Below are 72,089 nucleotides of genomic sequence, written 5' to 3' on the forward strand. Positions count from 1 at the left end.
CCGTCTAGACAAATCAGGAATAACTTAAGAATAGTATTAGATGTTTTAGAATTTTATGAAGCCCACCCTGAAAAAAAAATTGCACTTATGTTTTTAGATGCAGAGAAGGCCTTCGATAATTTAAATTGGCAATTTTTAATCCAAAAAATTTATAATATGAATAATACCAAATTTGAAAATATTATAACAACCATTTATGATACATAACAGGCTAATATTATAATAAACGGGGAATATACCCGCCCAATAAAAATAGAAAAAGGAGTTAGACAGGGCTGCCCACTCTCACCCCTGCTCTTCATATTATCACTAGAAGCATTATTAACGCGAATTAGACAGAACCCAGACATAAAAGGATTAAAGGTTAAGAAAGAAGAATATAAGTTGCAAGTGTTTGCGGATGATATGATTTTTTTCATTGAAGAACCAATAGAAAGAGGACAAAAATTGATGAATGAATTAGAACAATTTGGAGCAGTAGCAGGACTAAAAATTAATAGGAAGAAAACAAAATTAATGACCAAAAATTTAACAGAAAAACAGAAATTAGAACTAGAAGAAGTTATGGGAATACAAGTGATAAATAAAGTTAAATACTTAGGAATATGGTTGACAGCACATTGTAAGACACTTAAGGAAAATAATTATGATAAATTGATGCAACAGGTAAAGAAGGATTTAGAAACATGGGGCAAGCTGCAACTTGAATATTCTTCCAAAATTCCTCTATATATTTCAGATGATCCCAATCAAAGTACATGAATTTTTTTTTTGAAGAACTTAATAAAATAACGGTAAAATTCATCTGGCAGGGGAAAAAACCTAGAATAAACTTAAAGGCAATGCAGGATATGAAGAGCAGGGGAGGGCTGGCACTTCCAAATTGGGAGTTGTATTATAGTGCAGCCTCTTTAGTATGGTTGAAGGAATGGGTAAATTTAACCAAAATAACCAAGAGAATATTATTCTTAGAAGGCCATGACTTGCAGAGGGGGTGGTATGCTTTTTTATGGGATGTTGGGAAAACTAGCCAGAAATATTTTCAAGACACCTAATCAGAGATTCATTATTGACTAATTGGAAGAAAATATGGAAAAAACACTATTTAAATATACCAATTTGGATTTCAACAATAGAGGCGATGATTCACCCAAATAATTTGGATGTTACTAAAATGATTAAATATAAGGACCTATTGGATATGCAAGGAAATCTGAAATCACGGCAAGAACTTCAAGATCGGGGACTAAAAATTGATCAGTGGGCATATCTTCAAATTCAAAGTAGATATAAACAGGACAAGAAAGAATTTGGAATTAACAATAAACTCCAGCAATTAGACAAAATTTTATTAGGATCAGGCAAAAAAAAAAAATATAACAAAATTTTATAATTATTTATTAGAAGTAGAATTAAAGGAGAAAGGAGAAAGAATCAAGGAAAATATTGCAGTTAATAGATGATCAAGATCAAGTTTGCTACAGCAATAAAGAGAAAAAGGAAATTATTCGAGACTTCTATGGGCAACTATATAAGCAAGAGAGGAAAGAGTCAAACAGTACTTACAGAATGCTAATCTACCTAAGATACCTAAAGAGACTGAAAAAATGTTAGAAAGCAATATAACAATGATGGAATTAACTGAAGCACTTAAGAAGCAAAACAATGGAAAGGCACCAGGTCCAGATAGGCTTCCAGCAGAATTTTATAAAACATTACAAGAATCGCTGAGCCTTCCACTGCTAGAAGTCATGAATGAAGTTATGTTAAAGAAGAAGATACCTAAAACATGGTCAGAAGCCTATATTACACTTATTCCAAAAGAAGAGGCTGATCCACTGCAAATTAAGAATTATAGACCCATTTCTTTACTAAATGCAGACTATAAAATTTTCGCTTCAATTTTGGCAGAAAGACTTAAAAAATACTTAAATAATTTTATTCATCCTGATCAAAATGGATTCCTGCCAAAGAGACAAATCAAAGATAATATGAGAGTAATTTTGGATACTTTGGAATATTATGAGGCACACCCCAAAAAGCAAATGGCATTGATATTTTTAGATGCGCAAAAGGCATTTGATAGTGTGAATTGGAGATTCATGTTATTATTATTGGAACAGATGAGTTTTGCCAGAAAATTCATTCAAGCAATAGAAGCCATATACCATAAGCAAACGGCAAAGGTAATGATAGAGGGAGAATTGACAGATTCCATCAATATAAGAAAAGGTACAAGACAAGGATGCCCACTATCACCTTTGCTATTTGTATTAACTTTGGAAGTGTTGAATAGAAATATTAGAGACAATAAGAGTATAAAAGGAATGAAAATTAAAAAGGAAGAATTTAAATTGCAAGCCTTTGCGGATGATTTGGCTTTTATTTTAGAAGATCCTTTAGAAACAGCACCAAAATTATTGGAAAAGATAGAGGCATATGGTAAGGTGGCTGGTTTGAAAATAAATAAAGATAAAACAAAGATCTTGACAAAGAATATGCTACTAAGACAAAAAGAAGAACTGGCAGACCTATTGAAAATTCAAGTCACGAATAAGGTTAAGTATTTGGGGATACACTTGACAGCAAGATGTAGTACATTAAAAGAGAACAATTACATTAAACTTAAACAACAGATAGCGTTAGATTTGACGAAATGGGAAAATCTACAATTGTCATTAATAGGGAGAATCTCAACAATCAAGATGAATATCTTACCCAGAATTTTATACTTGTTTCAAACAATACCAATTAGGCTTGGAAAGGACTATTTTGAAGATTTAAATAAAATTGTCTTGAAATATATATGGCAAGGTAAGAAAGCGAGAATAAAGTTAAAACTTTTGCAAGATGCTAGAATTAGAGGAGGATTTGGTTTGCCTAATTGGGATTGTACTACCAAGCTACAAACTTGATGTGGGCTAAGGAATGGATAACATTAAGGAATACTAGATTGTTGACATTAGAAGGACATGATTTGCTGTTGGGGTGGCATGCTTTTCTATGGTATAAGGGAACTAAAACACAGGGCTATTTTAGAAGACATCATATACGGGAGTCTCTGTGGTTAAATTGGGAGAAGATTAAAAGACAATGCTATTTGAAAATTCCAGTCTGGTTATTGAAGCATTTTCCTATCCTATCATATATAAGAAGGAACAAACAGTTAGATATGGGGAAATATTGGATGAAAAGGGTGAACTTAAATCGATGCAAAATTTAGAGGAACAAGGTATAAAGATGAATTGGTTTTCATATGTGCAAATACATTCAAGGTATGATGAAGATCTTAAAACAGAAGGATTTTATGACAAATTGACTGACTTAGATAAGATTTTGACAGGTACTGATGAAAAGGTGATTTAAAAACTGTATGGTTATTTATTGGAAATTAAACTAGAGGAAGAACAAGTTAAAGAAACTATGATTGCTTGGGGGAAGAATTTTGGATATGGGATTGACTTAGAGAAATGGCAAAAATTGTGGTCTCAAAATTATAAAATGACAATGTCAACAGCATATAAAGAAAATTTGTATAAGATGTTTTACAGGTGGCATTTCCCCCCGACAAGAATCGCAAGAATGTTCAAGAATAAATCCGAAAAATGTTGGAAATGTCATCAGATACCTGGCTCATATTACCATATGTGGTGGACTTGTGAGGACGCTAGAAAATATTGGACTAAAATCCACATGTGGTTGGAAAAAATGACAAAGAAACATATAGATTTGAAACCAGAGATATTTTTATTGGGAATTTTACCTGATACATACAATAAAGATTTAAAATATTTGATTGTAAATGTATTAACAGCGGCTAGGATTGTATTTGCTAAAAATTGGAAAAATGAGAAAATACCATCGCAGGAGGAAATTATTAAGAAAATATTGGAATGTGCTGAAATGAGTAGATTGACATTTGAAATTAGAGAACAAGAAGATAAACAATTTTATAAAATTTGGGACCTTTTCTCTCAATGGTTAGATAATAAAATACAATAATAGAATACCTAGAATTTTAGAAAATAATGAATATATAAAGATGTATTTCTTTTTTTGTTATCATATCTATAAAATGTTTTTAGGATAGATTTGGGAGGATTATATGAATTGTTATAAAATAAACTAAGTAAATTATAGTTATCTCGCAAAGTATGAATGAACAAAATTATAGTCAAATGACTGATTAATAGTGATACTAGGGTATTCAATTTTTGATTGATAATATGAGTTATTATGCAATGTAACTATAATTGAGATTATGAAATGGATGCACAAAAAATTTGTAAACCAACCGACACACTGCTTGTACATTTATGAAAGAATATTTTTATGTTTTGTTGGTTTTTGTTTGTCTTTAAAAACCAATAAAACCTGTTGTTTTTTTTTTTTTAAAAAAGAAGTAGAATTAGAAGAAGAAATTGTAAAAGGGAATATGATAGCCTGGAGTAGGAATATAGAACGTAGTATCACCATAACAGAATGGGAAAAGGTCTGGGGTAGAAATAATAAAATTGCAAAATCGGTAGCATACAAAGAAAATGCCTATAAAATGTTTTACAGATGGCACCTTCCCCCTTCAAGATTAGCGAAGATGCACCCCAATATGAGTCCGAATTGCTGGAAATGCAAAAAAAAAGAGGAAACCTTCTTCCATATGTGGTGGTCCTGTATAGAAGCTCAAAAATATTGGCAGAAAATTAGAAAATGGCTGGAGGAAATAACAAGAGAACAGATCGAATTCAAACCAGAGTCCTCTCTATTAGGGATCTTTGATAAACAAATACAAAAAAAAGTGAAATATATAATAATACATATTTTGACAGCGGCCAGATTGGCTTTTGCACAATGTTGGAAACAGCCGCATGTTCCATCAGAGGAGATGATTATTCAAAAAATTTCAAGTTGTGCAGAAATGGACAAATTAACCTTGGCAGTAAAAAATAAAGACACTTCAATATACTACAACAGCTGGAACTGCTGGTACAAATGGATAGACCAAAGATAGATTTCACACTAAAAGGCAAAAGAGGATAGGATAGAACCATAATAGTGATATACAGATATATGTAAGGATTAAGTGTGTATATGGCATAAAATAAGGATAAAAAGGAGGTCTCACAAACTGTTGAAGATGAAAATGTTTTTAATTGTTTTAATTGTTTTCTGTCTTTTTCTTTCTATTTTCTTCTTCCTTTCTTTTCTTTTTCTGTCTTACATTTGTGTGTGTGTTGTTGGTCTGTTTTAATTGTAAAATCAATAAAATTTATTTTTTTTAAAAAATGAGCTTCTACAACCTGGCTGTTCTTCAGGCCTTGAGCAAGGATAGGGGCAGGCCCAAGGTGGGAAAAATCAGTCTTGTCAATTAGTGTTATTTTTTCCCAGACATTTATTTTTGTATTGTTTGAAAATGTATTGTTTGAACTTGTCTTGTACTATTTTCTTCCCAGACTTGTGAAGTTATAGGGCAGTGTATAAATTTAATAAATAAAACAAAACTTATTTTAATTATGAAGAGTGGTTTTTTTTCCAAAAGGGAAGCTTATTCAGTGTTTCTACACTTGTGTTTTTCCTTTTATTCTGTACTTTACCATTTCTATTTCTAATTTTTATTTTGGGAGCTATTTGCCTCTGTGTTGTGTATATGGGTGACACATATTTATTTATTACCCTATGTTTTTTTTATAAAAAAAAATCAATTTCAACAGCTGGAATTAATTTTCCTGTTACTGAATGTTCACTCAGACCTGTCATAGAGCGAAAGGCGCTTTATTAGCATAAACATAACTGAAAGCTTTGGTATTTGCATTAATGTACTTTTAACAAGTTGACAGGTTTCTGGCACATATTGCCAAGATCTGAGAACCAAGGATTTTGTGTGTGTGTGTGTGTGTGTGTGTGTGTGTGTGTGTGTGTACTGAAAACAGTGGAAGACTGCAGCCTTCCTTAACACTGGCTGAATTGTGTGGAGCTGTCAGGTAAAAACCTCAGGTTTCTTTTTCCACCACAGAAATGTCTGGCAAAGTTATTCACCACTAAGCAGGTGCACAAATCTGATGGGTGTCCATGAATCCACACTAGGAATTTTTACCATTTTTCTCCTAGTCAGTGGATATGTGTTTGAAATTGAAGAATAATTTTCTTTTAAACTTCTCTTAATAAGACGTGGGGTGTAACTCTTGCTGGAGGCACTTTATGATACAAAATCTGTTTCTCTGTGTTTCTTTTAAATATAGTGTGATTTATGCCACATCGTTTTTTATAAATGGATTTCTGATAGGTTTCAAAATGGATTAGGAACTAGAGAGTCCTTTGCAAACTCAACAGATCATTTCAGCACATCTCACAGTGGGGGCAAAATAGAGAGACAACAAGGGGCGGCAGCAGCATAGAAATTCTGGCTTACTTAACCTGGCAGCCCAGGACAAACTACATTTTCTTTATAAAAAAGAATTAATTGACAATTATTTCTTAATATAGTAAGCTCAGAAGAACTGTTGCACTAATACAATCTGCTACTAAGTTGAAATATGGGATTATATCTGTGTAAGTGAATGAAAACTTTATTAAATGGAATGGGGACATTATACTACACATAAGAAGCCATTTTGTGCTTGTGGGTAGTACAAAAAAGTGTGGATTTTCGACAGTGAGTCACGTGTAGTTACAAAATGGCTGCCATGGAAATGTCAGTGTGAGAATAGCCAATTCTGAACATGGTTCTCCTTCACCCTATCTTTTCACTCACGGATGATCATGTGCTCATGCCATCTTCCCAAACAAAGTAACGAATGGCAGTCATCCTCAACTTTTCTGTAAAAATGCATGAAAAGTGGTGCCAAAGGGGATAAACTTAAACATAGATTTTAACACTGGATTAATATGATTTCTGATGTGATCATAATCTCTATGAATTGTATCTGAATCGTTCTGTTTTCATTGTAAGTGTATTGGGCAATTTGATGCTATTAATTCATTTGAGCATCTTTTAAAAAAGATGAAGCATGACTACATTAAAAAAATAATCTGTAAAGATAAGTCCTAGTTTCAGTTCTTCAAAAAACATAGTTTAAAAAGATCTTTAGATGATAGGACTGGTGGTGGGGAAAGGAACTCTGTTTAAAATTCGAAGAGGTTTGTCCTGATTGTTTTTCTTCTGACCATCCTTCTCTTTGGTCATAAACATACTACCCTGTGGTAAAATGGACGGCCAATAAATTTAATAAGTAGGTAAGTAAATAAGTAAAGACAGACAGACCGACAGATTGATTACTGATTTACAGGGATATGGTAAGATTTGTAATCCAACACACCTTGAGGGCATCAGGTTATGGATATTAGACTTGATTGCTGGATCAAATGTATGTGACTGTTTTCTTCCCTACTGAAGGTTCTGGTTGAAGGCTAGAAATGGAAAAATCTGACATTTCTCTTCAGACCACTCCGTTTTAAAAAGATCATTCCTATATCTGCCCAATATGCACATCAGAAATTGTTTTAAAGGGCACCTGGATTCGAAAACTGGAACAGTCCTATGCCAGATAACACATAATTGGAACATATACATTTGACTTCATTCAAATATGCTTTTGGTGAGAAAAGTTACCTGCCAATTGAATTAGAGAAGTTTAATAGATGATTCTCTCTCTCCCATGTGGCCAGCCTCCCAGGACAAACATGGATAGCAGAGGAGCTGGCAAGAGAGAGGGAAATTTGTTGAGAAGATTCCTTGCCCCTCTCTGTTGATGCCCATCTTCTTAGAAGCAATTCTGCACTTTCTGGAAAAGCCCTAGGAGAAAGAAAGCCTACAGTCGTTTTTCCTATACTGGTATTCTCCTTAGTTTTCCCTCCTATAGTTTATTTTAGGATCATTGTTCCAGTGAAGGTAAATACAGAAAATATTCCATTTAATGAATGGAGTGAATCTGGTTTTTTTTTTAAAATAAATGAAAATTCAGGTCAATTATTGCAACTAGTGATATAGATTTCAGTGTCAGAACTAATTTCATCCAGCTTTGATTAGATTCAATTCATACAATCTAAATAAATGTTTTAAAAAATCCTGTTTCATCCAAAATGCATATTTAAGAAATGTTTAACTATTTTGATAAAAAAGCAAGATTTTTATTGAATCAGCTGAAGGTTAATGAAAGTGTTATGACCTTAATTTTGCTTAAAAACCAGATGAATTTTAGAAGTTAAAGCATTTTCTTTCATTGTAAACTTTGCAGATTAATCTGGTTAATTACTACATGATGCAGAATTCTGGACTAATTGGCATTTTACCTGTTGGGTCAGAGCTCTTACGATGTTTTTAAGAAATAGCTTGTTTAACCAGTAACCCTTGCACCACTGTCATTTTTTTGCATAAATATGGTGCTTGACAATCTATTCAAGAACTTTGCCAAATATAAATGACAACCTGATGAGTCTGTACTTTTCTTGATCCTCCTCCTCCCCCACTTTTTTGGAATAATTTCCCTCTCCGTTTCTTCTATATCTCATCAGTTTCCCAAGGCAGTGTTTCTCAATCTTGGCAATTTTAAGATGTGTGGACTCCAACTCCAAAATTCTGGGAGTTAGGGTCTATACAACTCAAAGTTGCTGAGATTGAAAAAAACACTGCTCTAGGAGTGAGGACTCAAGGATTCCTGAGTGATTCTACAAGCACCTCGGCTAGTTCTTCAATATGCTGAGATGTAATCCATCTTACCCTGGAGAGCAATTCATTTAAATTAGTTGAGTTTTCTCTTACCCTTTCCTTGTTCTAAGCAGTAATTCCCTTCTTCTTCCAGTGACATAAAGAAGCATCACCCATTACTACTTCATCACCTTCATCATGCAACGGGCCTATATTCTTTTTATGCTTTTTATTTCTAACATATCCAAGGACCCTTTTTGTTGATTTTGATATTTCTCACAATCCTCAGTTCATTCTAAATTTTAATCTAAACCAACGGGATTCTTACAGTTTCTAGACATTCACTTGTATTCTTCTTTAGGTTAATATTCCCCTCCCTACATTTCCATTTTTGTTCTCTTCAGCTCTACCACTATCCACAACTGGACAGGTTGAGATTTCTCCCATGTATTCCTTCATCTGGGGATTGCTAGATGTTTTGCTTGCAATATCTCTTTTTGTCATTCTTCCCTACAGGATTTCAATAAAATTGGATCAGAATTATTTTTCTTTAGAATGACCAATATTCATTCTTCAGAAGTCCAGTATGGAGGTCTGAATTGAGAGTAAATGACCACTTTCTCCAAAGCTGTCAATCACCTTCACTTCTTCAAATTATTCTGGGCAAGTACTTGTCATGGCTTGTCTAGTGAAGAGAAGGACCTGGGGAGGCATGATACAGTGTTCCAATATTTGAAGGGATGCCACAGAGAGGAAGAGGTCAAGCTAGTTTCCAAAGCACCTGAAGGCCAGGCAAGGAATGATGGATGGATGGAAACTGAACAAGGAGAGATTCAACCTAGAAATAAGGATAATTTTTTTGGCAGTGAGAACAATGAACTAATGGAACATCTTACCTCCATAAGTTGTGGGAGCTTCATCATTGGAAGTTTTCAAGAAGAGACTGGGCTGCCATTTGTCAGAAATGGTGTAGAGTCTCCTGCTTGGGTGGGGGGTTGGACTAGATGACCTACAAGGTCCCTTCCAACTCTGTTAATCTGTTAATCTTTGTTTAGGATTAGGTTCAGGATATCAGAACCTTTCTTCTTTCTTTTTCTTCTTCTGATTCTTGGAAACTGTCTGGAACTGTGTCTTCAGATTTTGTTGACAAGGTTTTTTTTTCAAAAGTGGTTTTCCCTTCCCTCCTTCCTAGGGCTTAGAGACAGTGACTAGGTGAAGATCATCCAGCTGCCTTTGTGTCTAAGGTAGGATTAGAACACAGTCTTATGGTTTCTAGCCTGATGTCTTAACCACTACACCAAATTAGCCCTCTTTCTTTCTTCTGTGTATTATCATCAAGGAAGAAAAAGAAACTGTTGGGCATATGACTCTTGGTCTTGGTAGAATTAGATTTTCAGTAGGTGCCAAGATAATTAAAATCCCACATTATCGTTGTTACTGATCATTAGATGGAGAAAAATCTCATCGATATTTTCAGCCTGACCAGGTAGCTTATAATAAACTTTCACAGTGGGAGTGTTGCTCCATTTATTTGTTTGTTTCTGTTTGTATCAATGTTGATTTTTGCTGACTGCTTGGTTTGTACTATTCCCTGAAGTTTTCTTGGCAAGATTTCAGAAGTGGTTTGCCATTGGTTTCTTCCTAGTTTGAACGAGAATGAATGACCCAAAGTCAGCCATCTTGCTTCATCATAAGGCTGGTTTGTAACCTCGTTTGTAACCTGGTCCTTTAATCAATACTCTAAACTGGCTCCACTTTTTATTCTTACCCAAACACATTTCTATTTGGTTTTATTTGAATTAAGCTCATATTCCTCCTCCTCCTCCTTTCAGAATCCTTCTATCAAAATCTTAACATGAACCTTCTCTACTGTTGTGATTCTGTTGTGCAAATGTACTGGTTCACAAATACTGCCTTCCCAAAGTATAGACAAGTACCAACATCTGGACTAGATAATGTGCATATTATAAAGTTACTTTGGGATGGCCTGAAGCCAGTAGAAAGAAGGCTTTAAGCTTCAAGCATGCGGCTCAAGTTAGACTTGGCAGGCAATCTTGAGATCATCCAAGTTATTTTCCAGAGATTTGTGTATGTCCCCTTTTGACCAGCTTTTAGTTGAACATCCCATCCAAGTCCTTTATATGCACAGAATATTTTTATGTTAACGCCAAGAAAAACGAAAGCAGGAAAGTTGTCTTAGTTGTACTGAATTGAAGCAGAGGCAAGGTTTTCTGTATAATCAGGGCATTTATTTCCTCCTGCAATACTTTCCTAGATTTTTTTACTGTTCATGAACTGCTTCTCAGGAGTCTTTTATTGTCCTGAGTGTTTTCAGACTATGTGAAACATTGAAATGAACATGAATGGCTCTTACAGCGAAACAGGTGACTAGAGAGCCAATGCTGAAAATAAAGGAATACACTTTAAAAGTAAAAGATTATTTTCATTTGTTAAAAATAATTTTGTTGATATATTATGAACAGATCAGAAACTAATATAATATACCTCAAATATTTCAGTGTTATCAATTACTCACAGGATTGAAAAATAGAGGTAAAAGTAGCCATAAGAAGAAGGTGTAAGAAATGAAATGTGACTCTTCTTTGATCAAAATCTAAACCATAGATCAGGAGACAGATAAAAACAAGTCTGTACATACTGAAGATAATTAGAGATTTAAAAGTACAAAAGATACAAATGTATGGATCAGTAAAAAAATCTACTCAGCTTCTTCATTCACATCTACAACTGAATATTCAGATCCAGTACTTTAAAGGGAATTGTTAAATCTGTAGGAACATAATTATCTATGTTTGCAGCATCTCTTAATACAGACAATCTGTACACAACTCTCTCTAATGTAACTTGATATTAATTAAAATTGTACATAATTTTAATGCAAGCTATCCTGCTTCTTTTTAGAGTCAGGAATTTAAAATGCAAATTCTTCCAGGATAAGTGCTTTTAAAACTAGCATTGCTTAGATAAATTTTTCAGAAGTACACCCCATTACTTGCAAATTGATGAAGAAAGATGACTGCTAGCAGACCATTTGATTCTAATGGCCACTGTTTTACCCACTAGAAGATGTTATATGAGACTTCCAAAGACATATTTCTTTGCCAGGAAGAACAGAATGAGTTAATACAGGTAAGGACAACCCAAGAATGATGAAAAGCCCAGTAGAATGGGCCACAGTAGGATGAAACTGTAATATTAATAAAATGTACACTACAGAATTCAAGGGGGAAATGTATGATTAAAATTTTCATTAGCATCTTTGAAATATATAAATGGAAACTGAAAAAGAAGCAATCGTTCTGGCAATTATGAAGTTGGAAGATTCAGACGGCGTCCAGGATACATTAAAAATGTCAGAGGGAACCTTAGGAAATATTTTCTCTGTATAGCCCCTCCCCTAATTGTTGTAATTTACAGTGTTTCATTTTCATTTAGAGAGAATCCCTTTATACAGGGATTATTACAAGTACAATGCAGAAGTTGAATTTGTTCAGTTTTTCCAAATACAGCAAGTTAACGTTTTATTTTTAAGGATATTTATTACTATAGAGGTTCATGCATTTCAAGCCATTGTTTTAATGTGTAGTTGAACAGATTTTTTTTATATCTGCCTGCTTTTTTTAAAGCCATCAGTATTGAATGTCTGTATTTAAATATGAAAGAGAGAGAGAGAGAGAGAGAAAGAGAGAGAGAGAGACTTAATTGCAAATAAAATCTGCATTATGGGTAGAATAGTCCCAGATAAGTTTAATTATAAGAAGGATAAACTTTCTACCGATTAGATAGATTTGTTGTTATAGAAATGTCTAGTTTCTGTTATTATGAAAAAGGAAAAAGTTGAGGGTAGATGTTAATGCCTTATTTTACTGAACCAAAGGAGTTGGTTTTCTCTTGCTTTCCCCTGCTATCCACTTCCCTTTTCCCTTCCCTAATTTCCCTAATATTTACTTTTGTATTCTCTTTGCATGTCATATAAATTAATAAAAAAAACTATATTAAAAAACTCTCTCCCTCTCCCCCCCCCCCCCCCCTCTCTCTATATATGGATAAACTTTCAGTTCAGTTGGGTGGAGGAAACCATTGGAGGTGGAAAGTCAGTGGAAAAATAAACTACCCCTCTCTGAGGGAGATAGGCAGTTTAGTAATAAATAAATAAATAAATATTTTAGAGACTTGGTAGTTAACTTAACCTGACCTATTGGGGGGGAAATCTTTTCTTCCCTGTGGTCATGAAGAAACTTCAACAGTCCCTTTTACTGGTGATGGAATTTTATTTTATTTTATTTTTTACCAGAAGGACTGAGAAATCCTCAGAAACACATGCATGAAGAACATCCCCAGAACTGCACAAGTGAGGAAACCCAAGGCCGGAAAGGGGGAGCTTGAGATGCTCTTGCAGGAAGTGATGAAGCAATTGTTTTCTAATCAAATGAACAAGTGAATGATCCTGCAAACTCAAATATGAGCATTCCTCTTATCAGCCTTAACCTCAGCTTGGGCATGAGAATGGGGAGAGGATGCGGGAAAGGAGTTTTGCAAAAAGAAAAAAAGAACGGTGCAGTCGGGGAAAGGAAAGGGTGTTGGGTTTAGAGATAGTGTCGGCACTGCTGATTCATTAGCTTTAATCAGATTTCAGTTTTATTTCCCCATCAAGGGTGTCTGTTGTTGTTCTTGAGAAAATCTTTTATATCTGAATTGGGGTTTCTCACATTTTTTAATTTTCTTTACTTGAAAAATATTTACAAGCACACTACTCCTTAACCTCAGGGGTAGGGTTACTGGCGATGGGATATATGTCTACGGCACATGTGGCAGGGCTAGTAGCAGCCCTCTCTTAGGGCTGCAGTTCCAGCTCAATACATTTTGGCATAACATGTATACCTGTTACTAGCCCCAAGACCAGATGCCAAAATACTGAACTGGACCAGGGCTTATGTGATGAATATAGACTGCTTTTCAGAGAAGGAAGAACACAAGGGTCATCCACCTTGTCCTTTCACCCCATGCCAAGCTTCATTCCATGCAGGCCCTTGTTCTCATAGCAGCATTCTTAGTTTTCTACTCAAAATCCATCATCTGCATACCAATTTTGCTACTTATCTAAATTCCTTCTGAGGAGAGAACTGCACTTATGAGACCCCCTGTAGAGTATATTCAACCATCACACACAGAAGAAACATCATGTTAGCTGTACTCTTAGGGCACTCACCGCAATCTGGTGATGGAAAAGGAAATACAGGTGATCTTGTGCTTCCGATCTAAAACAATGTACCTGCTTCCATGTTCCAGACCTAAAACAAATGTGCTTGTGTTTATTTCCCTTTTCTGTAGAACATCTTATCTGCATCTGTAAGCTTGGGAGCCTTGACCAGTCTTGGAGACTGAAGTGATGAGGGTAGTATAAGGCACAGTAACGCGATGATGGGCAACAAAACATAATGTAGCAGAATTGAAAGGCCTTTTTCTGACGGAGCTCAAAGGCACCAAGCTAATATATGATTCCTAGGTCATGTTTCCAATCAGTAGATGGTTGGAAAGTGTAAACATTCTGTATCAGTTTGCTGTCATCTAGATGTCACCCAGATTTGTATGCCTAAATATAGTAGCTTCAGGCCGGTATCAGGTAGGCCGGTAACTTATCCATAATGCTCTTGTAAACCTATGTTATTAGAAAAAAATCCTAAGAATTTGTGATTCTTACCAAACTATAAAAGCTGCCAACCTTTTCAGGTGAAAAATAGGCGCCATATTTAACTCTGTCTACTTTTATTTTTTTAAAAAAAACAGGTGTATTGATATATTCAAATATGCTTCTTCTCAATGTTGCTTACATAGGACCCTATGCGAATTGCAAAAATTATCCATGTGAATCACAATTTGAAGAATATCTTGGAAGATTATATTAATAAGAGCATTAGCTCTTGGTGGCCTAAAAGAAATGAAAGAGCATTTAAGTTCTAAAAATTATTGTTGAAGTGGTAAAAAGGTTATTGTTGGGAAATTTAGCTCACCATTGATTGAAATATCTTCTCTTTATCTTGTTAAATGAAATTACTTGGATGTTATAACCTTGTTGTCAACTCATGATGTCCAGGTCATGCCGACATGTTGACTTCCAGTAAATCCTTTGAAGTTTTGGGAGTGTGGCTCGAGACTCGTGATTTAATTGGGGTAACTGCCGGAATCCTGACACTTTTCAAATGACGTTTAATTTAACATCAGGACCAAATGCCCCCCCCCAATTTCCCCAAAAATGGCTGAGCAAGAATGCTGATATAGCAATGGGAAATGCTATAAATCACCATACTGTGATATGGGATTTAAAGAAGGAGTGGTTTCTATTCCAGTGATAGATATAGTAAGGACAGAGAGCAGCAGTTGCAGGTGAAAGGTGAAAGCAGCTGCCACAAGCAGCTCAGGCTTAGTAAAAATTACACCAATTGATTCTATGGGTGATTAGACTTGAACTGTCATTCCTTCAAGGTTAGGTTTCTAGGAGTAAAATTCCTAACAATGACAAATTAAGTCTCTTTGAGATATTGGAACTATGAAGAATTGTCTGTGAGAACACATGGATATTTCCATCTTCTCTTCTGCCACTCTTTTAATATCTGTTATCAAGATATGTCAGATTTTGGACTGCAAATTCTCCAAGATATGAGAGAACTTATTTCTATTCAATGCCCTATGCATAACTGTGGTACTTCATAATTAGGAAATGCATTTATCCTCTTAATCCAAGTGAAATGAGGCAACTGCCAATTCTGAGGGTACAGCAATCTACAGGACAGGCATGCTTTGAAAATTATTTGGAAGATGTATGTCAGACCTCACCTGAGTGCAAACCCAGAACCTCTCTGCTATATTAATTAAACACTTGTATCTATTTTTCAGGCTTGAGAGTGAAAACAGTGTTTCTGCTTTAAGACTTCCTTAAAGATATACTGTTTTTTTAAAAATAAAGTTTATTTAAGTTTCATATATTTAAAACATTTAAAAAGAAACAAACAAACATATAAACAAATATATATATACATATATACATTTTGCAGCAGGTATTGAGCATTGGTTACATTTTTCTTTTCTTTTTTTCTTTTACCCCATAACATTGACATGATCTACCTTATTACAATACCTTCCTCGTTCTTTTAATGTTTTAATTTCACAGAATACTTTATGATTAAACGCACGTCCTTCATCGTTTCATAACTTATTCAGTTGTCAAATGTTGCTTTTTCTTTAACCATTCGTACCAACAGTTCCAAACTTTGTACTATTCACTATCTTTGTTGTTTTTTAGTAATTTGGTTATCTCTGCACATTCGTAAATTTTTTTAATGACCATCTCCTCTGAAGGGACAATAGACAGTTTCCAATTTTGAGCATAACTTATTCTGGCTGCTGTTATAATGTGCAAGATTAAATATTGATATTTTTTTTTCTATTTTTGAGTCTATCATACCCAGCAAAAAGGTTTTGGGTTCAAGGTTTACTTCTTGTTTAGTTATATTTAGAATCCAATTTTTAATATTTTTCCAAAACTTCTGAGCATATGGACATATCCACATATGGAAGTATGTTCCCTGGATGCAGTTACACTAGATATACTGTTTTAATGATCTGAGCTATTAAAAGAGATGTATATTTTTACATGCATTCACAGAGAGCTGACAAAAGACAAGCTCAGATTCATGCATGGTCTGAAGAATTTCTTCTGAATCTTTCTGAAGCTTGAATAGCCTTATCTATTAATTTTATATTGGAGAGTTTAGCTAGGTTTATCCAGTCTTCATGATTTAAAAAAAATAGTTTTTTGTTTATATTCCTGCCATGAAATGGAGTGGAAGGGAACAATCAAGAATGTATGTCTTTTCCCATTCAAATTAATTTAAGTAATTTACCTTCACAGAGTGTGATGATAATTATTAATTTGGGTGGCTGCTAAAGAGAGAGACAACTGAGAGATTACATGGAGTTTTGGTCTGGAGTTCTTTTCAATGTTCTTTATGTGCAGGTTAAGAGAATATTAAGATTGGGAGATACAATAAACATATTTCTTTGAGTATTGATCTTCACTCCTGGAATTGCTTGAAGGATGTTGAACCCCATCTTCATCAAATCAAAATCTAAGTTCTGAAGTTTCTCAACATGCCAAAGGGTATAGTCAAATATCAAATTTATACTTGGTTCATATACTATGCTGAACCATCATGCGGTTTATTTATTTTATTTATTAAATTTATTGCCAGCCCATTATACAGGTAACTCTGGAAACTTACAATATTAAAAAGATAAAAATATATTAAACCAATACTTCGTCTGACTTTTCCGTAGCATACTGGTGTGGATGTAGCCACTTTCGTTTGAAATTTATGTACTATTAAAACTCTCATTATGTTTATCTCTCTGTATCCTGATTAGCCAAATAGGGCATTATACTGCAACAATTTTTGAATCAAGGTATCTAAAATCTGCTAATTTAAAGAATGTATGAAAATCCAGGACCCATTATCCTGTGGAATTGAAATTTCCACAATTTTCAGACCAGTTTTATTAGAAAAGTTGTGACTATTGCAGTGTCCCCACAGTCACGTGATGGCAATTTCCAATATTCCCTGCCAGCTTCTCACAAAGTCAATGGGGAAGCCAGCAGGAATTTGCAAGACACTTCTGCTCCTACTGTTTGTTTTTTTTAGCCCACCGATGGTCATTCTGTTAATGTGTTTAGGTGAGTAAATATTGACCTATGATTGAAGTATTGTTGCCATTAGACTTATTATTCAATTTATGATATTTACTGTTCTTAAATGATCAGGACTGTCCAGCATTGGGGTAAAAATATACAGTTAGCTTAAAAGTTAATGTTCATTCTGGTCACATCAGACTGGATTACCTTTTTCTCACAGGCTGACCCAATGGGCCACAAGGTTGTCTAATTATAATTAACAGCTTAGCATATTGAACCTTAGCTTTGCAATGACTATGTAAATGCTTAGTTAATCAGAATGCTGATTGTTTATATTACAAATGACTATCCTCCTCTCTTGCATCTGCCCAGTTAAATAATACTGGCATAAATGGGAGGAGAGAGGCCTCATGTTTGAAATGTATACACCTCAAGGTGATTTGCAATGCATCCAAGTATACTGCATGTGGGCAGAAGAGATTTAGAAAGAAGAACAGGTGATCAATCCGATGGCATCTGCAATCCTCATTACCAGAATAGACTAAGGTAGGTATAGTGTAAGTGTTCCAGAACAGATCACTGGCACAGAAAAAGCCCATAATGAATAATCATCAGATTTCATTATAGTATAAACCAAGGCAGATACAGCATCTGCAATTCTTCCACCCATTCTGCTTAGCGTTTGGTTGGTGGAGTTTCCAATACCCTGGCATTTGACCATGCATTATTTACAATTTCTGTTTTTTCACTCTCAAAGTTTGCAGCACGGCTATCAAAACTAAACTGCAAAACCTCAGGTGACCACTAGGTGATGGCAAATGGATAAAGAAAAATCTATTTGTTGCCCCCCTAGTGGTTATGTAAATGTTTGCAGGTCCAGATTTAATAGTTCCAATTTACAGCCATCTCAAAGAGCGTATGAATTCAGATTTGTCACCATGCCATTATACCGCCATAATTGCAGCTACTCAAATGGGCATTTGCATGCAGGCTAGCCCAGGGGTCTCCAACCTTGGCCACTTTAAGCCTGGAGGACTTCAACTCCCAGAATTCTCCAGCCAGCTTTGCTGGGAATTGAAGTCCTCCAGGCTTAAAGTGGCCAAGGTTGGAGACCCCTGGGCTATATTGCTATATTGTTATAATTAGACACAGGTAGGCATGGTGCAAATGTTCAAGAATAACAGTTTCATTACGATTGTTGCAACTAATGTTAACAGCCAGAGTTTGGGGAGAATCAAATGATACTATAAACAAAAGAATATTGTACAAAGTACTCAGGAAGTGGCTGGCTTCTACTATGCACCGAGAGGCAAGATGTGTGTGTGTTGGAAATAATGATTTGAGAGCTAATCAGTATGACAGGCGTAGCTGGAGTTTTTGAACATCATCTAGAAGATAAGTCCCTGATGCTTGATTCAATTCAGTTCTTTTGGAGGCTGTTATAAAAATTTAGGGAGTGGGGTTGTCAGGGTTATTTTCTCTCTCTTTGGAGTAGTTTACTCAGCTCGGAGCTCATTTAGATAAGACAAACATCTAAATGCCATTTCCGGAGATCCAGTCCGCCTGTTGAGCTCTGATGGTGCTAGAGTCTCGCAGTTGATTATCAGAAGCTAAAGTCACTGATCTTAAGAACTACCGAAAATGACTGCACAGCAACCTTTTTGAATCCAGGACAGTATATTGCTTTGTTCCAGAAATCCTGATTAGGGAATAGGAGGATTAGAAGCATATACTGCCAGCTAAATTGTGTTCATTATATTTCCTATCCCCAAATCGTATATCAGTTTTCTCCTAGACTCTGATGATTGGAGCACCTAGGGATGTACGGTGTTTTTCCAGGACCTAATCTTAAAAAGTATATTACATAGGTCAGAAAGAGGGCTGAGAAAATAGCTGAAGACCCCTCATATCCTGGACATAAACTGTTTCAACTCCTCCCCTTGGGTGGCGCTATAGGGTATTGCAGGTCAAAACAACTAGACACAGGGACAGTTTTTCCCCTTGTGTCATCACTCTGCTGAATGCCTAATTCTCACAGAGCTTCTAATGCTTATGTGTATTTACTCATCTAATATGGCTGCAATATTATTAATTATTCTTATTGTCTTCTTTACTCCCCCTCTTATTGGTGGTATTATTATTATAATTATCATCATTCTTCTGTTGCTTTGCATGTATACTGAGAGTTTCTGCACCAGAGACAAATTTCTTGTGTGTCTAATCACACTTAGCCAAATAAAGTAGTCAATTCAATTCAAAATCAATAATATCCAGGGCCCAGGAATCTTTCTACTTGGTCTGTTAAAGTCTAATGGGCGTATCCCGGGGACCCAAACCAGAATTTATTCCTTAAGGAAATTACTTTCCATTCCTTTCCATTCTGAAGAACACATTCTAATAGCCCCTGCACTCAATTACTTCACCTTCTTATGAACAGAGAAAGTTCAATACTGTGAATAGCTTAGTACTGTTTCAATTGAAACTGAACTGTATAAGTCACTGTGATGACAAGAGTAGGTTTGGGCAACAATTATATGCTGGTGAAATTTTGTAACTATTAATGCTATCACAAAATGGCTGCTATCTCTGGGCTGTTTATTCTTGTGTTTTAATTATATTTATTGAGGGTTTTACATAAAGTAAAAGATAAATCTAAAAAAAAGAAAAAGGAAAAAAAGAAAGAAAAAGTTACAAGAAAAAGGAAAAAAACCTAAAATTAAGAAACCTAATGATTTCTGACTTTCGTTTCAATAGATATTAACAAACTTGTAATCTCCACTCCCTGTTAATTCTTCCATAAATCCCTTCAACCCCTTATTTAATTCTCATCTACTTCAATAATTAAATGTGGATTGTTTATTCTCACACTGCAAATGCTCGTTATTAACTTAATTCACTGATATATAGTTTTTACTCATAATGCCTATGGGGCCTATATTGGTTCCAGAGGAATTCTTGCACATAAAGATAAGCCCAAGGATTGGTGCATTGTTTTGCTGCAAGACAATTACACAACCTTTAAAAATTAACATCATGTACAGCAAGTAATGTAACAATTTCTCCTAGCCAAGAATTGGAGTGGACAATATCGTGAGATTTGAGGTGAGCGGCCATATAAATTGAAATAATAAAGACAAAAAAACCCTAAAAATAAGTTGACTTAATTGTCTTAATTGTCAAACCAACTGCTGAGACTAAATAGCAGATGTGAGGCATTGCATTAGTACAATTACACTCATAAGTTCACATGGATCTTGATGTAGAGTTTCCATATCCACATCCATATTTTCTTCTCTGTTTTTGAAACGGATCAGACATTACATCTGCATTGGGCAATAATGGATGATAAAGAAGTCTTCACAAGCAGCGCCTAAGAGGTATTTATGGACTTCCCAATCATATCTGGACAGTAGTGTCCTGATAACCCTTGGAACTGGAGGAGTTTTGTGTGTATGTGTCAGTGGTGGGATTCAAATTTTTTTTTTACTACCGGTTCTGTGGGCATGGCTTGGTGGGCATGGTATGGCTTGGTGGATGTGGCTTGGTGGGCATGGGAGGGGAAGGATACTGCAAAATCTCCATTCCCTCCCCTCCCCACCCCACTAGCCTGCTTTCCAGCTCCGTTCTCCTGTGCAGGGCTACAAAAGAAGACCCAGCTGATCAGCTGGGACTCGGGAGGCAGGAATAGATGGGGGTGGGGCCAGTCTGAGGTGGTATTTGCCAGGACTCCGAACTACTGAAAATTTCCGCTACCGGTTTTCCAGAACTGGTCAGAGCCGGCTGAATACCACCTCTGGTATGTGTGTGGCGGGGAAATCATACTAGTGTGAGATTCTGGGCAAATCTTCCCAAGGCACAGATGCTGCTCTACCAAATGCATAATACAGGAAGTCCTTGACTTACAACCATTCATTTAGTGACCATTTAAAGTTACAACAGCGTTTAAAAAAGTAACTTATGGTCATTTTTCATATTCAGGACCCTTGCAGCATCTCCATGGTCACACAATCAAAATTTGGATGCTTGGAAACTGGCTTGTATTTATGACAGTTGTAGTATCCCAGGGTCATGTGATCACCTCTTGTGACTTTCTGGCAAGCAAGATTCATTTAACAACTTAGGAATTGTAGTGATTCATTTAACAACAGTGGCCAGGAAAGACATAAAATGGGGCAAAACTCACCTACCAGCTGTCTTGCTTAACCACAGAAATTTTAAGGCTCAATTGTGATCATAGGTCGAAGACTACCTACACATAAAACCAGTGAGCTATCCAGAAAAGTAAATATAGCTGAGGAAAAATATGGCTGGTGAAAGTAAAGAAGGGGCACTGAGTGGCTAAAAATATGGCTGGTGAAAGTAAAGAAGGGGCACTGAGTGGCTAAAAATATGGCTGGTGAAAATAAAGAAGGGGCACTGAGTGGCTAACCGCCTTGCACCCAGCTCTCTTACATGAGAAATTCCACCATGAGAGACTGTCCTGTTTCTCTCTCAGATCCAAGCCAGGTTGTACAAGCCATTCTGTACCCACATCATCCGTCACTTTTGTCTCACATGAGGGAGCTGCAGTCCAAAATTACCAAGACAGCAGGAGCGTTAAATTATCTGCCAAGTGAACATTGTCATCCTTCCATAAAGCTATTCTGACCTATAGTTTTCTGTGCAGTCTGTTGCTCTTAAATGTGCATCAAGAAAGGAAATTAAAAATTAATCTTTATTTCCATCTCAAAAGAAAACCTTAATTCTCTGCATTCAAATTATACACGTAGTCTAGAGTAATAAATTACATTTTTAATTGCAACTAGTCATACCCAATCATGACCCCTTTCCCCACCTTCTCTTGCTAGATTTAACTTCTCAATCCTAAAATTTAATGTCTTGTTAAGGATGAAAAACCAAGCTCTGAAAATATATTATAAGGAAACCTGGACTCCGATTGTTCTTGTTTAGCATTGTGCATCCAAGGTTCATTGCAAATGTATATTTGTACATGATAAATTATTACCTTCTGTCATTGCATGTAAGAAGCAGGGATATCTCACTTCTGCCTTTCAAAACAGATCTGTGGCAGTATCATGTTAAAGCTCAACTCTAGGCAAGGTTGTATTCCTTTTGCTTACAAGTTCCATTGGGTGGATTGGCAATGTGGAACCTTCGAGGGCCAATGACAGTCTAGACATCTCCATTGATACCACTGGTTTGCCTAACTTCTTTTTAAAATATTTTTTTCCCATACATTAAGTAAAGAGAAGAGGAAAGCTGGTATGTTAGAAAATAAGCACCAGCAAATAACCTACCAGCACCATCATTTATGAAAATGCCTTTGGGTTCCCTATAGGTACTCCTAGAAAATAAAAGTCATGGCTGGCTGAAACCCAGTGATTGGTTTGGAAGTAGGTCTCTCTTGCCCAGGCAAAGATGGACATTAACTAGGATGGTAACAGATCCCTGTAGGAAAAGAGGTGGCACAGAGGACAGCAATCTCCAATAGTGTGCTCTCTGGATAACTGATAATGGTACGCCACCCAGAATGGCTTCTTGCAAAATGGGCAGCCATATAAATGTAAGATAGATAGATAGATGATAATAGATGGATCAATAGGTAGATAACCTTTCCTTAAGAACTGTTGCCAATCAGAGTACACAAAATTTGGATTTTCTGAACACACCTGAGCCTTCACAAGCCCCATCATGAGACCCTCATCTGATGTGACTTAACCTGACCCATCGTAAGGTCCATCACTAGACCCATCACAAAACCCTCATCTGACGTGACCCTCCCATCACAAGACCTACTGACAAGCCTCACCACATGAGCAGAAGAACGCAAACACTAACATTCCCTAAATTCCACTGGAGATGTTACCTCGCTTGGTAATGAAACATTCAGAAACCATAAAATCAAACCCCCACCCTCATCCTAAACTAGAGCTACGGATACTTGCCATTATCAGAAGGAAAAATGTATTTGTTGCCCCCCTAGTGGTTATGTAAATGTTTGTAGTCCAGATCTAATAGCCCCAATTTTCAGCCATCTGAAAGAGCTTATGAATTCAGACTAGTTACCATGCTACCATACAGCCATAATCGTAGCTACTCAAATGGGTATCTGCATGCAGGCCAGTGTATTGCTAAATTGCTCTTCAGGTAGTCCTTGACTTACAACCACCATTAAGCCAAGAATTTATGTTGCTATAAGTGAGAAATTTGTTAAGTGAGCTGTGTCCCATGTTATGGCTTTTCTTGTCATTTTTGTTAAGTGAATCACTGCAATTGTTAAATTAGTAACACGGATATTAAGAGAATCTGGCTTCCCGTTGACTTTTCTTGTCACAAGGTCACAAAAGATAGACCCCGGAACACCCAACCGTCATGAATATGAACCATTTGTCAAGTATTTGAACGTAAATCACATCATCATGGGGTTGCTACAATGGTCCTAATAATAAGTGTGAAAAATAGTTGTAACTTTTTCAGTGCCATAACTTCGAACGGTCACTAAATGAACTGTTGCAAATCGAGGAGTACCTCTAATTGTGACATTTTCAATCACTGCCCATCCATCATATTACAATCTTTCAGAAAGGGCAAATCAACAGGCACGTATATGTAGATGAATATATCACCTGTTTGTTTTATATTTATGTCATTTTTCCTAACTAATTAATACATGATATACTTTGGTTGATATTTCTGCAATCTTGGAAAAACATTCTCTTACTCATGATCATAGGCTTGTGACTTTCAGCCTGGATCTAAAAAAAGATGAAGACAACTCAGAGGGATCCCACATTTATTTCAACATGCACTGTAAAGGCTTGGCAATAGGTGAGCTAATGATATATTTGAAAAAATGATCTTAAAAATGGACCCAGAAACACCCTAATTACAATTTGGCCTACATTGTGGTGTCTTATAACAACAGCTTGCTTGTCCTACATATTAAGGAACCACTTCCTTCCCTTATGCCCAATTTCCCCACACTCTTTTCCCCCCCATATCAATCACTCCCCACCTTGAAAGCTTCTTTAGGTAGCTGCTTATTTGAAAATCGCTATTAATGAATTTGCTCAGGGATTTTGGAATTTAATTAGCCTTTTTTGAACTGCTCATACTATGTTTGACTAGAGAAACAGAAAATGCCCTGAGTTGTTTGCTTTCTGTTGCCTCTTTATTCTCACAAATAGGAACAAAGGGAAGGGTTTTGCAGCAGCTCTCCTGATTTCAGCTTGGTTCTACTACTCTGGCTTTTAAGTCATGAAAAAAATGTGAAACAAGCAGTTTGTTCTCTGTGATGGCCAGATAAGGGACATTGCTCTCAAAAGGACGCAGTAAAGCAGTGGCGCTTTGTTAGTGTCCAGTGGCTGTTGGAGCCATGATGCAATTAAGCATCCCCTCTGCATCCAGGCTTGTTAGGATCTGCCACAAATCGCCGAGCTACTCCTGCAAAACTTTGGTATTTCAACTCCCCCCACATTTTCAGAATTCTGTAAAGTGAAGTTTGTGTATACTATGTTTTCAATGAAGTAGTTTTGTGCTCTGACACCAGATTAAGATTAGTTGGGGCAGGGATGGGATTCTACCAGTTCGCACCTATTCGCTAGAACGGATTGTTAACATTCTAAGCAGTTTGGAGAACCGGTTGTTAGAAGAAATTACTGGCCTAATCCTGTAAGGAAGGCAGGAAGGAAACATTCTGGTGTTGCTTACAGAAACTGCCTCTCCGTTAACCCTTATTACATTCTTGGCAAGACTAGACTTCCTGTCTCAGGAAACTTTCTGGAGGTTTTTTCCCTCCTTTGCTGGTACTTTGCTTGTGTGGAGTGACCATTCAAAGTTACAATGGCACTGAAAAAAGTGACTTATGACCATTTTTCACACTTACGACTGTTGCAGCATCCCCACAGTCATGAGAGGCCAGGCGAGGAGATGCGTGCCTCAATGTGAGTGATATTGAGTTGGCCATGCCCAGCCAATAACATGACCACCAAGCCATATCCACCCAGTCACATGACCACCAAGCCACGCCTACCAACTAAGCCACGCCCATAGAACCGGTTGGGGAAAAAATTGAATCCCACCCCTGAGGTGGCGGTAACCTTAACAGGTCAGAAGGAACTCCAGATATTAGATACTACTATCCAGATCCAGTCATTAGGGCTAGACACAAGCCACCTAAAATAATTTTTAAAGCCACAGGTATACTGACCCTGAAAGCAGGACAAAATTTCATTTGTATGCACGTTTCTTTGGGAATAAGCCCCAGAAACTCAGTGAAGAGATATTACCACAGAGAGCCTCTTAATGTTTGGGAGGGGGAGGAGGATCAGGTGGGACAGCGCAGTGTAGACATATCACTAATATGGCCAGTACTTTGTCTTTGTTTATTTGAAAGAGATTTGGGACAGATCAGGTCAGGTTCTCTATTGTAGCCATTTCTTCAAATGAGGAAATAAAGTAGCACAGCAGGCAGTTGGAAATGCACACCGTAGAACACCCACTGTATTCCAGAGGGATGCTGAATCATATACTGAAGTGGGAATATTTATTTAACTGAGGAAACACTGCAAAAATCAGAAGTACTTTACAAACTAACACTCTTGAACAGAGCTGTATATTTGGCTTTTATGCCTATTAACTGCATTCGAACCTCATTAATTCTGTGGTTATTTACATCTTCAGGCCCATTGTTCGTCTACTCTGGAAAATAGAAAAAGAAATCAAGGTCATTCAAGACCTGTCTACCCATCTCAGTTGTCCAGTTCTTAACAAAGGATGTGGGTTTCCAAACAGCTTGCTCAAAAACTAGTGTTTCTTGGTTCTGTTCCTAGAATGTTTTGGTATTTGTGTATTGGTTTGTCTTCCCTTTGACTATTTCCATTCTCATCAGTGTCCCATTGGCTTCTCCTTGGCAGAGATTTCTTTCTCCCTTTGACAAGAATGCAGGTAGGGCCATTCCCTATCCTGCTCCCATCAAGCTTTTGAAAGGTATAGGCCAAATTATGCCTGAAGTGAAAAATAAGATGGTTCTCTCTCTCCCCACCCCCATCACTGGTGAGCCATTAAGCAAATAAGTATGTGTTGAGCAAATAAGCATGTGTTGAGGGAAGAGCAAGGCACCTCAGAATTTTTTCCTCCCTTAACTCTTTTACAGAAACACAAATGTTAGTTTTGAGCATTCATTGAGTCTCAATGTCTTCTCACTTAAAGAATGGAAGGGCCAAGGGACATCATTGTTAGGCTATGCTTACAAACTCGGTTGGCTTGGCTCTGGTGTTCCCATTGGCTGATTGTAAAAGGGGGCACACAGCAGAAAATAGCATTTTAGTCATGGGGATTGGTACATTTTTCATCTTCCACAATGTATCCTCCCTCAGCAAACTATGAGAGTGTTGGGATGGTAGCTGGCATATTAACCTTCTATTAAAGGAATTAATTTGTTAAATGTAGTATGGGATGATTCCAGCTTCCTGAAGTCACCAATAATAGCAGGCAAATAGTCTCTTTTACAGATGAAGATCACACTGGTTGTGTGTTCTACTTTCAGTGGTACTCCTAGCTTCAGTGGTTGGAAAAAAATTAATTATTTGGTAAAAGTCTAGTATATATCTTGGTTGGTGAGACATATAACTTTAATTAGTAGAAGCCGACATTGTAAGCTTGCAGATACAACTACCAAAAGAAGAAGAAGAAAAGAGTTGTCCTGGTTTGTGAACTAAGCTAACTCACACAAGGAAGAAGGAGCAATCAGCAATGAATTGTGTCTTAGGAATCATAATCCCTGACTGCAAAGAGGCATGTATAGATGCACTTCTTGTCTTTTCTGTGACCCAGCCTGGAATTCCAATTGCAGGAGTAGAGCTCTTTTATTCTTTTTTCAAAACAACTGGCAGAATAAGCTTGGCTTGTCTGAAAGTGTCAGTGAGGTGGTTTTCCTCTGTAAAAGCTTTCAGGTATTTGGGGTGTGTGTGTAAGGGACTGTACAACCATGGAAACATTGTTCCTTCTAATCTGAAGGAATGGCATTCTGCCAGAATGTGTTGCATCCCTTGTGAATTCCTTAAACTGTACAATGTTTACGTGCAATTTGCTTCAGAATTTGGTGTCCCTGTTTCTGCAGTGCACTCAGCCTTGAGATAGAAATGTGGTGTAAGATGACAATTTGGCTGCATTGCTCTCTTATTTAAATTTAAGTAAAACTCATCCTAATGTCTTCCTATCATCAGTAGAATATTCAAAAGCCAGAAGTGGTTTTTAATGTGGTTATTGTTATCTGAATATTTCCTTCAAATTTTTTTTTTTTAAATATGGAAGTTTTTCAGTCAAGAATGATTCCATTGTCTTTTTATGACTAAAATAAAGAGAAGATCGCATAAACTAAGAAAGGAGGTCCTTTGTTTACCTGTATTTGCTTAGAAATATTATTACCATATTTAACAGCGCTTGTACATTAATCATGACACCATCTCAGAGTCAGACCCATATCCCACTAGGAGTCTTCTAATTAAGCCCTGGAGCCAGTAGCGATCTACATCCTGTTGTCTAAACGAGAAAAAGTTGGCATGAATCCACTTTTGTACTCATCTTGGATTTAAAATAGAAAATAAGGGTAATGCTGACCAATGACTGGATATTTTTGAAGACAGAAACTGTGCCCTGCTATATTAATTCATAAACCCAATGCTAGGATTGTTTGTAGATTTGGTGAAATTTCACAAATGGTGTAGCTGTTTAATAAATGGGATACAATTGAGGGAACCCAGGGTCAAATGTCCCCTCAACACGGAAACTACCAAGGTGATTTTCGGGGCTGGTGATTCTCATTCTGGACAATCTAATCAATAGAGGTGTTCTTGGGTAAAAAAAAAATAACTTGAAAGAATGCTATACAAATTGGTCTCTGAATTCTTGGATAGAGAAGGGAGGGAGGCAGGAAGGAGGCAGGAAGACAGAGGGAAGAGAAAGAAAAGGGAATGCTTAGTGGTATTCATTACATTGTGCATGTTTTAATTTCACTTATTGTTGGCTAAAACTGCCAGAGGTAGATAGGTGGCTCTGGGTTAGTTGAAATCATTAGGTGATATTACTTGGTCACACTATCATTTATCATCACATTTATAACCCATCATGGACTCCCAATGGCTTACAATAGTAAAAAAAAATATTTATTTAAGAAAAATAAACATCAGTATCAAATCTTCAACAAACAGTTTTGAGTTTAAGATGCACTAATCCAATGAAAGCTTAATAAAAATAATTTAAATAAATAAAAAGTCAAAGTCAGAATCAAAGAATAGTGATTGTGATTCATTAAATACTTCCTGGATAAGTTGCATCATAGCCATTTTTGGGAATACCACAAAGGAGAGATTTCTGAGGGTAAAACTGTTCCACAAGACCAGGAACACAACAGAGAAATAATACGTCCTTGGTCTTGGCTTTCCTCATTTTGCAGAAATAAGGCATATTAATAGTTAGTAGCATATTAGACATGTCAATTCCCGAAACTTCTCTAAGAACCTAAGTGTTAAGAATGTCAAAAGCAGCATTTACAAATGCACCCTGAAATCTGTTTCTGTAGCTAACACTGCCCGAATTCTGAACTAACTGTACTGTTGTGTAATCTTCAAAGGCAGCCCAAAATACAGTGCACAGTTGTGATGAGGGCATAGGTTATGGAACCAAGGGGTCCTCATGCCTCAAGTAAGACCACAAGTGGTGTGTCAAGCACTGTATATGAATTTCCTTCTGACTACAACCTCTACCTGCAGTAGGTGTGAATACAGAAGAACCTCTAAGTTATGGACCTGCTCTCTCACAGGTAGTACCTCCCCCTCAAAAGAGGACTTCAGGCAGAACAAAAGTAGCAGTAACTCTGTCTTGTTAGAACTGATTTTGTCTCATCCAGACTCTCACAGCTTGCAGTTACCAAGAAAAAGATTTTGACAGCATCACTGGTCCAGCTAAGGGGATGATGTACATTGGGTATCATCAGCATATAGTATTGTTTATATTGCATCCAAAATCAACAGAGGATTTCCCTTCGCAGCTTCATGGAAATATTGAACAGGACAGGGAAAAGAATTGAACCCTATGGCACTCCATATCTTAGTTGCCATCAAGCCAAACTCTTGTCCTCAACATCACCAGCTTGAATTACCCATTGGGGAAAAGGCTGGCCTACTGCAGGGCCATGACTCCAATGTCCAGATCACATATTAGCTGGTTTGTAATGTGCTGAGAGTGTTATCATTTTTGTTTTGATTTTCCAGATATACCCCAACAAAATGGTCCAGGTCCAGATTAGACATGGAATTTACCATCCCTAGCATCATATATCCTTGCATAGTCATGGATGAATAAGAAGGAAGTGAGTGAACGCAACTATTTGCATTTGACAAAAATCTTAGATGCTGTAAGATAAAATTCACTATGTGGGTGTTTGCCAGTTTCAAATAAAGATTACTAATGTTTCTTCAAATCCTCAAAGTTCTCAAAATTTTTAGAGTATAAGTATTTGACTAAGTTACAATTTTTGCTGTGTTCTACAGTATAAGGATATTTTGTTGATGCAGAAAAATATTGAAAAGAATACTGAACCTTTATTTCTCTCTCCAGAAGTAAACAAATTGCTCATTCTTTTTGTATTTTATTTTTTACTTTTCCAGCAGTTTTTGAAAGAAGAATCCATACAACTGCAAGGTTAATATTATTTGTATCTTGTTGCCTCAAGAATACCAGACTGATTAGAGATACACAGTATTGATTTTGTTAATACATTACATTTGTTACTGGGCAAAAGACTACTGGTTTCTTCTAAATAATTAATGTTCTGATCTACCTTGAGATGAAAGAGGCAGACAATATCTTTGAATCTCTGCTAACTTTTTCTGCTTACTCTTCCCCTCCTTCTACCTAATTAGGAATGATTTAACAACACAAAACAACACAAGAAAGCAGAAATCAGTAAATCTGATTAAAACAGTTTCTGAATAAAAGTAAGAAAGGCTACAACCAAGTCAAATAGCTCATCAAAATTAAGTGGTTTCTGTAGTTCCACAATTTAGATGTAGAAATAGACTTCCTATATCACATTTTTTTGAAATAAGACAGCCAACAAGCTAGAGTATATTGGATTGCTGTTATACAGTGCCACTTATATAATTTTTAAACTGACGTATACTACGCATATCAGCACAATCTTCTTCTAGTTCCTGTAGGCTTAAGTGGTCACACAGGCTTTGAAAGAGATGCAGGTCCTCTTTATAACTGATCCCTCTAGCCCAGGGGTGTCAAACTCGTAGCCTATGGGCCAGATGCATTACGTGCTGGCCACATCCACCCCCATTTTAGTGAAGGGGAAAAAAGGCGTGATGCATCACATGATGACGTGACGACACGAATTTGACACCGCTGCTCTATCCTTAGCAAAACACAGTACAGTGTACAGTGTATAATAAAACAATAAGAAAATTAATTAAAATCAAAAATTAAAAACAGCTTAGTTTCACTCTTAAATAATGTTTTAAAAATGAGCCCCCACTATAAAACTAAATCCAGACACCATGACTCAGTTCTGTATGTATCTTACTCTCTCCACTATGTACTTATTGCAAGAAAGTGTTGGCATGGTTAGAGGTCTGGAGGGAATCTGTGCAAACTGGATAGAAATTGCCCTCCAAATTGTCTGGTTTATGATGGACCATACCCTTAGTCTGTTCAGAGTGTGTCTTTTCCCATTGTATAAAATGTGGCTCTAAGGATCATATTACATAACTAACCCTTGCATGCTACATACATCTATTCATACATATTCATGTCTGGAGAATTGTGTAAAGAAACAAGAGGAATTCATTCAGTTTCTCTCCCAGTTTGGCTGCTGGATCTAGATCTGTGTTGTGTTGATTAAAGTGCAACAGCCCCAAAACTTGATTGCAGGAAATACGACTTCAGCAATAGAGTGGTCAATGTCTGGAATACTCTACCCGACTCTGTAGTTTCTTCCCAACCCCAAAACTTTAACCTTAGACTGTCTACTATTGACCTCACCCTTTCCTAAGAGGTCTGTGGCGTGCATAAGCCACCATCGTGCCTACCGTCCCTGTCCTATTGTTTCTCTTATTCTTCTTTATTTTTCTTATATGTACCCATTTCATGTATTCACAACTATGTATACACTTATACTTATTATCTTGTAAACAATTGGCAAATCAAATCAAATAAATAAATAAATAAATAAATAAATTAACTCCAAGGTAAGAGGAGGGGGCTCTGATTTCCCACTTGCCCTCCTTGCCAGTTCTTGGTTGATTGTGAATGCTCACTGGATTGGGACTTCAAAGGATTTTCCCAGTGGTAGAAAGTGGGGCATCCCAGGTCTCGACCTGCCTCAATGACAGTACGGAGCAAATATTCAGCAAATGGTGTTGTTGTTTTTTGCAATATTGCAATAAATGCTGGGGTGAGGTATTTATTTTCTGCTTTATGATCAGATGATTGTAAAACATTATATGCAAGGCAATGAAATAACAATTGTACAAGATTCTGTAATCTGTTTCTGTGATTGTGTGCCGTTTTATTGGCATCCAGAAAGATATTGCTACTTTGAGAGCTCAACTTGGATTTTTCGCATGGCGGTGTTGGCTTAACTATAAGCAGGTTCGACAGTTCCCGTCTCAGCAAACCTGTATTGATTAGGTTTTAGCTTTACTTTCCCTAAAAACATTCACACGGTGGCCTCTTAAGACACACGGTGGCCTCTTAAGATACTTCCTAGGCAAACTTGTCCAAATCTGCATGAGCTCCTAGGTAGGGAGCTGCAAAGCTGTAGTTGTGCAGAGCTGAGGCGGGAGATGGAAAGGACTGCATAGCCCAGGATTTCACAGATGAGTGTGAACCATTGGCCTCTCTTGAGGTAAATAGTTCAGGATGGAGAGTTCTTCAGCTGAAAGGCTGACGTGATTTGTAGACAATAGATATGGGAAAAGATTATAGGATGATGGAATATTAAATCTCCTCCATTGGTATTTTAAAAAGAAATCTTAAGTATATTTTATTATCACATAAATGAATTTTGAATAGGAAGTAGGAATTGATGATGGTTCTATTTCCATATATTATATATTTCTGAGCATTTTAAAGCTGCATTTTGGATTTTGTTATTTTATTTTATTTGTGGAGAAAGGAGCTATACAACGCTAAATTCAGAGGTATGCATCTAAGCTCAGATTAAGTTCAATTAAGTTTAGAATTGAACTGTACCCCATCTTAATTATAACAAAATTCATAATTATCGAATTCCACAAGTCTCCCTATTTGAAAGTCTAAGCCAAATCTTTGCTCAAAGCCAGGGGCAGTTATAGCATCCCTGATTAGCACTCACCCGGCTTCTGCTTAGACAGCTTTAACAAACAACACCAGCCCCCCAGGGGTCAATGAATGGCCTATCTAAGAAACATAGCTCTTGTCGTGCAGTTTATACCTGAAAAATAGATATTAGTTAAGTAGTGGGTAGGAAAAGGAACAATGGATTAGGCAGTCACCTATTTGAATCTTACCTTAGTGTCACCTCATTTGCAACAAGTAGCAATAAATTTTTCAGCAGATCATGCATATAATTCACGTTGACACTGTAAGGCTGAATTCCAAAATTCAGTGTAGCTTACATTCTGAAAATATTTGTAGGTTTGGTGCCATATGATGCTATCTAGTGCTTGAACTATCACCCTCGTGTCTGCTCTATATAACTGAAATACAGTGCCATAATCTTATGCACTCATATTACGAAGCAAATCTTACTGACTTCTTTATAGGAAATTTTCTCATTCCTTCACATTGCCGGCCCCCCACCTTCCTTCATTCCCTCCTATAATATTGCAACTGGCAGCACTAGCAAGGACTGACTTCCAGCAGCCAATGAGTAATGAGGTGCTGAAAACAGCTCTCACCTCCCCACCCCCCCAATCCCTGGACCCGCAGCATCCTCTCAGCTTTTGACAGAGCTTCTGTGCCTTCAGAAGGAGCTCCGCCACCGGCAGTCCAGCTTCCCCACCCCTCTCTCCCTTGCCCATTCGATTATGTGAGTCTATATGTGCTCCCAGGTTAAAAGAGATGGCAGGCAACCAACACTACTTCTCAAACATTAAAGGTGGGGGGAGGGATGATTATAAAATGATGGACAGGCACAGTTTGATCTTGATGTTCTTTGCCAGAGTTTCCTCCTTTGGAAGCAGTGAACATTGAGGAAATGTCAGACCAGCTGTGGTGTACTTACCTGCCTGGATATTACAGATAGAAAAATAAAATAAAACTACATTCTGCCTAAAAGAAAAAAGAAGTCCGGAGAAACGAACAAAATCTAATAGACCAAACAGGCACCACACAAGCACCAGTGTAGCCCAAGGGCTGAGAGAAGGCTCAGGTTTTAAGGGCTCATTTAAAGAAGGGCAGAAGCCCAATGAATATCAGAAGGACTATTTTCCAGCGGGCAAACATCCCAACAGAGAAAGGCCACTGCTTGGATCCCACAGGTCGCATAGGCACAGTTTAATTCATGGGGCTTGGAGCAGGCCAACGCTGCCAGAGCATAGAGGATTGGCAGAAATTATTGAAGACAGGCGTTCCCTTGTATAACTGGACTATCTTCCTAGAAGGTCTTTCTAAGTCAGGGGTCCCCAACCGCCGGTCCACGGATCGGTACGGTCCACGGAACAAGTCTTACCGGGCCGCTGGTTGTTGGCGCCGCCATCTTTTTGATAAAAAGTGCTTCCGGTGAGCTTTTCCGGGTAGAAAGCTCACCGGAAGCACTTTTTCATCAAAAGATGGCGGCGCTTAGCGCTCGGTGAGCTTTTCCGGTAGAAGGCCATTTCTACCCGAAAAGCTCACCGAAACACTGGCGCCGCCATCTTTTTGATGAAAAGTGCTTCCGTGAGGTCACCGGAAGCACTTTTCCAAAAAAGATGGTGGCGCCCAGTTGATGCCGGTACCGGCCGCAGCGCCCAGCTGATGCTGGTACCGGGCCGCGCATAAAAAGGTTGGGGATCACTGTTCTAAGTGATAACCAGCACTTTAAGCTGACCCGGAAGTCAACTGATAACCAAGGCAGCTCTCAAAACAGAGATGTGACATTTTATTTTTGGGATTTCCATAGCTGCATTCTGGACCAGTTGCTCCCATTAGTTAATGAATATATTATGCTTTAGCTATAAAATCTGCATTGCCTCTTGCAGGTTTTTCCCAAGTATAATTTAAGGATTTAAACTTTAAACCCTAAATGACTTAAAAGCATGGCTATTTAAAAGTCAGTCCATCTCAGAATGAATCTATCCAAACACAGGTGTCACTAAACGAGGCCTTAAAGCTGGACTTATTTTCTGAAGCCCATTGATAGGACACATGGAAGAGGACTTCTCTTGTATCATTGCCACATGACACAGTCCAGTCTTAAGAAACGACATTTGACTATCACCTACTTTCTGCTATAAATAGCACAATTTTGTAGATAAGCCACAAAAGTCAATTTCGTTTGAAAAAACCATTTTTTTATGTGGATATCTTGCCTGGTTACTCTGTATATTGATATAAACCAGCCTTGACATCACTAAGTTTCAGTAATAATTTTGACATGTTAATCCTTGGGTTATGACCACTCATCCAGCGACCATTCAAAGTTATGATGGTGCTGAATAAAGGAGACGTAAGACCTGTCCTTGAAGTTCCAGCTGTTGCAGTATCCCCATGGTCACCTGACTGATTCGGGCCTGTGGCAACCAGTTCACAATTATGATGGTTGCATTCATGTGATCACCATTTGCAATCTTCCCAGCTTGCTTCCCAAAAGGCAAAGTCAATAGGGAAGAAGTAAACAGGATGTTGCAAATCATTCTTGCAAGTAATTCCCGCTTCTGCCACTTTTTTTTTGCATGTCCACCTGTACTCCTTAGAGCCCATCCATGGCACCCACCTGCCTGTCTGCCCATAGCTCTTGACCACTAGCTTGCTTGCTTCCCACTGGTCTTTGCTTATGACCTGTATGGTCCTTGCTTAAAAATGGCAAAGAGGACTGCAGGGATTGCCATTGCTAAGTGACCCAGTCATGTGACACATGCTTTATGAGTGCATTACTTAGTGGTGGAAATTCCAATCCTAATTGCTGTCATAACCTGTAATTTCCTTTTTGTTAATGTTGGTATCAAGATTCCTAAGAAGTGTTTTTAGTTAGCAACACTATTTCTCCTGTTTAATTTAATAGAATAGAATTCTGTATTGCCCAAGTGTGATTGGACACACAAGGAACTTGTCTTGGTGCAAATGTTCTCAGTGTACATAAAAGAAAAGATACATTCATCAAGAGTCAAGAATCATAAAGTACTTTGTAAATAGTTGGACAGTGTTGAGGGAATTATTTGTTTAGCAGAGTGATGGTGTTTGGGAAAAATCTGTCCTTGTGTCTAGTTGTTTTGGTGTGCAGTGCTCTATAGCATCGTTTTGAGGGTAGAGTTAGGGGTTAGAGGTTAGGGTTAGGGTTAGGGTTATAATAATACAAATGGAATTAGATTTAGACAGAATATTTCAAATTTCTTTCAGAATCTGAGAAAAGCATGATTATCTTAAAGCTAACTTTGAGGAAGAAAATCTTTCTATTTATATTATCATGGCAGGTGGCATCAGCTAGCTGACCCTGGCAAATCTCCAAAAAAGCTAAACAGGTTTGAGGCTGGTTAGTAATTGGACAGGAAACTTCCAGGAAATCCCAGGACTGAAAGCTAGACTGGGAAGTTTAAAAAATGCAAGAAGGAAGTGGCAAACTATTTCTGTATTGTTGTCAGGCAAATTACAGGGATAAATAAAAGGTTAGGTTTTCCCATGTCAGTTTCCTGGTGATTGTAGAAGAGGGTATATAAAAAAAACAAGTGTCTAGTTTAGGAGCCTTGCAGAGAAAGAATTGTTCGTTTCTGAGTTTTTTTCTCTTTCCAGGCCATCGGCCTGCGTCAAAACCTTGGATTTGTGAAAAGTTGTTAAAGAAGCTTCCAGGCAAAATAGAGGATCAAAAGGGATCTAATTTTCAGGGTGCTTATGAATTGTGGATGTTCACCTAGTTAAATAAATTGACATTTTTCATGTTAGCTCAAAGCAAAAAAAAAAAAAAAAAATGATGTAATTGTTCTCCTCCCTCTTTTTTTTTCTTTTTTCTGAGGCTTAGGTTTAATATCTTTATTGAAAATTGGGTGCTTCTGTTACATGTCAAGATGCTTTATTCTCTGCAATCTAAAGTGAGTCTTTTTCATGTTGATTGCGATACGGCTTAAATAATAAGGACCTGATTCAGAAAGCTTTACCTACCCACTGGCAATCTGACAAGCAAGTTCATAGCATATTAATAACTCTGAACATCACATTTCTTTTTACGTTGCTGTTCACTGTTTCAGGGAGGGTGGATGTCAGCAGGAAGGGAGATTTTGTTAGCATGATACTAGGAAGTCACGAACTATTCGTTTTATTAACATCATTTCTATGCCACTTAAAATGTCATACCACTGTATAACCTCATTTTATTCAGCAGCCCAAACAATCCCATTCAGTGGATCACTGTTGTTCCCGTTTTAAAGCCGAGATGCTAAGGCTGAAAGAGTGTGACCTGCTCAAATCTGCAGCCGAAACAGGATTTAAACCCCATGCCTCCCAGCTAACTGGTTTACAGGGTGCATAAGATGTGTGTGTGTCAGTCTAAAGCTAGCATTTGTACACCTATCTTCTTTCTCCAAATCATATTTTGTTTAAGTGTACCAACTGGAACTGGGGGCGGGGGGGAACCATGAAAGAGGAGGCAGGGAGTTTTCAATGTCAGTAGGAAAATGCAAAAGGAGTAAAAGTTCTGATAATATAAGGGATCTGTTAAAAAGATTTACAGACCATTTACCCAACAGTGATTTACAACATCTTCACAGTCTCGCCAGCCATCGTTGAGCCAAAATTATGGTAATAAGGACAGGCTTCATATGACTTAAGCAATGTGAGAATGAAATGGAACTGTAACACAGTTCTCACACAGATTATTTCTGGTGTTTTTCCCCCTAAAAATCAAGTAGGGTTTTATTTTTTAATTATTTATTTTTTAAAGAAAGCTCATTTGAGAACTTTTCCCAAGCCAGGAAGTTCTGGATAAATTTCATCACAAAAAATGCTGTGGTTGAGGATGATAGAACTCTTCCTTTTCAACATCTGGGAGGAACCAAGATGCAAGAAGGCTGATCTAATTTGTAAGTAAAACACACACACACACACACACACACACAGAGAGAGAGAGAGAGAGAGAGAGAGAGAGAGAGAGAGAACAGAAGAGCATTGAACAGTCCTCTCTTTTTTTCTGAATTTCCCCGTTTTTATTGCTGGATCTGCTTGTGTATTTCATTTGCTTCTCTCTGATCATTTGCTTGCACTGTGTCTAATGAATTTTCATGGATTAAATCTTTCCTGTTGGTTTAATGTGGCACCAAGACTACAAACAGCCAGCAGTGCATGACAGAAGACCTTGCATCTTTTTAATCCTAGTCAAGGACAGCAGATGAGGGTGGTGATGCAGGCTGTACCCTTGGAAAGTAATTCCAGTGAAAGGACAGATGTCCTTATTTTCTTTTACCCTTTGTTGGTGCTTAGCAGTTTATTTTATCTAGTACTGATATATAGGCAGTTTAAAAATATTGCTTCATCATCCTTTTAACAGCTTTTTCAATGGCAAGGATGACTAATAGTTCAGCTAATCATTCGGCTACCTTTAAAAGATGAAAACTCAAAAGAACAACATGCATTCATGTGTTTTGTTTATATCCTTCTAATGTGTATGTATCACAGCACAGCACTTGCTTGAAGAAACACAGTTCATAAGGGAGCTGCATAAGGGAATTCATAAGCCAGCAACATTTACACTTGAGAATTCTGCACCGCTATAAAACCAACTCAAGACTTCTGTGATCCCATGACACCAGCTGTATTCAAAAGCAAAGTTGATTTTTATTCTGGCTCAGCTATATTTGAAACTACAGAAAACTTTCTTTCTGTGAAGTTATATGTGATGGAATGTGGTGATGAGGTGGATCCTGAGAAGGGAGGGGCGCATTCCAGAGGAATAAGAGACAACTCAGTCCAGACATTATATATGAGAAAAAGAGGATGAAGACAGTCCCTACCTAATAGGCTCATAGGTTATATTGTAGATGCAGATTAGTAGAGTGTCATCTGGCAAGAATTTGTCTATAGGTCTGAAACAATAGAAGAACTCAGTTTGGAAGAATCTCCACTTGGAATTTTTGATTTAACTAAATATTTTTAGTTCTGAAAATCAAAAGTTATGTGCAGTTCATTTCCACATTTGCAGGAATGTTTCGGTCACCCTGTTTTTCAAAAAAAGATGGTTTAGCTGGGTTCAGCCACTGATGCCGGTACCGGGCCGCAGCGCCCAGCTGATGCTGGTACCGGGCCGCGGCATAAAAAAGGTTGGGGATCACTGTTCTAAGTGATAACCAGCACTTTAAGCTGACCCGGAAGTCAACTGATAACCAAGGCAGCTCTCAAAACAGAGATGTGACATTTTATTTTTGGGATTTCCATAGCTGCATTCTGGACCAGTTGCTCCCATGAGTTAATGAATATATTATGCTTTAGCTATAAAATCTGCATTGCCTCTTGCAGGTTTTTCCCAAGTATAATTTAAGGATTTAAACTTTAAACCCTAAATGACTTAAAGCATGGCTATTTAAAAGTCAGTCCATCTCAGAATGAATCTATCCAAACACAGGTGTCACTAAATGAGGCCTTAAAGCTGGACTTATTTTCTGAAGCCCATTGATAGGACACATGAAAGAGGACTTCTCTTGTATCATTGCCACATGACACAGTCCAGTCTTAAGAAACGGCATTTGACTATCACCTACTTTCTGCTATAAATAGCACAATTTTGTAGATAAGCCACAAAAGTCAATTTCATTTGAAAAATCCATTTTTTTATGTGGATATCTTGTCTGGTTACTCTGTATATTGACATAAACCAGCCTTGACATCACTAAGTTTCAGTAATAATTTTAACATGTTAATCCTTGGGTTATGACCACTCATCCAGCGACCATTCAAAGTTATGATGGTGCTGAATAAAGGAGATGTAAGACCTGTCCTTGAAGTTCCAGCTGTTGCAGTATCCCCATGGTCACCTGACTGATTCCGGCCTGTGGCAACCAGTTCACAATTATAACGGTTGCATTCATGTGATCACCATTTGCAATCTTCCCAGCTTGTTTCCCAAAAGGCAAAGTCAATAGGGAAGAAGTAAGCAGGAAGTTGCAAATCATTCCTGCAAGTAATTCCTGCTTCTGCCACTTTTTTTTTGCATGTCCACCTGTACTCCTTAGAGCCCATCCATGGCACCCACCTGCCTGTCTGCCCATAGCTCTTGACCACTAGCTTGCTTGCTTCCCACTGGTCTTTGCTTATGACCTGTATGGTCCTTGCTTAAAAATGGCAAAGAGGACTGCTGGGATTGCCATTGCTAAGTGACCCAGTCATGTGACACATGCTTTATGAGTGCATTACTTAGTGGTGGAAATTCCAATCCTAATTGCTGTCATAACCTGTAATTTCTTTTTGTTAATGTTGGTATCAAGATTCCTAAGAAGTGTTTTTAGTTAGCAACACTATTTCTCCTGTTTAATTTAATAGAATAGAATTCTGTATTGCCCAAGTGTGATTGGACACACAAGGAACTTGTCTTGGTGCAAATGCTCTCAGTGTACATAAAAGAAAAGATACATTCATCAAGAGTCAAGAATCATAAAGTACTTTGTAAATAGTTGGACAGTGTTGAGGGAATTATTTGTTTAGCAGAGTGATGGTGTTTGGGAAAAATCTGTCCTTGTGTCTAGTTGTTTTGGTGTGCAGTGCTCTATAGCATCGTTTTGAGGGGTAGAGTTAGGGGTTAGAGGTTAGGGTTAGGGTTAGGGTTATAATAATACAAATGGAATTAGATTTAGACAGAATATTTCAAATTTCTTTCAGAATCTGAGAAAAGCATGATTACCTTAAAGCTAACTTTGAGGAAGAAAATCTTTCTATTTATATTATCGTGGCAGGTGGCATCAGCTAGCTGACCCTGGCAAATCTCCAAAAAAGCTAAACAGGTTTGAGGCTGGTTAGTAATTGGACAGGAAACTTCCAGGAAATCCCAGGACTGAAAGCTAGACTGGGAAGTTTAAAAAATGCAAGAAGGAAGTGGCAAACTATTTCTGTATTGTTGTCAGGCAAATTACAGGGATAAATAAAAGGTTAGGTTTTCCCATGTCAGTTTCCTGGTGATTGTAGAAGAGGGTATATAAAAAAAACAAGTGTCTAGTTTAGGAGCCTTGCAGAGAAAGAATTGTTCGTTTCTGAGTTTTTTTCTCTTTCCAGGCCATCGGTCTGCGTCAAAACCTTGGATTTGTGAAAAGTTGTTAAAGAAGCTTCCAGGCAAAATAGAGGATCAAAAGGGATCTAATTTTCAGGGTGCTTATGAATTGTGGATGTTCACCTAGTTAAATAAATTGACATTTTTCATGTTAGCTCAAAGCAAAAAAAAAAAAAAAAATGATGTAATTGTTCTCCTCCCTCTTTTTTTTTTTTTTTTTTTTCTGAGGCTTAGGTTTAATATCTTTATTGAAAATTGGGTGCTTCTGTTACATGTCAAGATGCTTTATTCTCTGCAATCTAAAGTGAGTCTTTTTCATGTTGATTGCGATACGGCTTAAATAATAAGGACCTGATTCAGAAAGCTTTACCTACCCACTGGCAATCTGACAAGCAAGTTCATAGCATATTAATAACTCTGAACATCACATTTCTTTTTACGTTGCTGTTCACTGTTTCAGGGAGGGTGGATGTCAGCAGGAAGGGAGATTTTGTTAGCATGATACTAGGAAGTCACGAACTATTGGTTTTATTAACATCATTTCTATGCCACTTAAAATGTCATACCACTGTATAACCTCATTTTATTCAGCAGCCCAAACAATCCCATTCAGTGGATCACTGTTGTTCCCGTTTTAAAGCCGAGATGCTAAGGCTGAAAGAGTGTGACCTGCTCAAATCTGCAGCCGAAACAGGATTTAAACCCCATGCCTCCCAGCTAACTGGTTTACAGGGTGCATAAGATGTGTGTGTGTCAGTCTAAAGCTAGCATTTGTACACCTATCTTCTTTCTCCAAATCATATTTTGTTTAAGTGTACCAACTGGAACTGGGGGGCGGGGGGGGGAACCATGAAAGAGGAGGCAGGGAGTTTTCAATGTCAGTAGGAAAATGCAAAAGGAGTAAAAGTTCTGATAATATAAGGGATCTGTTAAAAAGATTTACAGACCATTTACCCAACAGTGATTTACAACATCTTCACAGTCTCGCCAGCCATCGTTGAGCCAAAATTATGGTAATAAGGACAGGCTTCATATGACTTAAGCAATGTGAGAATGAAATGGAACTGTAACACAGTTCTCACACAGATTATTTCTGGTGTTTTTCCCCCTAAAAATCAAGTAGGGTTTTATTTTTTAATTATTTATTTTTAAAGAAAGCTCATTTGAGAACTTTTCCCAAGCCAGGAAGTTCTGGATAAATTTCATCACAAAAATGCTGTGGTTGAGGATGATAGAACTCTTCCTTTTCAACATCTGGGAGGAACCAAGATGCAAGAAGGCTGATCTAATATCTTGTAAGTAAAACACACACACAGAGAGAGAGAGAGAGAGAGAGAGAGAGAGAGAGAGAGAGAGAGAGAGAGAGAGAGAAGAGCATTGAACAGAAGAGCATTGAACAGTCCTCTCTTTTTTTCTGAATTTCCCCGTTTTTATTGCTGGATCTGCTTGTGTATTTCATTTGCTTCTCTCTGATCATTTGCTTGCACTGTGTCTAATGAATTTTCATGGATTAAATCTTTCCTGTTGGTTTAATGTGGCACCAAGACTACAAACAGCCAGCAGTGCATGACAGAAGACCTTGCATCTTTTTAATCCTAGTCAAGGACAGCAGATGAGGGTGGTGATGCAGGCTGTACCCTTGGAAAGTAATTCCAGTGAAAGGACAGATGTCCTTATTTTCTTTTACCCTTTGTTGGTGCTTAGCAGTTTATTTTATCTAGTACTGATATATAGGCAGTTTAAAAATATTGCTTCATCATCCTTTTAACAGCTTTTTCAATGGCAAGGATGACTAATAGTTCAGCTAATCATTCGGCTACCTTTAAAAGATGAAAACTCAAAAGAACAACATGCATTCATGTGTTTTGTTTATATCCTTCTAATGTGTATGTATCACAGCACAGCACTTGCTTGAAGAAACACAGTTCATAAGGGAGCTGCATAAGGGAATTCATAAGCCAGCAACATTTACACTTGAGAATTCTGCACCGCTATAAAACCAACTCAAGACTTCTGTGATCCCATGACACCAGCTGTATTCAAAAGCAAAGTTGATTTTTATTCTGGCTCAGCTATATTTGAAACTACAGAAAACTTTCTTTCTGTGAAGTTATATGTGATGGAATGTGGTGATGAGGTGGATCCTGAGAAGGGAGGGGCGCATTCCAGAGGAATAAGAGACAACTCAGTCCAGACATTATATATGAGAAAAAGAGGATGAAGACAGTCCCTACCTAATAGGCTCATAGGTTATATTGTAGATGCAGATTAGTAGAGTGTCATCTGGCAAGAATTTGTCTATAGGTCTGAAACAATAGAAGAACTCAGTTTGGAAGAATCTCCACTTGGAATTTTTGATTTGGGGCCTGACATATTTTTAGTTCTGCAAATGTTATGTGCAGTTCATTTCCACATTTGCAGGAATGTTTCGGTCACCCTGTTTCCAATTTAGCTGGGTTCAGCCACCTATCTGGCCTTTCAAGGGGAAGGTCACTTGATGGCTTTCAAGTCTCCTCTCATAAGAATTACTTGATTTCTTTCACACCAATAGACAAACACATAAAACATGAAATAAAAAAAGTATGGAGGGGTAGAGGATTCTTCTTGTGCTATATCCGTCATCGGACATTGACAATCACGTTGGCAATCCAACATTATAATTCACATGATTTAATTTTGCACAGAGAAAGGAGTGAGGAGTTCTTTCTTTATTACTCCAGCATCTGCAACAGCTTAACATGGTTTGAAAGTGCCAATAGCTTTTTTTAATGCAATTATATACTTTTCAATAAAGAAAAGCTGAAATAGAAAAAAATCAATTCGTGATACGCTCATGGAACCATACTAACAATTGACTTCGGGAAATGAAATGGCAAACTGAAGATGGTTCTGCTAAGAGTGAAACCAATGACCATGGCAGAATGAAAAGACAGCAAGTGGCTCAGCTCTTTGTAATTCCTCTCCAGGCAAGTTTTCAAATTCATGGACACACTTCCTGTTGGCTTTGGAGTTCTCTGGTGCCATACTACCCTGCAGGTATACTTGAATGGTTCACTCTAAGTGCCTGATTGAACCGTCTTAGGTTTCAAACAGAGCTTAGGATTGTTCTTAAACTCTGGTACCTGGTTTGATTGAGGCTCTTCCTGTCACTTGGAATGGGAAGGTGACAATGGCTTGGACTGGGTCATGCCTATACCATACATATGCTTCTGGATCCTGGAGGGTTTTCAGAGGTGCTCTGGTGGAATATGGGATAGCTAGATGTGCCGTTGGAGAAAGACAATGAACCCAATCAAGCTCAGGTAAGAGCTTTTAAGGGTTACTCATGAGTCAAAACAAAGTCTTTCTCTCCTCTTATTGAACTTGCAGAGAGATGACCCCTCGTTCCTATTTAACATCTACATGAAGCTGCTGAGTGAGGTCACCTTTTGGCACGGGTATAGTTTTGTCAGTGTGCTCCTTTTTTTAGAGGTGAAACAAAGTTTCTAGTTAAATAAGGTCATTTGCAACTATGATCCTATGTCCCTGCCCTCTCCTGGATCAATCATTACCTAAACTTTTCAGGAGTTTTAAAAAGTATGAGAACTTCTTATGGCTATTCTGAAGTGATTATGATCAGACACAGGGCTCCAGAGGAGCAATTGAGTAATATATTCCAGTAAGTGGTCAGACCTTTCTCTAGATAGAATACCCAAGGGTACTGCTTAATGATCCAAGCTTAATTACCGTGGGTATGAGCCAGCCACCATGAAGCAATTTTAAGTCCTGTTGATTTCACTGGGAGGTTAAGCAAATGTTTTGCTTACACATTTCTAATGCAGCAACATCCAGTGCCAAGAACCTTTTAAGAATTCAGAGAGCACAGAAGTTGAAATAACTCACCTTTGTGTTAAAAGTTCCCAGATGACAAAACAGAAAAGAGTCAATCTCCTGAAGTTGAAGGCAGAAGAACACCTTCAAATATTTGAGCAATCAGTTTGCATTTCATGGTTATTCACCACTCTATTTTTTCCTCTTTGAGTATTCACTTTTGTTGTGATATAGTCTTGTGGTTCTTGGATGCACTGCATTTTATGCTTGGAAAATGAAGATAGTTTTCATTATGGTCATACTGCTTGTGAGAAAATAACAGATACCTTAGGTTTAATATAGTCTCTTTAAAATTGTTTGGTGGCATCATCACAAGATCTCTTCCTGCCATGGAAAACAAACAGTTGAAGACACATCCATTTTTTTAAAGTGTAAAAATGTTATTATTTTCTTGTCTGAATATGCATTTCCAATCTGTGCACCACTAGTTCTGGAATGATCACCCAGCCCGCAGAAATGTTGGTGGGCAGCTCGTTTTTGGCTACTAGTGAGAATATATTATCTATGTTAAATTACAATTTGTGAAACGTGAATCAATGATGGCACATTCTCTGTTGAATGGTAACCGAAAGAGTATTTCCCATGCAAATATTTTGACTTGTTTCCCAGGTTGTTAGAGATCAACAATACAAAATACCCTCCAGGTTATGCAGAAAAGATATCCATCTTGGAAGTTTACCAATTGTTCTTTCACCACATATTTGAGTTTTGTTTTATGCCTACGACTGGCTTAATTTTACCTGGAGCAAATTGTCACCATCACTGCAGTTCAATTGGCCATGTTCTAAGGAAACGATAGGAGACCATGGGTCATGTAATGTCTCCCCGTTTTCCTGGTGGAAAGAAGCCGGCTTGGACAAGGTAATGCAGGATAGGAAGGTGAAGCAGAGCCACTTCTCGAACAGGTGCCCTTTTGGGTAGGCATGCCTTGCTACGAAGAGTCCACGTGAGCAAAAGAACCTCATTGTTCCTTGCCACCAATCATGACCAGCCTTCAGGGAAACTCTCTTGGGTGGGAGAAGGCAAGGGACAAAATGTCCTCCTCTCAGAATGGAAAGGTTACTCTTTAATGGAGAGAAAATTAGGAAAGTTACGCATCACCCAGGAACAGCTGGTCCTTTATGTTCTGAAGGGGTGTGTATGTGTATCTGTAAATAATAAAGAGGTTGTTGCATGTAATTAAAGGTGAAGTCTCCAGGCTGAGCTCAACTTCTGCCGACTCCATAAATATGCTGAAGGAGTCCATTTCCTGGACGGACATATGAAAATGTCCACCTTCTTTTGGGATATTTTAAGTAGGAAGATAAAATTGCTTTGGCCTCCTTGACGGTGATATTCAAGAGGTTACACTACAGAAAAACTGAATACTCATTATGGAGTTTTTGGTGCTCTCTCAGCTTGTTTGCTTGCTTGCAGACATTTCATTACCTGACCAGGTAACATCTATGTGGATAAATATGGGTTTGCTCCCTGCCAGTTTGGTGGAAGTGTGGTGTTCTCATTGATAATTCCTTGATTATAGTATTGATGTCTGCTGATTGTTTGTTAACACCAGACAAATCCCGAGTCTAACAACAACTCTTTGATGGAAGGGATCCAGAACGTGCCCTTTTTTGCTAGATTTGGAAGGTCAAGAAGAAACAAAAGGAAGTTGCTTCCTTCTTACAATACTAATTCCTTTTTTGTCTTTTATAAGGACTTTAGAGTTCATTTAAGATTAATATTACTGTTTATGCCTGGTAAGGTTAGAGTGGTAATAGGATTATCCCTGCTTTTTATTTCCACAGACCTTCAGGTCCTCTTGAGCAAATGGAGGCGTTGCCTACTGAGATATATATCCAAAGTTTAATCTACACATCTCCCAGTCCCTATAGAATTCAGTCACTGAAAGAAAAGTATTTTTGTTCCATGTATTTGAAAGAAATATCTGGATTCATGACAACTATACGCTGAAGTCTATGGTGAAAAAGTCAAGAGTTTATTGATGAATTCTGCATCTTGATCTTTCTTGGCTTTTCTCCCTAAGGCTGCTTGACATGTCAAGCACCAGGGACTGCATTAGTGATTTTGCCTCTCCCTTTAACTTTATATTTCCCTTCTGTGGCTCTTTTTTACTGACTGAGCCTGTCATCACCTTTTCATAATGCAGAATAGAGCAAGACCCTTAGTAGAGTTGTACTTTGCCTGCATCTCTGCTTGCAGTGAAAGCCAATATAGCGAACTGGAGCATGGGACTCTGTGTTGCAAGTTTCATGGAAGACGCTTCATTGAAACTTATTTAGCAGCACTGATTCCACTTGCCTATCAGTATGGAGAAAGTTGTATTTAATAGGGAACTTGAAGGTAAAGAAGTGGATAGTGACTTTCCTGTATATCAGTATAAACCTTAATGTGATTTGTGTGGTTGTGGCTTAGCTTAGTATGTTGTCTGGTCCAGGAATATGATTTAAAAATCACAGCATGGCTGAAATGGGTAGCCTGTGATCTCTCTGTATCCCATGGTCCTTACTGGCACTTAAGACTAAGTCTTAAGATTTTCTCACCAATTTGGTGGTAAATTTTGTTCCTTTTCCTTGTTCCCATCTGGATTTTTTCTCTCTGTCATCTTTGGGGTTTTTTGTGTTCCTTGCATGTTATTTGTTTTCAAATAATAATTTGTAAACCATGCATTGTAGTCATGTGGCATATACATTTAATACATCCTTATTATAGTTCATCATACAGTCAGCCAGATGTTCAAACTGAATTGTTATTGTCATTTGTTATACACCTTGTCACATGCTCCAGCTCCTGCTGACCCAGCAGTTCAAAAGCAGGTGACTGCAAGTAGATAGATGGGTACAATTTCTGTGGGCAACTTAATGGGGGCATAAAAGACGCCCCCAATTGGATGTCCCCTGGGCAACTGTCATGTCATCATTCAATCTTTTCAATTCAGAAACGCTTCGGTTCTCCTGGCACGAATTTAGTAGTAGTAGTAGTATTAAAAAGGGCTAGGAAGATTGAACCTGCAATCCTCAATGTGAGTTTGTGTGGGTATGCTTTTCATTCACTTAAGACCCATGGTGGCTCAATGATTAGGCTGCAGTACTGCAGGCTACTTCTGCTGACTGCTGATTGCCAGCAGTTCAAGTCCCACTGGTTAAGGTTGACTTAGCCTTCCATCCTTCCGAGGTCGGTAAAATGAGGACCCAGATTGTTGGGGGCAATAGGCTGACTCTGTAAACCACTTAGAGAAGGCTGTAAAGCACTGTAAAGAGTATATAAGTCTAAGTGCTATTGCTATTCTTAGTTTCTGATTGGAATTCTGTGTGAACCTGTGAAGGTCTGGCAACAAATCATACACACCCACACACCCACACACACTCCCCCACACACATATACATGCAGGTTTTGGCGTGTTCGGGTCTTTTCCTGTGTAAGAATGAGAGCATCTTGGCAATGTTTCAATGAGGTCCCACTCGCCACCTTCAGGCTGGTGCTTTCGGCTTCGTGCTTGTGCAAGCAATCAAGCACAAAGCTGAAAGCACCAGCCTGAAGATGGCGAGTGGGACCTCGTCGAAATGTTGTCAAGATGCTCTCATTCTTACACGGGAAAAGACCCGAACACGCCAAAACCTGCATACCTGTACCTGTAAAATCTGTGAAAATCTATATATATATATATATATATATATATATATATATATATATATATATATATATATATATATATATATATATATATATATTTGTTTTCTTAAGTTTTCGCGGGTACTTACATATATGGTATTCAGCTTTGTTCGGGTATTTTTCCATGTCATTATAGTTGTGCTTTTAAAGTTGTAGCAACGTTTCGGCAAAATCTCATCTGCCATCATCAGGCTTCTGTATTGTGTTCATCACACACACACACACACACACACACACACACACACACACACACACCATGGTTTAGCATGGCATGTGAGCCTAGTAACTTCAGAGGGGTTTTGGATTGAGTAGCATTTTTTTTTTCCCCAATGTATCCCTTGCTAGAAAAAATGACGTGAACACATCCAGTTTATAATACTTTCCACCACTTATAGTCAGTTGGCCCTTGTAGCCTCTTGTATTTCTTTAGCACGTCCACTTTGCATTTTTGAGAGTCCCAGAGCAAGTATCTAGTGACAATGGAAGTGGTAAATTGCAACATATTAATTAAATATATAATATACTGACATTTATTTATTGAGTGTATGGCAAATACATGGACTTATAGTAGCTCAAATGTTCAAAATTGATATTTTGTCGAGGAGCACCACATTCACACTGAGGGGTAGAAACAAGACTCCACTTAAACAATGAGTCCTGGCAGACACCATGTTGGGTACAGATCCTGTTCAGAGTTTACCAGTGCTGGCGAGGAAGGTCAATATATACTGACAATACAACTTTCATAGTCAGAAATGGGATTTTGTTGAAGGTAAACAAAAAGGGTACAAAACTCATTCTGGTGCTAGTTATTACAAAACCAAGATGGTACAACAAGCAATGCCAGCTTAATTCTAATAGAGAGAATGTTAAAGGGGCAACACGTTTTACCTCTCTAGACTCTAAAATTCCCAGGGATAACGAGAGTAGCCAAAAAATAAAGAGAGAACTACTACTTAGACCAGGGGTGTCCAACCTTGGCAACTTGAAGCCTGGCGGACTTCAAGTTGTCACGGTTGGACACCCCTGACTTAGACTATGAGAGATCTAGATCCAGTAATTTCTCCAAATCCCAAGGCACTCTATCTCCCTGCCATTTGGAGTAGAGCTATTAACTTAATATGGAGGGAGAGCTATTTTGTTAGTTTTATGAGGCATTTTCAAGCTTTTAGTCCCTAAAATTTTATTGTAGCTAATTTATCAAAATAGACTTTAAAGAGCTGGACGTAAATAGTTCCCTGTTGAACAACCTAGTTAAGCAATACCCATCACAGGGTCAGAGTAGGGTGAGGAAAAGCAGTTGCCTAAACCATTATTAGATGAGAAGTTGGCTAGAGAAAATTGATGAAAATATTTTGGGCCACAAGAAGAAGAAGAAGAAAAATCCACCCATAAAATAAGACCAGGCTGCTTGCTGGAAAAACTACAATCTAATGCTTGGAAAAATCAAAGACAATTGAAAAAAGAGATTGATTGGAAGATAGTATCAAGGAATTTATAAGAACATAAAGCAACATTAACTGAGAGAGACAGTCCAAGCAAAATAATGCCCACCAAGTCACGAACAGTTGGAAACTACTGAAAAACAACCGCAGCAATAACAGCAAAGAAGTATAGCCATTATAGTCAGGAAGATGCTTAAGTGCAGTGGAAAGAAGTGGTAAGAAGAAAGTGCAAACTTTCTCTGGAATTGCTTTCCCCTAGAGATAAGGATGACCTTACCCCTTATTAGTATTTCAGAGAGTGTGAAAAACCTTATTCTTTAGGGGGAGCTCTGGGGAGGGAATAGAAGCTGGACTATTCTCCAAAAGGACTGCTCTCATGGGGAGGAACAGATGAGATTATTCTCTCTTGGATATGTGCAGTTTGTCTTTCAATCTTAGTTAATTATCAGATTGGGGTTAGTAACATACTCAGAATCAATAAATTGGGACAGCCTAGAAGCCTGAGGAATAAATAATAAATGAATATAATACGAGCCTGGGAAGCAACAAGCTTGAAAATAGGGGATTAAAAACTGAAATTCATTTGGAATGTATCACAAAGATAACCCAAAAACATAATCATAGGGAACCCAAGGCCCTCTAGTGTTGTTAGACTCCAACTTTCATAATCCCCAATGATATTTGGAGATCAGAACTGAAGAAAGATAAAAACTGAAGATTCCAAGATGAGAAACAAAACATTTTCAAGGGAAAAAAAGAAAGTGCAGTTGCATTTTGGAAAAAGTGCTGTCAGTTTTGGAAGACATATTAGCACCAGAAGATTAGCACTTTTGGGATTATCACCTTTGGGAGAACCACAACGTGAATGATTGAGAATCTCCATAGACATCTGGAGATCAATAACTTTTGAAGACCCATTGAATATTCAATCTAGCATTTCAATGCTAACGCAGGATCCGCCTCTATTCAGTGTTATCTATATGGTACCTTAAGTGACAAGCATATATACAGCATCCTAATTTCATTTCTCATTCTTTTTCTATTGGAAAACTTCCCTTTCCTGGCTAACAGTTTAGGCAGAGATGGAAGCAGCAGTGACATCTGCATGTAAGAACTATTCAGATAGGATTATCTGAATCCAAGAATCTTTAAACAACCAAGAAGGCAAAAAAAACAAAAACCCAAACACGTGAACATAGCAAAGGCCAGTAGAATTACTGGTAAAAGAAAAGGGCTACGAAATCTAATTTGCAAAAATGTAGATTTGTGGTTGGCAGCAGGAGGCATGGTATCTCTTTCTTGTGTATGGTATCTCTTGGTATCTCTGTCCTTGACTCCACCTGACTGCCACCCTTTGCCTTGACAATCATTGTTTGGGGGCTCTGTTGTTTCCTTTCGTCATATCTTGGCTTCAGAAACCCAAATTACTATTAGAGGGCAACAATGAGATGCAAAAAAAGCTTGATCTCCTCTATCATCTGGATTTTTGCAGCTCAGATAGGGTAGCCTTAAAAACCACCAAGGATATGCAATTTAAAATAATAGCCAGAGTGGCAGAAACAATGGCAAGAATACAGATTGCACAAAACCACTTTGTGGTTAGGTTTATACCTTTACAAATAATGCTCTCATTGTCAACATGATTTATTAATAATGACAGAAATCTATCTGGCTTGCAAGGATAGGATGGAGGCAAGAAACACAGGGTTGGGTATAAATATTATGCTAAAGAGGCCTGTTTGGTTTTAAATCAATGTGTTATGTGAACCTGGTTATTATGATTTGTAAACCATGTCTTAGCATGTTACATAAAAACCAGTGACATTGTGGCTTATTCAATGAGCCAAAATTGACCAAACCACAGCTAGGATGATGCATGAACCAAGTCACTCCCCTTACTCACATGGAAAGCTTCCACCATTTCCAAATACTCCCTGATTTTGAGTATAAAAGCTGTGAGAGGTCAGCCCAATCATTAGGAACAATGAAGTCAGGGCTTACATTATAACTTCCCTTTTACCTTTCTTTCTTTCTTTTTTTTTTAAACAAATTTTATTAATTTTAAAGACAAACAAATCATCATTAACCATTACATACTTGAACCTTTTTCCATTATAAATTTTACAAGTCAAATAAAACCTTATTTTATACAATATAATTCTATTTTAAACCATTTCCATATGAGCATACAAATACCTCTTATCCAATTCCTCTTTACTTCTCTTTACTCTTATTCAATTTCACTATTATTATTTCATCTATTTCTTTCTGACTTGGTTACCATTATTCTCATTCTATATTTCTGCAAGGTTTTATTAATTCTCCCAGAAACATAAACACACAACACACAAACATATAAAAAATCTTTTAGGAAAATAACTTGGCCCCAGGTACCTCTCTTTACATGGACTTCAATTATATTCATGCTCATCTTACATGTCATTACCTATTTTATTTACCATTCTATGTCTTTTATATTAGCTTCTCCACACATTTCACTCTTCTTAATTCTATCTTATTTAATCCATCTTAATTTGAGTCATTATATTTGTATCTTTTGTCCATTCTTTATTATCCCTTTGTCTCATTCCTTATAATAAAAAAAAGAATTTCTCCTGAAATCACTAATCAGAGTATGACGCCTTTCTATCTTCCCCTAAATTAATTAGATTAACATTTAAAATAACACCTAATACCCAATCTGATTCTGCTTGGTACATTCTATCTACTATTTTTTTTTTTTTAATAAAAGAAAAATAATAAATCCAAAATGATTAAATACATAGTTAAATAATAGATCTAAATATTGAATTTTATAACATTCCCATTGCCTTTTCCAAAGACAAATGCTACAATAGTAATTTTATAATAACATCAATACCATAGTCATATTAAACTCTTTAATTAAAACTCAATATTCTAAACATTCCCTTTAATATTTTATTAAATTTTAAAATCAATCATTACTAAACATTTCAACATTTTAATCTCTTATTAACTCTTAAACCATTCTAATTTTCTATTTCTAATACAAATGCTACAATACCATCTTATGTACCTTGCAAAATCTTTTTTAAAGAAATTATACTTTACCCTTTGTCCCTAAAAAGATTCCTCTTTTCCCATCTGATTTCAAAACTTTGTGGCTTTTCTCCACCTTTTCCCTTTCTTTCTTCTCCCACCAGACCTTTCTACCCCCTTCTCCTAGCCTCTGCCTTACTGGCTTCCCTTCTCTGTTGTGTTCCTTTTTTCTTTTGTTTACTATCGTTATATTGATTTTGCACCTTATTTTTTTCTTTCTTGAGTGTTTTTTTAAATCTTAAGTCCTTCATTTTCCTTCCTTTCTTTCTTCCTTCTTTCTTAGTTAAGTTTTGAAATTCATTAAAGATGGCTTCTTCTTCTTCTTCTTCTTCTTCTTCTTCTTCTTCTTCTTCTTCTTCTTCTTCTTCTTCTTCTTCTTCTTCTTCTTCTTCTTCTTCTTCTTCTTCTTCTTCTTCTTCTTCTGCCTCCATCTGTTGTAGTGTTTGTTGATAGGTAGCAAGCGCCATTTCTAAAAAAAGGAAGGCTTCTTTCACACCATCTTTGCCATCTTTTTTTTTTTGCTCATATTCTTTTCTCAGTTCCTCAACAGAAAAAGCCATTATAAATCTTTTCTTTTCTCCCCCCTCTTTCTTCTTGCAACAACCAAGATATTTCAAAAATAGAACAATCCCAAAGTCATCAATCAATCCAAGCCAAGACAAAGTTCTCACTTTCTCTTTCTGGGGTAGTATCAATAAAAAAAAAGAAAGTCCAAATCTGTATCTTAAAGCCTTATTGCAATACATTTCAGTCTTCAAATCCTTAAGGTATCTCCTCCAACAAAATCTTAACATATAAATATATTTTTTGTCCTCTCCCTTCCCACTTATCACATAAAGCCAGTTTTTACCTGAAAAGACAGGTTTCTCAGTATCCACTTGTTGATTCCGTAGGGAAGGAGAGTAAACTTTCCTTTCAGCACCTCAAAATTGCCGCTTATTTTCTCTTCTGGAAAGTATCATTCAAAAGCCATAATTTCCAGGAATTATGTTAAATATGTCTTAGAGTCCTGGGTCAACCAAGAAAAACTTTCACTTTCAAAGGCTTTCTCCTCTTCCTCCTGCGCATTCTGCCCAGCTGCCGGCTTCTTTGTGGCGGCCATTACGGACCGCCGCTGCACCGTCTTGGGAAAAGGGGGTTCTGCTGGCCGGGAGGGGTCTGCAACACTCCCAAACCCCTCTCTGGATCCCCCCTATCTTCAGCCGCCCCTGCAGGGCAGCCTTAGCTCCAAACCCGTCCGGATCGGAGCACCAAAACGGCTTTAAGCGCAGCAGGGATCGCGCAGTATCGCGAATCCCTGCCGCTCGCGAAGCCGACAAACCGGAAGTTCACCTTTCTTTCTATGGATTGTGGCAGTTCACACCATTGGCCAACTGTTGCAAACTGTTCAATCGATAAAAGAAAATATTTTATCAAAACCAGGCTTTAAAGAATAAGAGGTATTTGAGGTTCCAAGTCATCTGCTGAATGGGAAACAATGGCTAGGTTCATACATTATCTTAAATCATAGTGGCTTGGTTTGGCCTGGTATGGCATAGGAATCCAGTCATTGTGGTTTGCAAACTATGTTTCCAAATTAGGCTAGCTGGCTTGTTTAACAACTTTATGGTTTAAACAAACCCTATATAGCAGTGGTCCCCAACCTTTTTTGTGCCAGGGACCAGTTTCATGCAGAAACACTTTTTCAAGGACCGGGGGAGTCGAGTTTGGTGGTTTGCTTGCAGACGTTTCATTATCTGACTAGGTAACATCTGATGTTGTTACCTAGTCGGGTAATAAAACGTCTGCCAGCAAACCACCAAGTTCAGGGAACGCCAATGCCTCCTCATTGCAACCCTGAGCGACAGATAGTCCCTGCAGGACGGCTGAGAAGCCTCGCCTCTCGGCCCTGCCTTCATCAGCCCCATCCCTCAGGTGTCTCCTCCCTCCCTCAGCCTCATCCCTCAGGTGTCTGCCTGTTCCTCACTCTCTCACTCCTCCACCAGCCCAGGAAGAAACTGCTTCAAAGAAGCCTGCAGGGTGGCTTTTCCTGTCGGCGCAGCTTCCCCAAAGCGCCCGTTCACCCCCACCTCGCCGCCCACGGTTCAATCCAGTACTCCATTCTGCCTGCCTGCCTTCGTTTCTGGTGGTTTCGGAGCGCAGCTTCTCTGAAGCGCCCGTTCACCCCCGCCCGCCCCCGCCGCCCGCAGTTCAATCCAGTGCTCCGTTCTGCCTGCCTGCCTTCGCTTTCTGGTGGTTTCGGAGCGCAGCTTCTCCGAAGCGCCCGTTCACCCCCGCCCGCCCCGCCGCCCGCAGTTCAATCCAGTGCTCCGTTCTGCCTGCCTGCCTTCGTTTCTGGTGGTTTCGGATCCTCCGAAGCACCCGTTCACCCCGCCCCGCCCCGCCTCGCCGCCAGGCAGTTCAATCCAGTGCTCCGTTCTGCCTGCCTGCCTGCCTTGGTTTCTGGTAGTTTCGGAGCAGCTTCGGCTGAGTAAAAGAGGCGAATAGTTATTATTCTCAGCCGAAGCTGCTCTGAAACTACCAGAAACGAAGGCAGGCAGGCAGGCAGGCAGAACGGAGCACTGGATTGAACCTGGATTGATTGGCGGCGGGTGGGGGTGAACGGGCGCTCGGGAAGCTGCGCCGACAGGAAAAGCCACCCCCGGCTTCTTTGAAGCAGTTTCTTCCTGGGCTGGTGGAGCAGCGAGAGAGCCACTGAGAGACGAACGAGGTGGAGAGAAACCGAAGCCGCTGAGCCAGAGAGCAGGACAGGCTTCGGTTGCTTCCTCCCTCCCCTTCTCTCATTTGTGTCCTTGATCCCCGATCCCAGCAGCATTCACCGAAGGCGAAGAAAGCCTCCATTTTTTTTTTTTTTTTCCTTTGCGGCCCGGTACAGAGTGCTCCACGGACCGGTACCGGTCCGCGGCCCGGTGGTTGGGGACCCCTGCTATATAGCATAGTGTGAAAATTCAGTCATAATGTACATATAACTCCCTTTCTAGTTTTATCTAAAGTAAGCATCAGAAGTGGGAAAACATCTCTAACTGGGCTATATATGTGCATATCATCTTTCAGAATTTGGTTCTTCAGTAACTTTCCACCAGATCATCTTCAGTTCATATACCAGCATCAAGAATGACAATAGCAGGATTTAGGAGAATGACGTGCATACTGTGGCCCATTTCCAGGGGTGGGATTCTACCAGTTCGTACCTATTCGCCAGAACCGGTTGTTAACATTCTAAGCAGTTTGGAGAACTGGTTGTTAGAAGAAATTACTGGCCTAATCCTATAAGGAAGGCAGGAAGGAAACATTCTGGTGTTGCTTACAGAAACTGCCTCTCCGTTAACCCTTATTACATTCTTGGCAGGACTAGACTTCCTGTCTCAGGAACTTCTCTGGAATTTTTTTTCTCCTCCTTTGCTGGTACTTTGCTTGTGTGGAGTGACCATTCAAAGTTACAATGGCACTGAAAAAAGTGACTTATGATCATTTTTCACACTTACGACTGCTGCAGCATCCCCACAGTCATGAGAGGCCAGGCGAGGAGATGTGTGCTTCAATGTGAGTAATATTGAGTTGGCCACGCCCATCAACTAAGCCACGCCCACAGAACCGGTTGTTAAAATATTTGAATCTCACCCCTGCCCATTTCTCCTTACCTATTGCAATCTTGGAGTAAATGCTGGTCTGGAAGTGTATGGCAGATGACCAGGTATATTGCAATGAAGTAGAAAGCAGCTCTCTTTATAAGAAGCCATTATTGCAAGGGTGGCTGGGAAAGCTGTTCTGTTTGAACAAAATTGGGATTTCTTATAGTGGAGAAAGATGGGAGCTATCACTCTCACTACAATGATGTTTTTCAGGATAAAAGCAAATAAGTGTTAAGATGACTATATTTGCATATTGCATTAGTCTAAAATGTGATTACCTTCTTGGACAAACTGAGCGATTAGTTTATGGTTCAATGGATCGTGCAAACCCAAATTAATTCAATAAAATATAGTTCAGTGTATTCTCAGTGAATGCAGCCGAGTGAAGTGAAAGATACTTCTAGGAAAACTTATGAACAGCTCTACTTATGTATATTTGAACTGCTCTTTAAATGTTTTGTTTGGCTTTAGTTGAGGGTGAAGACTTAGGAATTAAGCCAAAAATTCAGTGGAAATGGGGCATTTTAAGGGAAGGGATAATGTAGCATTTCACAGATGTACTCTTTGGGTTAATAATGATGATAAACAATGATAAAGATTTAAATACATTGAGGAAAAAAAGAAAAAAACTACTTGGGCTGGGGTACGATGCTTATATGTACTTACTTTAAAGCTAAATGTCATTATCACATCATCACAAAAAGGAGTAGAATACAGAAATCTTTGATCTGTTCAGTGTAGACATGCTTATTTACATTGTTGATTAAATATATTGCCAACTTTTCATTTGAATCACAGAAGTCTGAAGCCAAGGGATCATTGGGAGAATAATGAATTAAGCTGGATCTTAAAAGAATTGAAGAAAGAACATGAACAGCAGGAGTTTATGGATGTATTTGATGGCATAAATGGAGTCTTCCAACATTACAGTTCTATGAAATGAACTATAAAAAGAACCCACATATTTCTGGTAACTTCCAATGCTCTGCAACCTATGACCTCTCCATAGCCTACTCAAGTTCAAATTATATTTGATGGTACTTATAATGCAATAGGAAAAATTATAGAGAGGCTGAATCAATTATAAGGAGAACACCATTATGAATGAAGCAGCTAAGATAAAGTCAGAAAGTATTATTTGGTTTCATCTGGATTATCCTATATTATACACCGCCCATGGGGTGGTGAGACACTGCCTGTTACACCCTAGTAAACAGTGGTAATGGAAAAAAGAAGGTGATTTGGAAAGAAAATTATGCAACATTTTGAATGAATAAAATCCCTGAGAAAAGTTGTTGTCAAGTAACATGAATGAATGAAGAAAGGAAAATTAGAAAGTTATTGGACCATTCGTAGACCAAAAAATAAACGAGAAAGGTGACTTATGAGTAGTTCTTTGAAAAATTGGTTAACTCTAAGTATATGGTTTCAGCACAAGTGCATCAATATGTAGACATGACAAAGGACTGAAGAGTAATGAGACATTCTGAATGTGGGATCCTTGGTAGTGTCAAGATTAGATCTCGGGGGAAATGGAAGTCGAAGTAGAGAAGTTGTAGAAACATGAGTGAAAGTAGCATATGCACTATAAAAATAATTAGAATTCTTAGTGAATACATGGAGTTCAGCAAATATATATGATGTTTCTTAAACATATTTATGGGTAAATGTGTAAGAAATGCTTCAATCGACATTAGTGGTATGTTGGTTGGATGTGAATGTATACATGCTTTTGTAAACTATGCCATGTTGTTGGCTGATGAATTATTTGCAGCAAATGTTAGACTTTATGATGGAGCAAAGAAAATGAATCTGAAAATTAATGTATCAGTGTCTAAGTTACTTGTGTTTGATAGGGAAAATGGAATGATTGGAATTTGTATAAAAATGCTGAAGAAATTGAACAAGTGACTCCAGTAGAATGGTGATTGACGATAGGGAAATGGATGGGAAATATTATGATGTGGAAATGGTGGAAGAAAGGTAGAAGCAGAATATGCTTAACTGTAAAGGATTTATTTTACTGAAAGAGGTTAAAAAGACTATATGTAAGAATGTGCTTCTGCCAGTTTTGTTATATAAGTAAAATATAACTTCACTCCTGGGGGCTAAAATCCTTCTATCTTAGGTGACTGAAAAAAATGGTAAAATGTTGAAACACTGGAGGGTTTTTTAAAGCATGGGGAAAAGTAGGAAGCTCAGGGGATGAAGATGATTTCAGCAAGGTTTCAAACCAGCTAACGCCTGCTTGAAAACAATAATTTTAAGCCATTATGCTCTTTCAGCACTTGTGCTGAAAAGAAGCTTTAAAAGGTATTAGAGAACAGGTTAAGCACCAGTTCAATTTGAAGGAGCGTTCCTGCCTCTGTGAAACAGCTGAGAAAGGGTGCTCTCTGAAATGGACAGGAGCCTCAAGGTGACATAATATATAAAACTGAACCTCAGATGTGGAGCAGAAAACTGCAACCTGTGGTCACTTTGAAGCTGTGTGGGGATCACTAGAGGTGAGCGTAATCCATTTCTGTCCTCCAGAAACAGCTGCCTGCCAACTGTGAAGGGTGGATAAGCCCTTACAAAATGAAACCTAGTCTATTTAAAAGCTGATTTTGAAAACAAAAAACCTTATTTATGCAGTTTGTACCTTCCACTAATCCTGTCCCAGAAGTAAAATTGTAGATTGCAATTTTGAAAGATATAGCACTCAGCTGTACATGTGATAGAAGCTTCACTGTTTGGAAAATGCAACCTAAAAGCTCTCAAGCGGGACAGTTGACTTTAGGGAATGCCAACATTTTGTCGCTCACAAAGCTTGTTTCACAACAGGCTACAATGCCTTGAGAGGTTTTCTCAAGTTTACAGAACCAAAGCCCATGCCTGTAAACTTACAGTCTTGTGCCATGGATCTGTACGTCCCAAAGCACTGCCCAAACGCCTGCATTTCTCTTGTCTATGGAGATTCTCAGTCACCCAGATCACGGTAGTCCCAAAGGTGCTTTTTCAAGAGCTGAAGAAGCTTCTTGGATGAGAAGCGAAACATTTTCAAAGAAAGCCAGAAAATCCAGTTGTCTCTTGAAAAAGCACCTTTGGGAGTCCATTTCTCTTGTTACATATGGGAACTAGCAATGAAAATTTGTATATTTACCCATCTGTTACTTCAGTGAGCTCAAGGGATCATCTTTATGGAAATATTTGCCCAACTGTGGCTTAAGGAAACCTTTTTCTCGACACCTTTTATATCCCAACTCAATCCAGAGGAAAAGGGCCCTGTTTATTTTAAGTGACAAGCGTTATGGGGAAGAAAGAAGCTGGGGAAGTAGGTGGAACTTCAGCCTTTGATTAAAGTACAGCCCCTCTGGCTTTATATCTGAGGAGAAAGAGCTTCCCGGCCCCTTACAAATGATTTTATTTTATTGCAGAAAGCACCAGTATTTTCTTTTAAATAAGCCACCCCAAAACAGCAAACTCTTGATTATGTTTTCTGTTTGCCAAGACTTTTCCTGTGTTTGACCTTTGGATAACCTCCAAGACTTACAAACATTTGAAAGGAGTAAAGGAGCTCACTTTACTGCAGGGCCTCTGCTTACATTCTTTGCAGCACTATCTTTAACATCAGTTGACAAGAATTATATAATTGCAGTCTGTAATCCCTTTAAGGCTCAAACAGATTCATTTGCTCTTGCACAACACTTCAGGGTTTAGCTTTAGGGACAGGTATACAGCCCCCCCACTGCTGCCAGCCAAACTTCATGCGTAAACGACAATGTCCCATAAGTCAGTGATCCCCAACCTTTTTTATGCCACGGCCCGGTACCGGCATCAGCTGGGCGCCGCCATCTTTTTTTGATGAAAAAGTGCTTCCGGTGACCTCACCGAAGCACTTTTTCATCAAAAGATGGCGCGCTTGCTACGCTCGTGAGCTTTTCCGGGTAGAAATGGCTTTCTACCAGAAAAGCTCACCGAGCGCTGGCACCGCCATCTTTTTGATGAAAAGTGCTTCCGGTGAGCTTTCTACCCAGAAAAGCTCACCGGAAGCACTTTTTCATCAAAAGATGGCGGCGCCCAGCAAACCAGCGGCCCGGTAGGACTTGTTCCGCGGACCGGTGGTTGGGGACCCCTGCCATAAGTAACATTTCCCCCATAATTAAAATTGTCCAGATCAATCTTTCGCTGGGCTTTGAAGCAGTATTAGCAAAACAGAAGTGCCCCAGCTATCAATGGGACATTTTGCCCATTTTTGTGTCACAATTTTGACTCACATTTGGGACTCTTGGATTTTGTTGTGAAGCAGCCCTTGAATGGATTGTGCAGACTGTGTATTGTACACCCAATACAGTTTCTGGAATAATGTTGGCTGAGATGTGGATATGATGTTACATTAAAAAAAAAGGAGGGCAACCATTTCGTGATCATAGGTTGCACTTAACCTTTTTCTGGGGAGCCATATCACACATGCGGGTGAAGGGTTGTGAAAGATGCTTTGTGAAAATCTATTTCACGCTGTTGCTACCCTTTAAATTTCATTCTGCCTCACAATGAAGGGAAACTATATAATCATTTTTCAGCTTTCAAGGTCAGTGGGGTTGGGGTGAGGACTGATAGGTAGAAAATGTGGACATGATTATCAGGAGCTACAAGTGAGTCTACCTAGTGTGAAACTGACCTGCCCCAGATACAAGAGACTGGGAGTTTGTGTATGTTGAGTTGTGACTATGCAACAACAAGCATGCAGAACTTCTCCCTGGTGCCTGGCCTCTGGAAGACACCAAAGTTGGGAATTGGACTGAAAATACCTCATCTATGGAACTGTAAAGTCCGGACTTTACAGAATCTTCTTAGGACTGTACTGCTAGGAAATAAACAACTGTCTGAGTAAATGTTTCAATACATTAGCCCATGCAGGCTGGGAAGAAAGAGGTTGCCCTTTTCTTCTGGTCTTCACAGAACAACTGTTGTCCTTCTCTAGTGGTGGCCACCAGAACAAGGCCAATCTTTTAGGTTTTGAGAGGGATTTCACTATACAGTATAAACCCTACTTCAGGGTTACTAGATGGTATGGTATGATGTACAATTCCCTTCATCCTTCCACCAATTCCAGTAAGTTTTATATGCATTTGATGCTTTGCGCAAAGGTGCACGAATATCTTTTCCAATATTCAAATGTAATAATGAGGGGTGTGAATGGAAACAGAGTAATTAAGGCTCAGAAAAAGCTCGCCTTTAGTTTTGTTTTCTTTTCTTGCACTTTTTCCTTTCTTTCTTCTTTAGATTTGTCTTTTACTTCATGTAAAATTCTTAATGAAAAAATAATAAAAGCTCATATCATTATTTTTCTCATCCTGGTTATTTGTTTTGTATTGGAGACAAGTTAGTGAGATGCCAGTAAGTAGAATTGAGTCTTGATGATGATACAAGCCACTAAACTGAAAGACAAATTGCCCCAAGACAAATTCCTTGTGTGTCCAATCACACTTGGCCAATAAAGAATTCTATTCTATTCTATTCTATTCTATTATTCTATTCTATTATTCTATTCTATTCTATTCTATTCTATTCTATTCTATTCTATTCTATTGGGCACGTGTGTGTAGAAATCCTGCAGGTTTGCTAAGATTCTCTCTGATTGAATGATGTCTCAGTACCAGCTGCACACATTCTTTCATTTCAAACCAAAAGTGAGTTTACAAAGCAAGTTCCTCCACTAAGATCACAAGAAGCTTAGAACATAGAATAACGGAGTCTGAAGGGAACTTGGAGGTCTTCTAGACCAACCCCTTTTGATTTTTATTTCCTTTATTTCCTCTTTTTCCCCCTCTTTGCTTTATTTCCTCTTTCTTTGAGACAAAGGATTAGGTCATCAGTAATGCTATTTGCTTCTATCTCTCCCAGTTAATCTCCTCTTCAAGATGTCCATATTACAAAAGAAATAAAAAGTTTTAAGTGAGCACATGGTATTTCCCCTCTTACCTCAGCACTTCGGTAAAGAGGCCAAAAGTAATCACCACGTGGGAATACCAAATTCCAGGCACTTTTGAGACAAAAATGTAAACAGAAGGACCGCAGGTCTGCTTGGCACAGAAAACATTGCTGAAGGAAGTACAAGTCCATCATCAATGCCTACACATATGGCTACTTATGCCTAGGAGTGCACGATGCTTGGTCCATGGATGGAGCCTTAGTATAGATAGCAATGTCAAACTTTTCTCATTGCTTTTCTGTAGCCAGTTAGGATTGCCTCTTGGTTGTGGGTAATTATTATTTTTTTTCTTCTTCTTCTTCTTCTTCTTCTTCTTCTTCTTCTTCTTCTTCTTCTTCTTCTTCTTCTTCTTCTTCTTCTTCTTCTTCTTCTTCTTCTTCTTCTTCTTCCTCTTCTTCTTCCTCCTCCTCCTCCTCCTCCTCCTCCTCCTCCTCCTCCTCCTCCTCCTCCTGAGAATCAATGGTTGTTCCCAAAGTTTTGATTCAATCACTTGCAGAAGTCTTAAAAATTAATGATTGCCTAGAGTCCCAGATTGTCCCTACATGACATAGGAAGATGAGTGCTCCTAGTTCAATTGAGTTACCATTTTTCTTGAGTTTGTTTTGCCTTGCATTCCATTTCTCCTGGGCTTATTTGAGATTTAAATCCTGAAAATTAATTCCAGAATTGGAGAAAATGCATTTTGGCATACCTTTCCATTCCTTCAATTTACTGGCATCCTACCACCACTTTCTTCACATATGGACACATTACCCATGTGCACATGTTGCATTTTTTAAAAAAAAGTAGAATAGAAATTAGAAGACTAGGGGAAAGTTTGAAAAAGCAGTCTGGATGGAAATGTTTCATTAAAGTCCACAAGTATGTTTTCTATGAAAAGGTAAACAACACAGAGAAAGAATTGTGATTTGATTGCATAGTGCAATCACAGTAGATTGGCTGTTTTTTGTGGTTTCAGAACTGCCCACACATCTTTTGATAATGTGCATGCGTACTTTGTGTATGTGTGTGTGTGTGTGGGGGGGGGGAACTGATACAATCCATACAATTTTTAGGAGTAAAAAGAATTATCTGTGTTCTGGAGTCCATGCCAAGTCATTTGGAAACTAGAGAAAGTGCAGCTATGGAGAATGTCAGACACAACAGTAACTTCATAATAAGTTCCATGAATGGTGAATGGAATAGAAAGCAAAGCTACAACTTTCTCTCGCACTTGAACAGTTGCAGGACTTTTGAGACTACAGCCATGTGGAACATAGAATCGTAGACCTCGAAGGGATCTCAGAGGTCTTCTAGTCCAACCTCCTACCCAAGGCTAGAGTCCTTAAATTATCCTGGTCAAATGGTTGTCCAGTCTATTTTCGAAAACCTTCAGTGATGAAGCACTCAAAACTTCAGGAGGCAAGCTATTCCACTGATTAATTGTTCTCACTGTAAGAAAAGTTATCCTTCTATGTTGGAGTTCTCTTTAATAAGCCTCCACCATCACTGCTTGTCCTGCCCTCTGGTGCCTTATAAAATATGTCAATCCCCCTCTTCTTTGTGACAGTCCCTTAAGTACTGCAAGACACTTATCATGTCCCCCATAATCCTTCCCTTCAATAGGCTAGACAAGGGATCGGCAACCTTAAAACACTCAAAGAGCCACAAAAATCCTAACCAGAAGCTGGTTCAATTCTGGAGCCGACCAGAAGTCCAGTTCACCCACCATAGAGTCTCCTCCTAGTGTGGCATCCTTATGCCTCTGCCGACTGGAAGTCTGGTTCCCCCACCATAGAGTCTCCTCCTAGGGCAGCGTCCTTTTTCCTCTGCTGACAGGAAATCCAGTTCCCCTACCATAAGTCTCCTCCTAGCGCGGCATCCTTTTTCCTCTACCTGTCCTAACTGAAAGCCCTATCAATTGACTGGCAACACGGAGCCACAGTAGAGAGATGAAAGAGCCACATGTGGCTCCAGAGCCATGGGTTGCTGACCCCTGGGCTAGACATACCTGGATCCCTTATCATAGAAGTTTGCCTCCAGACCCTTTATCATCTTTGTTACTCTACTCTGCACACTTTCTAGGGTATCAGCATCTTTTTTGTTTCATGGTGACCAGAACTGTACATACTATTCCAAGTGTGGCCTCACTAGTGCATTATAAAAGGTATTATCGCTTCTCGTGATCCTGATGTTATCCTTCTGTTGATACAGCTCAGCACCGCATTGGATTTTCTTGGTAGCTGTAGCACATTGCTGGCTCATACTTAAGTGGTGGTCCACTAGGACACCTAGATCTCTCTCACAGTTACTAAGTTGAGCCACCTATTCTGTACCCATGCGTTTGAATTTTCCTGCCTAAGTGCAGGTCTTTACTTTTCTCACCACTGCACTGCATCTTGTTGGATAGAGCCCAATGCTCAAGTCTGTCAAGATCTTTCTGAAACTTCAGTCTATCTTTCAAAGGATTGGAATTCCCCCCAACTTGGAGTCATCTGCAAATTTGATGAGTTTCCCTTCTACCCCCTCATCCAGATCATTTACACAGATGTTGAAGAGCACAGGGCCCAAGACAAAACCTTGAGATACCCCACTGCATGTTTCTCTCCATGTAGATGCAGCTCCATTAAGGACCACGTGCTGGGAATGTTTGGCCAGCCAGTTGCTGACCCATAGTCTAGTGACAGATTCTCATATCCATTTTTAATATTCCTTCATTTGGTTATTTAAACTTTCTCCCTCTCTTCCTAGGAGTTTAGCAACAATTTGGTAGGCTCAGATGGAACAGAAAATAGATAGGAAATCAAGCTATCATTCAATGAATGGCCGCTAAACCTGTGTATCATTTCAGATTCAAAGTCACAGAGAAGCATATAGATGTGAAGGCTGTCTGCAATGTCTAGAGCAGCCAGCCCTTTTCTTGCTGGCTGATGTGCATCCCTTGAAAAACAGGCATTTGGTTAAAGGAGTTGTGGTCAGAAGCATCTTTTTACCTTCAGATCTGAAGCTCTGCACAACCCTAATGTCAGTTCCTTTAAAACTGTGCATCTAGTCCTGCAGACTCTGGCTGACTGAAGGTTCTTGCTCAGTCGTTAACCCAGCTTTACTGCATCCCTGAAAACAAGTGGAAAGAATGGAAAGGGGTGGGTGGCTGACGATGAGGGGCTGGGCACACACAGCTGCCAGAAGGATATTAGTTGGGGTTTGACGAATGGTTAAAAGTGGTCTTCTCTTCTTTTAAATTGCTGGGCTTTAAGAATTGCAATTATAAACAGATACAGGTGCTGATATTGCTGTTATGATGAGTAAGGATGGATAATGTATAGTCTTGCCAGCAAAGCTTTTAGACTCTCCGAGAGGGGAGACCCTAGATAATTCCCCCCCTCCCATTTTCATTCCTTATTTGAGAATGAATCACAATCATCTTTTCTCCTGCCAACATACAACAATTGAAAGCAAAAAAATAAAAAGAGTTCATTGTCTGCCCCCAGTTTGCTACAGGTTTAACATAACAAAAATCCTTCACTTCCACGAATGGCACAAAAAGGCCAAGAATGAAAAGAAACAAGAAACCCAAACAGCTTGGCACTTTGGGTGCATTTCTTCCTGTTGAGAAGAAGGGAAATGTTGTTCCCTGGACCACTGAGGGAGGAACGCAAAGCTGTCAGGCCTCCATTCCCCTTAAAGTCCTTAAAGGGCTTGCAGGTTCTGTTTGTTAGGGTGGCAAGTCATGATAAAAGATGTTTTAGAAACAGTGAACATGAAGTAAGTCATCAAAACAAAGGAAAACTGTCTCCCACATAGTGAGCAACAATGGAGTTCAGTAAGGGGTGCCTTATTCCCCAGCAAACAAAATATCTTTCTGACAAAAGGGTAAAACAGAACTGAATTTCTTCATAATAAGGAAAGAAGGCAGCACTGAAGAATTTCAGGTATTCAACCTCCTAATAAAGATGGCAAGTTCAAGACAATTATTAGACATTAAGGAATATATTTTAGCATTGGAAACGAGAAAATGTCTGCTAACTTATGAATTAACCTCTCTATTCCAAGGTTTCTTAGTCAGTGTGTATAGTAAGACATTCTTAAAATGTATAAAAAGATTTAAATACATTGCTCAATTTAAGACACATAGATACTTTACACACATACTTCTTAGGGTTCTTGAGAAAGGGAGAAATTTCGGTCTCTTCAGGATGGGATTGCTTTGGAAATCTCTTCAGTCCCTCCAGGGTGTGGGTCAATTTCATAAGATTCTCCACTATTACTCATGCTGAGTATTTTAAGTACTAGATATGAACAGTATCTGGAGGGGAATCTGCTTACAGATTATTGTATTTACTTTATTTTTTATATATACATAAAAATGTATGGTCTGCTGTTCTAATAAAATGCATCACTCAGAGTTTAATTCAAAATTAAGATTATGGAAAAAGAAAAGACTAAACATTATTAAAACTTTTAAATAAAAACATCCAATGACAACAGAAAGAGACTTGAGTTGCATAAAAGAAAAGTCGGCTATTCCATTGGACCAACTGAATAACCGGTCAATACTAATAAAAACTTTCCAATTCCTGGGTTTTATCTATTAGCACGCAAACATTAGTACACAATCTGTCCAAAAAGGTCCAGTTTTCGTGTCCTCAGAAGCAGGCACTATTCTCTTTTACCTGAAGCTACAATATTAAATGTTAATGGCTGGAAATCCATCAGAGAAAATCTGGAGTTTCTCTATCACTAATTTAGCTGTAGTGATGTAAAAACTAGGTAAAACATATTTGGAATAGGCAGGTGATAAACTAATAGGAACTGGGTGCCTGTTGCTATTATTAATCAATTCCTTTAAAAAAAAATCTAATAGTATTGACCATGATTCCAATTCTGGTTGAAGCTTCATTGTTGCCAAGGAAAGGAATGAATCATCCACTTTATTTCAGATAAATATTTTTGTAAAGAAAGGAAGGGGGAGGGGGTTGCTCTGGAAAATGAAATCTCAGCAGGATTTTCAGATATGATACCTTGTTGATGCAAATGGACGGAGTGGTTTTGCAATTTTTTGACTAGAAAACCATTGGTCCCAGACAGACAACATTTGCCTGATAGTGTATGATAGATTTTTGGCTTTCACATGTGATCAGAGTGTCTAGGTGTTAATAAGCACCATGCCTTGAGCCATACAAGCAAACAAACATCAGGTCTTTGGAGCTGACTAAAACAGTTTTAATTTACAGGGATAAATCTCATTAAACCAGATCCATTACACTTTACCTTTTTTATTTATTTGTTGTGAATTCAAGCAGCTATCTCAAATAGCACGAAGAAACTGAAAACACATTTTGCTTTGTCACTCAAGGACCCCACCATCCCAGCCTCAGCATTACAACTGCAACTGAGAATTACCAGCATGTGTGAAAGAGTTGCAGATGTCCATGACTGTGAGGTTTGTGTGTGCTTGTGACAAGCCATCAAGGTTTATAACAGGGTCACAAAGGCAAAAGAGCCAAGAACTATGTCTCCTTAACTTCATCTGTTTTCCAAAGGCAATAAGGATCAGAGAGATCGAAGTACTGATTCTGATTACTGTTTTTAAAGTCCTTCCTCCATTTTCACCCCCTGACTTCTCCTTATTTAGTTAATATGACCAATTTTCTTTTCAGAGCTAAGTATGCTTGTCCAGACCAAGAATATTAAGGGGTTGATTTAACAAGTTCGACTTAGTGTGTTGGAGATGCCTAGGTATTCTAAGAGCTGCAACTTTGGAGGGGCCCAAGAGAAGAAGATTGCTTTAAATTGCCAGCTGGGCTTTAATGTGAGGAAGGCCAGTGTAAAAGTAAAATAAATAATAATAAGTGTAGTCTGTTAATTGCTATGCTGGTGCAACTCAGATTCTTCTTTATGTATTATATTTCACATCACTCCAAAATAAGGGCTTATTCAAAATATGCAATTTGTAATACGCAATTAATGAACTGACATATTGTAATTAACACAAAACATACAATAGTTTATTTCACTGGGCTACTGAAAAGTGGTTTTGATGTAGTGCAATCACTAAGGATATGAATGCCAAATCCTCATTTCATACATAATTTTATCCATAAATTCATTTGGAGCTCTTAAGTAAGCAATAATTTTCTAGAATAGCCTTCACCCAGCCCAGTCACCTTCCAGACATGGGGATATGTTATTCTCACAATTCCCCAATTCGCATGGTCATTGCAGAGAATTCTGGGAGTTTAGTCCATGCTTTTGGAGGATACCCAGGTGGGGAAAAACTGCTTGATGGCATCTCCCCTCCATTTATTATATGGGGATACTGAAATGGTCAACCCTTTAAAGTTAGAATGAAAAAGAGAAGTCTGGCATGTGGGAAAGCTTCATTTTCTACTGTAGAACAACAGTATCTAACTTGGTATTCCTATGCTTGTTTTCAAGTTGCCAGTAGCTTTGAGATCTGTAAACTCATTTTTAACTGAGAATTTTGAGATCTGACCAGATTAAATAGGGAAACTATTGTAGAGCCTTGAAATCTTACGAGAGAACATACTCATATTGTGGTAGTTTTGTCATTCTATTTTTGTTGTATTTATTTTGCTACACAAATTTTGTAATTAAGAGGGGTGCTCTGGGGCCTTGAAATTGATTGATTGAATTATGAGGGTAATTTGTATTGTAATCCCTCTTTTCTCCCTTCTGTGTATGTCCCAGATCAAGAGAATACTTATTATACTTATTATCTTGTAAACAATTGGCAAATCAAATAAATAAATAAATAAATAAATAAATAGAAACCTACAAGAAGAAAGAAAATATTGCAGTGTAGATCTAGTAAATCCGAAAACGGAAAGGGGAGCAAACCATGTGGAGGCTGCCGGAGAAATCACCCTCACTCCACCTGCCGTTTTAAAGAAGTGATCTGCAGGCGATGCGAGAGAAAAGGCCACATCGTGGATGCCTGCAGAGCCAGCCAACTGGCTGACACACTGAGCCGAAGAACATACTCCCCGACCAAACATTACAAGAGCTGGAAGACATTTGGAGCGAAATTTAAAAGACAAGATGGCGGCTGTGAAGAAGAAACACACCACACAATAGGTGGCTACAGTCACACTCATGTGGCACACACAGGTTCTATGGAAAGCGACAAATTCATCACAGAAGTGAAGATTGATGGAAAGATGTGGCCGATGGAAGTGGATTTAGGATTATATATATCAATGATATCCTGGACAGCACTCCAGAAAATCAACCCCGTGATCCGCCTCAATCAACTCCAGCCACAACGAATAATATTAAAGGACCACCAGGGCTACAAAATACCAGTCCTGGGGAAGAAGGTCTGCCATGTGGAATACGGGGAGTTTAAAGGATCCCTACCACTGACTATCATGAACCGGGACCTGCCCAGCCTCCTAGGGAGAGAGTGGTTCACACTGCTACAAATCAGCCTCACTGGTATCCACGCAACAACGATAATCGGAGCAAGCGGCGGCGAAGATCTGGATGTGTTAGAAAAAGAATTTCGGGACGTTTTTAGTAGCGAATTAGGCAAGTATAAGGGGACCCCAATAGGTTTTAGCCTAGACCCCAACATAGTCCCTATCAGTTCCAAGTCCCAGAGAGTCCCATTTGCTCTGCGTCCAAAGGTTGAAGAACAATTAAATAAACTGGTAGCTCAAGGCATTCTTGAGCCGGTAGACCATGCAAAGTGGGAGACACCTATAGTGACCCCTGTGAAACCCGATGGGTCTATCAGAATCTGTGGAGACTACTGGAGTATCCTCAACCGTGCCCTACAACAAAGCGCATATCCGGTGCAAGTAGTCCAGCACCTTTTACATTCGTTGGGCCGGGGCAGAATTTTTGCTAAGCTAGACCTAGCACAGACATATCAACAATTGCCTGTGGATGCAGCCACCGCCGAAGCCCAAACGATCGTAACCCATAAGGGCGCGTTTAGGTGCAACCGGCTACAATTTGGGGTTAGCATAGCTCCCGGCATCTTCCAGAGCATAATGAAAAGACTGCTACAAGGTCTGCTGGGGGTAGTTCCGTATTTTGACGATGTAATAATCTCAGCCGAAGACAAGCCCCAGCTAATGGGCAGGGTCCGGAAAGTTTTAGAAAGATTCCAAGAAGCGGGACTCAAAATAAAAAAGCAGAAATGTCATGTTGCAGTCCCAAGCGTAGTATTCTTAGGTTTTCAAATCGATGGGTCAGGCATTCGACCCACCGATAAGAAACTGCACGCAATTAAGGAAGCCTCTACCCCAAAGAATAAGGGGGAACTCCAAGCGTTTTTGGGATTATTAAACTTTTATAATATATTCTTACCACAGAAGGCGACCTTAGCAGAACCACTGCATAGACTGTTGGATAAGAATACAACTTGGAAATGGGGACCCCCTGAAAACACCGCATTTGCAGAAATAAAAAACATTTTAACCTCGGACACAGTCTTAATGCAGTATAGCGAGACCCCACCGCTATGATTAACGTGCGATGCATCTCAATACAGCATTGGGGCAGTCCTGAGCCATAGGCTTCCGAGCAGAAAGGAAGCCCCTATAGCATTCCAAAACTTTGTCAAAAGCTGAAAGAAACTACGGCCAAATAGACAAAGAAGCCCTCGCTGCCGTAGCCGGGGTTAAACGTTTTCATGAATACCTATACGGCAGACACTTCGAATTGATCACTGACCACAAGCCGCTATTAGGCATCTTTTCGGGGGACAAACCCACACGAAACATTTTATTGCCAAGAATGCTAAGATGGACAGTTTCCTAGCAGCGTATAACTACCGCCTGCTGCACATACCTGGAAAGAGCATTCCACATGTTGATGGACTCAGCTGATGCCCCCTACCAGATCTAGTGGAGGACCCTGCCCCCGCGCCTACCGTATTCCTTGTAGAACATTTCAAGCCAAATTTGGTGACGGTGGCGGACATCGCGAGGCTCACCACAAAAGACAAAACCTTGGCAAGAGTTTTGAACTGGGTATGGCGGGGGTGGCCAGATAAGTTGGAGGGGGAACAATTCAAACCGTTCAAGACAAACAATTGGAACTATCAGCATTAAGGGGATGTTTGCTGTGGGGAGAAAGAGTGGTGGTGCCGAATCCATTACGGGAAAGAATCTTGATCATTACATGGTGGGGCACCCAGGAATAGTGAAAATGAAGGCCCTAGTGAGGAATTACATCTGGTGGCTGGGCATAGACAAAGACATTGAAACCTGGGTTGCCACGTGCTCACCTTGTCAGGTATCCCGACCGGCCCCTTCTGCAGCGTCCCCCCTTAAGTGGGAAAAGCCTACAAAACCATGGGGGCGCATACACATAGATTTTGCTGGACCCTATCAAAGACAAATGTTCCCAATTGTGGTCGACGCCTACTCCAAATGGTTCGAGGTGATCATTATGAAATCCACAACAACAGAGGCAACGATCAAAGCCCTACGGAAAATATTTGCTATCCACAGGCTACCCGATGTGCTGGTTTCGGACAATGGCCCACAACTCACAGCACAACAATTTGAAAGTTTCCTTGCCCGTTTAGGGATCCGACATGCCCTATTGGTGCCTATCATCCAGCGGCAAATGGCCAATCAGAGAGAATGGTTCGAACAACAAAAGAATTCCTAATGAAATTGGGCC

Source organism: Notechis scutatus, chromosome 2, assembly GCF_049901735.1.
Source record: "Notechis scutatus isolate UNSWTSFEM ecotype Mainland chromosome 2, rNotScu1.2, whole genome shotgun sequence".
Classification (NCBI taxonomy): domain Eukaryota; kingdom Metazoa; phylum Chordata; class Lepidosauria; order Squamata; family Elapidae; genus Notechis; species Notechis scutatus.